General features: G+C 25.6%; 4 protein-coding genes across 6 annotated transcripts in view; 1 reads left to right on the top strand and 3 right to left on the bottom strand.

Annotated features, from left to right (window-relative positions):
- LOC145835162 (4-trimethylaminobutyraldehyde dehydrogenase-like) overlaps positions 1–5,977 on the bottom strand; it is a 15,109-nt gene extending 9,132 nt beyond the window's left edge. The window contains exons 1-5 of the mRNA XM_082942715.1: positions 5,777–5,977; positions 4,946–5,091; positions 2,151–2,280; positions 1,614–1,748; positions 311–507 (exon numbers count right to left, since the gene is read on the bottom strand). Of these exons, the coding sequence (XP_082798841.1) occupies positions 311–507; positions 1,614–1,748; positions 2,151–2,280; positions 4,946–5,091; positions 5,777–5,951 (783 nt within the window). The 5' untranslated portion in view covers positions 5,952–5,977. The remainder of the gene's footprint in view (positions 1–310; positions 508–1,613; positions 1,749–2,150; positions 2,281–4,945; positions 5,092–5,776) is intronic.
- A 7,667-nt stretch (positions 5,978–13,644) lies between these two features.
- LOC145833269 (mite allergen Der p 3-like) lies at positions 13,645–25,522 on the top strand. The gene is made up of 13 exons (XM_082940460.1): positions 13,645–13,649; positions 13,704–13,799; positions 19,810–19,920; positions 20,825–20,913; positions 21,108–21,159; positions 21,396–21,508; positions 21,739–21,843; positions 22,206–22,332; positions 22,855–23,011; positions 23,473–23,587; positions 23,824–23,984; positions 24,887–25,003; positions 25,412–25,522. The coding sequence occupies exons 1-13, from the start codon at positions 13,645–13,647 to the stop codon at positions 25,445–25,447; spliced, it is 1,284 nt and encodes a 427-aa protein (XP_082796586.1). The 3' UTR covers positions 25,448–25,522.
- A 9,218-nt stretch (positions 25,523–34,740) lies between these two features.
- LOC145833268 (polypeptide N-acetylgalactosaminyltransferase 16-like) lies at positions 34,741–51,468 on the bottom strand. Its single transcript, XM_082940459.1, has 12 exons — positions 51,446–51,468; positions 47,734–47,841; positions 47,403–47,470; positions 47,117–47,182; positions 44,807–44,928; positions 44,463–44,635; positions 44,046–44,149; positions 43,648–43,774; positions 42,395–42,480; positions 41,903–41,999; positions 40,455–40,634; positions 34,741–34,897 (listed from the first exon to the last, which is right to left on the bottom strand). The coding sequence occupies exons 1-12, from the start codon at positions 51,466–51,468 to the stop codon at positions 34,741–34,743; spliced, it is 1,311 nt and encodes a 436-aa protein (XP_082796585.1).
- A 5,441-nt stretch (positions 51,469–56,909) lies between these two features.
- LOC145834984 (endoplasmic reticulum resident protein 44-like) lies at positions 56,910–70,031 on the bottom strand. 3 transcript variants are annotated; one of them, XM_082942514.1, is made up of 12 exons: positions 69,975–70,031; positions 69,563–69,629; positions 68,888–69,088; positions 67,627–67,811; positions 66,971–67,086; positions 66,847–66,904; positions 66,368–66,454; positions 66,028–66,166; positions 65,659–65,800; positions 64,672–64,792; positions 59,212–59,301; positions 56,910–57,649 (listed from the first exon to the last, which is right to left on the bottom strand). In XM_082942514.1, exons 1-12 carry the CDS (start codon positions 70,017–70,019, stop codon positions 57,338–57,340), a joined length of 1,563 nt encoding a protein of 520 aa, XP_082798640.1. In that variant the 5' UTR covers positions 70,020–70,031; the 3' UTR covers positions 56,910–57,337. The 3 variants fall into 3 exon arrangements, with proteins under 3 accessions (XP_082798640.1, XP_082798641.1, XP_082798642.1); XM_082942515.1 differs by having other exon boundaries at positions 56,913–57,649; positions 68,888–69,037; XM_082942516.1 differs by lacking the exons at positions 56,910–57,649; positions 59,212–59,301 and adding an exon at positions 61,314–62,215.
- Positions 70,032–72,089: the final 2,058 nt, after the last annotated feature.

Below are 72,089 nucleotides of genomic sequence, written 5' to 3'. Positions count from 1 at the left end.
AGTTTTATATCTACTTGTGTAATGTAGTAGATTCCTTATTTTCTTTTATTTTCTTATTATTTGCAAGTTTTCCCATCACACCAAAAAATAAAAATTTGTTAAAAACACCCTTGGTCCATAGATTAATTTATTTTGTCATATTGTATAAATATATAGTGTTACCTATAAACTTAAAACAAAAAATGTATTTCTTTTTGCTTTTAGCGAATGTCACCTTATATATATTTAACAATTTAAAAAAATGTATCTACAAGCTCACGGATTGTTGAGTTGAAAAAAACCAACTAAAAGTCAGGAAACAAACTCTCACCTTCGTGCCAGTGTTAACCGAACCGGTGAACGTCACCTTGTCAACGCCCTCGTGCTTGGTGAGCAGGTCGCCGCACACGTGGCCTCCCTGCAACACGTTGTAGCAGTTTGCGGGAATCCCCGATTGCGTGAACACTTCTGCCAGCATCACGGCGGTCAGCGGCGTGAACTGGCTCGGTTTGAATATCACTGCGTTGCCTGCCGATGGGGAAAGAATCGTAAATAACTGCATTAATTAGCTGTTTGTTCTGTTATTGATGAATACAGTATTTTAAAAGGTTGTAATGTTTTTCCACGTGTGTCATTATTGCAGCTTATTGAAGCAAAAAAGTTAATCTAAGTGACCAAAAATCTAGTCGAGGCCACAGTCACTAGAAAAAAATTGTGGCCAGAAAGCCAAAACTCTAGAGCATTTAGAGCTTCAAACCAAATTTAAAAATTCCGTGTACAACTAAAGTTATTCTAGTTGCACGAGGCGAGTTGAACAGTTTCTATTTGAATCAATTTTTGACGTTATAAAGTATAAAATCCACCGTTAAATAAAAACTGTTAAAACTCTACTTTCATATAAAAGTTTTTTTTTTTAGATAAAACAATATTTATTGGTCTTAATTAATAAGTTTAACTAGTAGTTATACTAATAATTTGTAAATATTTTTTGCTACAACAAATAGAAAATAATAGAAATATTTGTGTCTCAAAATAGCCTGAGTTTTAAAATTAAAAAAAAATTAAAATAACTTTTAATCGATCTTGTTACTTAAAATTAATATTGTAGTTAACAAAGATTGAATGGTTTGAAGGTAGTCTGCCTTTTTTATATAAGAAATTGGACAGTTTTGAATAATTTAAAATATACAATAAAATTGGTTTAAAAAAACCACAGAAAAAAAGCTGCCTTAACCCTGTAAACAAAAACAACAGATTCATAGATCTTTGGTTTTATTAAAACATTTTCAATTCTTATTCAAATATATAATTATCAACACCCACTAAACATATAAATGCATTTTTACAAATATATACTTCTAAATTTTCTGCTGAACAACATTATTTTTTTCTCATTAATAAATATCATATTTTTCATTCATTACAATTTTGTTATACTTTTAAATAAACAATAAAAATTCAAAAAACTAATGGCTAATTGTTTGTTAATAAAGATCCTAACGAAACAAGTTTGTGGGAAGACAATTGAAACAAAATTTGCACAGCACTTTTCAACAAAGAGAAAATTATTACGTCAGCCAAATTAAGAAAAGTGCTAAATTAAAAGAATATATACAAATCAGTGTTTCACCAACCACAGGCTAGTGCAGGAGCTGATTTCCAGCCTGCCATTTGAATTGGGTAATTCCAAGCACCGATGCCAACCACCACACCCAACGGTTCCCTGATTGAATAACCGAAACTGTTGTTCTGCAGTTGGAAGTACTGACCTGTGTAATTGCGTTTAAACTTGTCTAATTGTGTACTAAAGTACGCTGTTTAGAGTATGAAAGATTTAACTTTTAATGGAAGTATTTTCACCTTAAAACTATATTTAAAATCTTTTTTTTTTCCAACCTAGCATATAGATAAGCGTCAGTGCAGCAGTAAAAGCTTATACTGTAGATATGTAACGATGTTCAAAATAAAAAAATACATAAAAAATGATATACAACATGATTACTGAAAGTATTTCAACTTTTTATAACTGTTTATACATTTTAAAATATATAAAAACTAAAAATTAATATTACAATTAATATAAATAATTTTTTTTAACCCAACAAATTATGTATAGTCAAAAATATGTAACACTGTAATGTACACAAATCTAAAAAAAACTAATAACCAACCGGACAAGTTAGCAGCCAAACCTCCGTAGTATTGTAATGAGTCAACAGCTGTTTGTACATCCAATCTGGCCTCCCAGATTGGTTTGCCAGTATCACTCACTTCAACGCGCGCTATCTCTTCTTGCACGTTCTGTCATCATATAATAATTATCGTGTAAGATAAAGAGATATAAGGGATAGTGTTTAAGAATAATAAGTTAGAAATAACTTCAGCACAATCCATCTGAATTCATTCTATTCTCTATAGCATGCTTTACAAAAATTTATAATTCATGACCTAGATTAATAGTTTAGAGCAGTGGTCTTCATGGTAGTTGAAATCTGGGCACAATGCACTGAAAAAAAAATATTTGCTTACAAAGCTCAAAACTACATTTTTTATTTTGCTCATCACCACTAACTCTATAATATCTAGTGTTAGTTCAGACTGAATTTCGCGCACCCCTACACTAGATTTTAGCACGCTAAACTTGTTATGCACGCTTGTTTATATCAGGGTTTAAAAATATAATACTAGTATGCAGTAATCAAATCTAACACCTTTTTTTTGTGTCCGTAAAAAACTAAACTTTAAAAAATACATTGGACAAACTTGGTTTAGCAACTATAGAAGTTAAAACTAATACTAAAGTGTTGTACAAATAAAAAAATATACTGTAAAATTTTTGCATTGCGTTATGGGAATGGTTTAACAAAAACTTTTATTAGACAATTTTTTTTTGTAGTATTTTTTTGAATTTTTTATTTATATTTTGCTATATCTTATTTCATTATTTTGAAAGAATACTTTCCTTTGATTTTATTATTTTTTAAACATACTTTGTTTTGACAAAACAAAATACAGAATTACTACCTTTTAAAGTAGAAATCAATAACTTTTACGTATAACGAAAATACAAGAGTATAACTGAGTGGGCAAATTCTCTGTTCAGCAAGCCAGATGTAGGAATATATAGTAATTGACAGGCATTAAGTCTTTATTTTTTCATTTGTACTAATAAAAAAAATATTTCTTGAGGCTCCATTTTATACATATATCCATTAAATTAGCACTAAAGCTTACAAGTAAATTTAGGCCATAGGGGTGCAAAACTGTATAAAATGACTCTTATTTTAAAGTTGAAAAGTATTAGCTTTATGATACATTTTTGCATAACATAAATCATCTTAATAAAATATCGACACACATTTAGTTTTGTAGAAAATTTTAATAGGAATACATGAATAGAAGAGTTTTTATGGCTTATTCTCTTGGAAATTAAAAAAAATCTCTAAAAATCTAGTTTTAAACAATAAATTATTACTTTAGTACATTTAGTTTATTTACAAAAAAGTAACAATTTGTAAAAACACATAATAACAGATGTGCATATAAAGGACTCTACAATGATACGTCCGCAATCTCCTCCTAATTTTTTATGCTTAAAATCTGAAATTTTCAGCGATTACTTTCTTGCATGATTATAAACATTGTATATTAGCATTTTTAAGTTATTAAAATAATATATTTGAAGAATTATTTTTTTGTTTACAAAATTTTTATTTTATTTTTTTGAAAAAAAAAAAATTAATGTTCCTACAATACTATTGGTTATTATATAATAATGACTAGGAAAATTCTTAAATATTACTTTAAATTAAAAGAAGAAAAAAATATTTAAATAGTATTTCTGCTATTTAAGTTTGTACTTTTTATATGGTACCTTTTGAACACCCAAATTCTAACAAGCTACATCTCAAAAATCACTAAAAAATTATCAAATAAATAAAAACCACTTTAAAGCTTGTTGAAAATCTGCAAATTAAGACCAAGATAAAATACCCTCCCATTGCCAAAAAACCTTAGTTGTAATTTTTTTTAATGTTAAACTTAGGCTTATAATGAGAAGTATTCCAAGGCTGGTTATATGTTATACAAGGTATAGGCAATATACTAAAGCATTTAGTATATTGCCTATACCTTGTATAACATATAACCAGCCTTGGAATTTTTCTTATTTCCGAATATGTACAAGTAGTTAAATAAAGTCTAAGTAAAATATAAATATAAAAACAATAATTCAAAACATAAAACAATCTCAAAAAAGTGATACTATAGAAATGCAACTTTGAGTCAATAGTTTGTATGTGTTGTGTATGACATTAAGTGAAAACAAATGTATATAAATTTATTAAAAATTTACATAAAATTTGAATAACTTTACTTTTCTTGCTTATAAGTTTAAAGACTAAGTCATAAAGAAATAAAGTTTTTGAAAGTTAGAGTGTGGTACAACTTAAATAAAAAACAAGCAACAAATAATCTTTCCTTTCCAAACTTCTAATCACTTATAAAGTGGTAGAGAAAAAAAGTATCATAAAAAACATTTTATATACATTAAAAGTTTTGCATGAAAATTTTAAAGTGATCCCAAAAATTTTATGTTATTCCAATAAAATCTTAATTTAAATCAGTCATCTGGTATACATAAAATGTAAATGGTAAAATTATTAACTTTTCCAATGCACATTCAATCATGAAATTTGTTTCAATCAATAATTATCGAAATTTTTCAAAAAATAATAGTAAAATAATAACTGCATATATAAGATTATTATACACCAAAAAAATCAACAAAGCTTTTATTTTAAAATTATTGTTATTGCTTGAAGTACTTTTTTAAATGCATCATATTTTTATATAATCATTAAGATAAAAACAAGAAAAAATTACAATAAGCAATTGACATACCAGAAGAATAATTCAAGAAACTTAAATATTATAACTAAATAAAACAATTAATAAACAGCAATACCTTTAAATTTCTGGCAGCTTCAATCATTAATTTTCCTCTCTCATTTGCAGTTATTTTTGACCATTCTTTTTGTGCTTCTTTTGCTTTTTTAACTGCCATGTTCACATCTAGTTCACTGCATTCATTCAAAAGACCTATGTCTTTACCTGAAAGTATAAATACTATTTTATTAAATGAAAGTTTCATTGTTGTTATACAGCTGTATGACTATACTATAAAGCTATATCTAGTATGTATGTTAATTTCATTAAATAAAGACATAAGTAAAATAATTATAAAAAAATAACTACTACACATTTTATTTTATTTCAAAAACTCTTTTTTTACTGAGATTATAAAAAAATACTTAAAAACAAATTATTGCTAGAAAGCCTAAAGTTTTTTAAGCATGTTATTTTGTCTAGTTTTGTTTTTTATATTTTTTGATAGACTTTTAATAATGTACTAAACTTAGCATAGTAATAAATACAAATAAATGATAACTAAAACAGATTTTTTTAAATAAATGTTCATCTAGAAAAATTGTATTGTAACAAAATTATTTAAGAATCTGCTCACAGAAATTTTACTTCAGTTGTCTGTGAACATATTTTTAAGAGTTAGCAAACCACTCACTTAAGCTGCTGTTCATTTTTTAAATTTCACTAAATCTTAAAAGAAGTTTATTTATTTGATACTATTGCATATACAACTGTTAATTAATGTTCCGTCAACATGCCTAAAAACTGTTATGTTCTCTGCTTTTTATAATGATTTTGATTTTTATCAATTAAAAAAACCTATAGTAAAATATTTTTTTAACTAATAAAACTATAGTTTTAACAACCATACCAGTAGCAGGTTCAATGATGGGTATCGAAGTTGTCTTTTCAACAACATCACATCTCTTCCCATCAATGTAATTGAGTAGTGTAGGTGCAGTGTAGTTACCACTTGTAATCAGTCTCTTGCTACATGACTGGATTTTTTGCATTGACATAATGCTTCTTAATTGTAAAGAAATCATTTTTAAAGACTAAAAATATAATTATAATTCTATTATCTGCATAAAGTTTTTATTTGGTATATAAGTAAATAACATCAGATTCTTAGTTGCAAAAAAAAAATTATAAAAATAATTTTCTACTTGATATTATAAAATTTTGTTAACAAGTATGACTCTTAAAAGTATATCTATCTTTATACTTTTTGATGCTTTTTTTTTAATATTTTCTGAAGTGTTAGGAAATTAAGTCTAAATATTTTTATAGTTATTATATAATATTACATAAAATATTAAAACTTTATTTGATACTTTTACAATTTTTTTAATAAATGTGACTTTTAAGAAATTAAGCTATTTAGAAACTAATATAGTTAATAAAAAGGATTTGAAGTTAAACTATTTTAACTAAATATTGACTAAGACAAACTACATAAATAAATAAAATTGCTCAAAGTTAAAAAATATAATCTAAAACTATAACTTAATAAATTTTTTTAAACACCTTATAATTTAAAAAATCATTGATTTATATTAATTGGTTAGTGGAATAAGTTATTATTGGGAATTTACTAAATCAAGAAATATTTCAAAAAAACAACCTGCTAAAACATCTTTTAAAAGGATGTAGCTTGTAGTATATATAAAAAAGAAGAATGCTCTTTTATAGAAAAATATATTAAAATTTTAACATAAAAAAGTATTTTATTGTATAGATATTAAACACAAAAGGCCATAGAAAAAAAAACCACATAAAAGTTTTTGACCACTGTATCAATGTAAGTTTGTACAATAAACAAAAAAAAAAGAGATTAACTTCAATAGAATTTTTAATTACACTCTTTACATGGAAGCTTTATTTAGTACAGTAACCTGCCAACTAGGTACACACTTCCTAGGTACAAACTGCTGCTTATGGTACGCACTTTTTAGCCGAAAAACACTGTGTTCAAAAGCAATTTTTAATAGCAAACTTATGAGTGGTATTACAAAAGTATTATAATTCAAAATAAATTAGACTCAAACAAACTTAAATCAATTAAAAATAAAGGTATTATAAAATAAGTTATGAACTCACAAATTGTATATTAAATCCAATATTTAGGAGAAACATATTACTGTTTATTTTTTAAAGGAAAATAACAAAAATTGCATTTTAAATTTGCATACCCCATTATTAAACAAAATAAGATAAAAAAATACTTAAAAAAACACACAAAATTCAGATTAACTAAAAAATTGAACAGTGATATTAATGGGTAGGTGTCAAATTTGCACGAGCGGACAAAATTGCACATAAATACTTTTGCACGAGGGGACTAAATTGCATAAAGACACTTTTGCAAGAGCAGACAATTTTGCTCAAAGACATTTTGGTAGGGGTTGATTTATTTTTTTTTTAGTTTATGTTTTTTACTATCACTGTTACCCCTAACCCTCGGTTGGTAGCTTTTTTTTTAATTAATTTGTTTTTATTTATTCATTTTTCTTTTGACTTTTTATAACAAATTTTATTAGTTTTTTTTATTTTTCTATTACTGTTACCCCTAGGCCCTAACCCTTACCCTCGGTCATTAACTTTTTTCTTTTTTTTTATTAATTTATTTTTTAGTTTTTGTTCTGTTTTTTTTTTTCAGTTTTTTTTACTCTTGTGTAAAATTGTCTTTGTGCAATTTTGTCCCCTCATGCAAATTTGTCTTTGTGCAAAATTGACCCTTTCGTGCAATTTTGTCTTTGTGAAGTTTTGACTCGTTCCCAAATTAACATATACATACTCAAAAATTGAAACATGAATTTGGAAACTTTAATAAAAAATAAATGCTAATTAATAAATAAGCAGGAGTGAAATTTCATAACCCTAAATTAGCTTTTTGAACAAACACAATTTAATAAAAGCATGACCAAAGTTTTCGTTAATATTTATTTATTTATAACTAGTAAATAATTATAGGTACTATGTATTTTTTAAAGGTACAACGAAATACAAGATAGATTAAAAACTTTGTGGGTTGAATATAAATATACATACATGAATACATATATTTAAAGTACTTAAGACTTTTTAATATACTTTGAACAAATATAATTTATTTGTATGGCAATTTTTTTTGAGGGATTTTGACATGTTGTGTTAGTCTTGTGTAGGTAATTTAAGACCAAAATTTCTTAGGTACGTACTGCCAGTTCAGTTGGGTATGCACTTATGCTGTGTTCAAAGTGCTTACCTAGATGGCAGGTTACTGTATTTTAGGGTTGCTACTCTAAATAGCAAAAAAGTAATCTGAGTCCATCAAACTAGCCTGAGTCAGCCAATGTTTGTGAGAAAACTGAAATAAAAATATAGGAGTCAAAAACTAAAAAAAACTGTTAGTTTTTTTTTTTTTTTTTTGAAAAATCATAATTATAACAAAACAACTAAATATATATTACAAAAAAATTAAGTTTTGATGTAAATAACAGCTTTTTAAATCATAGAAACAAGCGCAGATTTTGAGAAAACTCAAACTAGCCTAAGTTTTACAACAAACTTGAAAAAATTTCAAACTTATTTGAGTTGATTTGAGCTTGTGTGAGCCCTGTTACTTTTAAAAACTCATATTAAGTAAAACTTTGTTTTTTAAAGATTACAAATCTTATTATTCTTAAATTTATTTAGTAACTACTTTTTTTCTTCTAAACGCTTATATTTATTTTGTAATATTGATGTAAATTAAAAAACTTAGTCAGTGCTATTTTAATTTTCTCCCCTAATCTGTTTTTGGCATTTTTCGGTTGGGACTTAACTTGGGAGTCTGTAAGATCGTTATAAAGTTTCGATTACAGAAAATAAAATAGAGACAGTTAAATAATTACTGAAGTTTTATCTTTACCTTAACTCCTTTCTGCAACTGAAGCCAACTGCTGCAATTTACTAGCTACTCAAACATGCAAATGTTTTCTAGCATTGTATCACTTTATTAACAGTCTTGGATAAAAATCTAGACAAGTAAAATTCAAAATCATTAGCAAGTAGAACAACAAATAACAGAAGTTCAGATTGTAGGCTGCAGTTTATAAGTAATTATTTTTATACCACTTTGTTATTTTATTGCTTTTCTAAATAAATAAAATATGACCTTATTTTTTAACTATTTCCATTTTAATCTGGAAATTATTTAGTTAAAAATTGTTTTATTGGTAACTAACATTACTTTCACTCTTCCTTCTGCAACAAGATTTACAGAATTCTGGCAAGAAATTTATACTAAAAACTACCAAACAGTTTGCTGTGTGAACCGATGTAGCTGTTTGGACGATTATTCAAATTCGGGCAATTCTAATTCCTTTTAAAAAATTTAAAGACCAATATCTCAAAAACTAAAATATAGTTGAAAAAAAAAGTATGTAGGTCTAATTAGTACCTACAGACCATTTTTCTTTGCAAAATTTCAAATGTTTTAGAGATATTGTTAAAACAAGTTTTAGTAAATTTAAAAAAACCTTGTTTTACAATTTCTTATCTCAGTTTATCATAATCTTGTTCAAAGATCTAAAACCACTTTTTTTAATTTGTTTAAATATAACAATTTTTGAGATATGGTTTAATAATTTGAATTGTCATTTCGTAGCTTTATGACCAAAAGGTTTTTTTTTATTACAAGACTACAATTTTAGTTGTTAATTCACACTTTTATTACATACTTTATGTTTAACTTTACCTGCAGTTATAAAAATTATTTGAACTTGTTCAATGTGAATCTTTAAATGTTAATGTTTTATAATTTTCATTGTTTTTTAGTTGTATAAATAGTTTTTATTTTTTTTTTACAAAACTAATTTAAAAATATAATATTGATGAAGTTTACTGCTGCAAGTTACTTTACTTATGAAATTACTGTGATAATATTCTAAAACTCAACCTATATTCGATTAGACGCGCCTTTAGTTATTGAAGACTAACTATAGAACTAGCTCATCAAAATTTATTTACCAATTTTATTTGTTAAACTTTTATTAGAAAAATTTAATTAGGTTTAAAGTTTTGCCAGTAATTTTATAATTTTTTAGAAAAAAAGTCAAACTAAATAACAACTCATGTTAGCATACATTTCTATTTATAAGTTTAAAACAAAAATGAACTACTACTCGCTTAAAAGTTACATTTTGTTATAGCCTCAGCTGAAATAAACAATGTTTCTTTTTAGTATAGAAAAGTTTTCAATATAAATTTACCATATGCATTTTAGCGAGGAGTAGATTTACTTACTTTCAACTAATTAGTCTTGTAAGTATGTAACTATTTTCAAACTCCAAAACAACATAATTTTATTATTAGTGCAGCATAAGTTATTTTCAACAAATAAAACTCTTGTTAGTAGAGTTTAAGTATGTATTATGTAGTTTTTTAAACTATTAAATCTTTATGAGTCAAACAAATAAAATAAACAAAACTGTTTAGTTTGCACTTACCAAAACATATTTATCATTTATGCTAAAGTCATCATTAATCGATGTTTTAATCTTATTGTCAATAAATAACATGATAAAAAAGTTCAAAAGAAATTTACGTAGTGTGAAGTTCTATCGAACAGTACGAATAGTCGTAATTTAAACGGATTTATTTATATACAATAACTATCGTAAAGAAACAATCTTTTTGATAGCAAAAACTCTGATGAATTTTGAATGCTTCTGACATTGTTAGCCTGCTAAAACATTATTTCAATTTACCCCGGCCAGTTGTCAAGACTCAAGATAGCTTAGAAATTTTATTTTTTATCAACAAAACATTACACGATACATTAAACTAGACAGCGTAAATTGATTGTCCTTTAGTACAAAGTTTTGCTTGTGAATTTGATACGCAGCATTGACTTTAGAATTTTATTATTAATGAATAAATAGATATTGTTGTATTTGAAAACGAGTATGAAGTTAGCATGATAACGTTTTTCAAAAACTTTTGAAAAAATGTTCAAACTTTAAATCCAATTATTTTTCTTATCTTAATAGCTAAATAAAAACTTTTTTTTTTATTCTAGAGAACGGTCCTTTGTCTTTAAGTTTAAAAAAAAATCCATTTGATTGAGATTTGGTTTTTTGAGTGGGGTCCCGTAGAAAAAATAGGTTTTTTATAATTTTTTACTAGGATCGAATTTAATTTAAAAAAAAGTAAAACAATTTTTTTTATTTAATATTCATAATTATTAGTAAATAAATAACAGACAACTTTTTTTTTTCCAACTGTCAATATTTCGTAGTATTTGGCCTTATTTCGGAATTACAAGTTTTGTAGAATTTAGTCTTATTTGCGGCTAATAAAAACAATAATAATTAAAAAATTTTATAATTATTTTTTTAAACTATTCATAGATTTTTTTCTACATTAAACTTATTTTTATGTAGTACATGACCTATGCAAGTTTTAGTAAACTATACAATAAATCATTTGAATAAGAAAGACAAAAAAAATGTAGTCTAACATTTATTTATTAATAAATATGAAAATAAAAAAAATAAAAAAGATCCTAGTAAAAAATTATAAAAAAACCTAATTTTTTCTAAAGGGTGCCACTCAAAAAACCAAACCCCAATCAAATGATTTTTTTTTTAACTCATAGACAAAGGACCATTCTCTAGATTATTTTTTTTTTTTAGCTATTAAGATAAGGAAAATAATTGGATTTAAAGTTTGGAAGTTTTTTGAAAATTCTTGAAAAACAATATCATGCTAACTTCACACTCGTTATTTGAAACGGGAACGGGTTAAAATTGCAAGAACACAAAATTGCACGAGTGCACAAAATTGCACAAAGATACTTTTGCACGAAGATAAACTTGCACGAGGGCACAAAATTTCACGAAATAATAAAGTTGCACGAAGACAATTTAGCATCAAGGGTCAATTTTGCCCGATTTACATTTTTGTACGAGAGTAAAAAAGTAACAGAAAAAATAAAAATAAATAAAAAAAACTATAAGATATATTAATAAAAAACAAAAAAAAAGTTACTGACCGAGGGTAAGGGTTAGGGCTTAGGGTTAAGAGTAATAGTAAAAAAAAATAATGAAAAAATAGTAAGTTACTGACCGAGGGTAAGTGATAGTAAAAAAAACATTCAACCCGTGCAAAATGTCTCCGTGGAAAATTTTCTGCGCGTGCATAAGTGTCTTCGTGCAATTTTATCCCCTAGTGCAAAAGTGTCTTCTTGCAAAATTATCTTCGTGCAATTTTGTGCCCTCGTGCAATTTTGTACGCTCGTGCAAATTTGACAACTACCCATTTGAAACAGATCCTCCACCTAAAAAGATTCAAACACTTATTATAAAACTATTGTTAAAGTTGTAGTTTTTCGATAAAATTTTGCTAGTAACCGGTTTGTTGTAAGTTTCTTATTTTTAGTTAACTAACTTAGTTTATAAAAAAAAAACTTTTTTTTTACTTTCAAATTTCCGCACCCCCTAACAACAATCAGTACCACGCGTCTCCACAAGAAATTTTACTGATTTTTGATAAAACAAATTTGAGTAGACAATCCAGGTTGATTATAAAGCTAAATTAGTTCTGATTAAGGTGATCAGAAAACAAATAAAATCCCTGAGTTTAATATTCCCCTATTTATCACTACAATAAAGTATATTGAGTACTAAATATCTTATAGGTATTATTATGTTAAGTGTAAATTTATTGTGGTTAAAAGTTTTGATGCTACTGTAAGTATATTTAAAAGTATTTTTTAGTTAAAAATACTATTTATTTAAATAAAAATTCTTAATTGATTACATGTTAACTTACCAGCTACAACTTAAAAATCAAAAAGTTTAAATCATTACATTAAATATTCTTTGCTTTAGAATAGTAAGGTATTTATTTAATAAGATTAATCTAAATGTTTGAACTTTGTGTTATGTAGCCTGTTAACGTTTTAAACTATTATAGTTTTTATAAATAAGTTAGTTTAACAAATTGTTTTAGACTCTACAAGTAGTAAACTAAAAGAATAACTTGTAATTTAATTACTATTTCAGTATTTATGTAAACAAAAGAAGAGGTTTTTAGATATATCTTTAATGATGTAATTTAATAAGTATTAATTTTACTTTAAAATATAAAACATATTTTTTTAACTGCAGCTTTAAAACTAGTTGTTTTATTTACAAAAAGCTTTTTTAAACATACATTTTTAAACATTTTCAAACATTAATTAGAGCATCTTATAATCACTTTGAAATGATAATTTACTTATCATTAAAAAAAATTGTATATTTTTTGATGAGATTTGTAGTTTTAAAATCTATAGATAAAATTTATTTTAAATTATGCATCATTTTGAAGGTTTTAAGTATATTAATGAACTTGACTAGTTTAAACTGATAAAGATTAGAGGTTTTTAAAATAAGTTGGTTTTTAAACACTATGTCAGTAAAAACATCACAAAACAAAATTGACTGTATCCTGCATGGGAATGAGTCAATTATGCACGAAGACACTTTTGCACGAAAGGTTAAAAATAAAAAAAGAAGAAAAAAAAATACCGACCGGGGGTTAGGGGTAACAGTAGTAATAAAAACTTAAAAAAAGTTTTTAAAAAATTTCAATCTGTGCAAAAGTGTTATTGTGCAAAAGTGACCCCTCGTGCAAAATTGACGCCGTGCAAAAGTGACCCTTCGCGCATACTTGACACCTAACTATCATTGACAGATTTAAAAGTTATATTTAATATATAAAGCATTTCCTATGCCGTGAGACGAGCTCAAGTTAATATAAACTTTTGATCATACCAATACGATTATCAGACCACAATCCTTCGGTAGACTGAGACCCGGGTTTCGTTCTTATCAAAACTCGTCAGAAGCTGCAGTTGTAAACTCGCAGTCGTCAATTGTCAAACGGTAATGAAACGTGATAAACCGAGTTTTAATAAGAACAAAACCCGGGTCTCAGTCTCCCGAAGGATTGTGGTTTGATAATCGAGTTGGTATGATCAAAAATTTAAATATTAAGCTTCTCACAAGTTTTGAAAATAATTAATTTTCACCAAACTTTTATCTCTTACATTAATTTTATAATTTAAAAATATTTATTCAATTTTAGTTCCAAAGTGCAAAAACCTGTTAAAACTTTTATAATATATTCTTTTCATTGTTGTCTAATTTAATTCTTTTTTTACAAAAGCTCAAAAGTATATATATAAACACCAGTAAACCATGATGTTATTTTGCTTTGAAATATTAATAAAATATCAAATATTATGAACAGCTTTAATTAAATGATTAAAACTATCAAATTTTAATTAAACCAAACCAAAAATGTATTGCTTCCCAAATTGATACGTTATAACTGAATGGTTTTGCTCTTTATGATAAAAAAAAGACAAAATGGTAAAAGTTTAGTGGTAAAAAAATCTTAGTAACAAGTAAAGCAAAAAAAAAAAGATCGTGACTTTAAATCATATATAATTTTTTTTTAAATATATATACTTATGTGCTAACAATGAAATATACTTTTAATTGTGTAATTTTCAAAAATTTTACTTTGTGCTTAGAAATTGTTAAACGATACAAAATTAATAAAAATTAGAAAAACTTACTGTATTCAGTTGCTATGATTTATAAAACATTGAATTTAAAAACTCAGAAACTATATCAAAATTCGAAGACTTAAGCAATTTTATATTTTGCTTCAATTAGTTATTTCATGTTAACGTTCTGTTTTTCATATAATACGATAACTATAATCGTAACCTTTAAATTTCCGCCTGTAACAGTTCAGTACTCAACTCAGTCAGTAGTTCTTACGTGGTTGTTTGTGACTAACTGTTGTAATTCAAATGGTTTCAGTGTTTGATTTTATCGGATAAGTTTTTGTTTGCTGTAACTGGAGAAGTCGTTTTATTTTCATACCAGTCGGCAGGTTGAATTTTTATAACTAGTCAATACGAGTTAACTGGTATATATTTGAAATAAATAAACGATTTAACTTTGTTTATTATAATAAATTCAATAAATAAAATTATACTAAACTAAAATAATACCCTAATTAAAAGTATTACTACTTAACAAACTAAAAATTTGTTGCTATGTGCAAAAAACTTTTACCACTTTTTGTAAAAGCTTAGTGAATTATAAATATACAATTTAAGCGATGTATATACTCTTTTTTGTATCTATAGAAAGACTTTTTATCGTTTATTTTAGTTGTAATTTATCTTATGCTCTTCAAGTTAAAAATAAAAATCCAATTTTTTTCAGTTATTATTTATGGTTGTTTGTACTAACTAAAAAATATAGCTCAATTTACTGTGATGTAAAGAGCTTATTTAAATAATAATATTAGTGCAAATTAAATATTGTATTCACTACCATTTTTCGGTGATATAATTAGTGATTATTTTTAAAGTTTTATACTTTTATACAATTATTTTAAGTTTAGTAGAAAATGTATTTTAGGTTTTGGAGTGTAAACTTTTAATTAATACCTTATTTATATTTAGTTTCTATAAAATTAAAACAGAAAACTATATATTTTTTCCAATAAAGTTTTGTCTTTAATTTGTTTTGGTGATGGTAAAATATTTTTGTTGCTAAAACTAATTTCTAGCTTTTGCTAAACTATGCTTAGTGAAACAAAAGTTTTTTGTAGGCATTGCTTTTTAAGTTCATGCTATAAAGGTTATTTTTAATAGTCCCGAAACATATAGTTTATGATTATTTCAAAACATGTTTTGCAGGTGCATGGTTTTTATTTTTATTTTGTTTTATTGTCATTTGAAAAGAGCAACTAGCACATGGAGAGTTAATTTCAAAATCTTGCTTTATAAATTTTTAGTTATGATGGCGAAAGTGTTTTTTTGAATTATATAAATACTGTACAACTAATATTGAGTGTCTACAAAAAAATAAAAAGCTTAGTTGCAGGTTGAATTTGACTCTTTATGTTTTTATTTTTGGGTTTCAGTCAGGTCAAATGGAACAAACTTTTGCAAAAAAGTTTACCTGTTGTTTTACAAGCACCATTCCTAATTCCATTTTATTAACATTGAAAAGTATTTTCAAGTATTTTATTAACTATAAGTGAATTTTGTTAGATTGCTTTTCAATGACTAGAAACAAGTTTTTGTCTAAATTTAACTTGTAAAATTTATTTAATTTCTCAATTGTTTTAATTTGAATCTGACAGGTTTCATTTGTTATACTTTAAATGTTTAAAGTAAACATTGTAAAGCATCTATATACAAAATTTAAATTATTTCAAAAAAGAAAAATGCTATATGCAAAATAATTATTGAGTTTTAATATACAGACTGGTAAATGTTATAACAAATAACTAAGTAAAAAACAGTTTGTTTTTTGTTTTTATAATTTAGGTTCGTTGAAGTGAATTGTATCGTGTTCTTATTCATCAGTTTTAGTATTTAAATTTTTAACTTTTATAACATGTTTTTGCACGCTATGGACTGTAAATTACGTGTACCGAGATTTATGGTCATTTTTCTCAACTATTAAGACACTTTAAGTTTATGTTAGCGTTTTTAAAGTTCATTCTACACTCAATGTACATGTTTTATAATCTAATTTTTAACCGACGGGACTAATATAGATTCTTTTACAGTAGAAAATATGTGTGTTACGAATTTTTCAAAGAACGATATTTGATATTTATTCTGAAGTTAAAAGACAGAACAAGATTTATAAAAAATTAATCCAAACGTAGTTATTTTAGTTTAAATCAAACTAAGTTTGTTGCTTATCAATAAATTGACTAGTTTTTAGTTGTACCTCTTCTACCTTAAATCCCAAATAAGAATTAGCTAAATATATTTTACTGATTTTTTATATATATAACCAAAAACTAAATTAAACAGAATAACATATTAATGACAGTATAGTAGTAAGAAGTTATAAACAACGTTAAAAGTAGTTGTTTGACTTAGATGATTCAGTATAAATTTTTATTAATATTTTTTAAGATATTTTTTCTTTCACATTTAAGTTTACTTGCAAAATTTTTATAAAATAAGACGAATTTAATTACACCATTTTTTTTTATGTAAACTTTTGCTATAAACTTTGTATTTAAACTAAACCTGATTTTTATTAAAACAAACACCTCGCGCGCGAATGAAATATGATTCATGCAAAAAAGCTCTAAAAATAAATTTTAAAATAAAGTTCGTGATATTTTTGATCACATTAAACGCAAAAAAGTAATCAAGCTTAACAAACAGATGTATACGTAGCTATTTATAAGATGCAACTATTAGTATATATTTATATTTATAAATAATTCGGTTTAAACAGAAATTAAGTGTTTGGTAAATTCATTTATAGACTGCAATATTTGAAATTGATTACTAATTTATTAACTCTAATTATAATCCAGACACTTTAAGTACCATCAAAACTTTTTCACCGATAAAGTCATACATTTCTAATGAAGGTACAAATTAAACCAATTATTAAAAAAATCATTTGCGTCAGATTAATGATAAATAATGACTCTGCAAATGTTAACTTTTAATTCATTCCATGCCAATTTTAATAACGCATTAAAAAACACAAAGTTTGCAAAACAAAAGTAATTAGTTCAGAAAAGTGCGATCATTCCTACAATAACTAGTACAAGCGAGTGTTTCTCACAAAAATAAAACAAACATTTTACATAAGGTCCGAGACATAATTATTATGCAACAAACTGTCGCCCGCAATTACTACGACGTCATGACTGCAAACGTGCAAAAATCTGAAACTAATGAAAAATAAACTTTTAAGCTTTTTAAGTTGCTTTGTCTGTTAAACGTTGCCTTGAAGAATAAAATCTAAAATGCCATTAAAATTAGACAGATAATCAGTGATTTTATATTAAATTTTTCGAGTGCTTAAGTTATTATCAGTTTTCTAACATGTTTAAATTCTTTAAACCAAGTAAATTACTGTTTAAATAGTCTTGATGTTTAAGGTTGTGTAAGCATGTTTTTTGGTTAAAACTCATCAATAAGAACACGCTTCTACTACAAGATCAAGGAGAAATATTTATAACAACATTATTTCTCCTTTGATTTATTATTATTTTGGACTAATTAAGTCCTTCGAAACTTTTAGTGTTTTAAGTAAGTTTATCATATGTAGAAATGTTGTGTAAAAACAAGATTTGAAAAGTTCCATTTTGTTCATCCTAAACATAAAAATAGAAAAACAAAACATTGTATCAGGCAAAAATATTTTCTTTTACTACTTTGAGTTGCTAATAAAATAAATAAACTTAATATTGTAATAATTTATTTAAATAATAAATAAATGAATAAACTTAATCTATAAACTACCAGTTTATAATTAAATTTTTTTTATCTTGACAAATATTTTACAAAAGCCTAACGTTAAATTTTTAAAAAGTAAAATACATCATGCAGTGCTTTATAATTATTGTATATCAAAGCAATATCAAATAAAAATATCCTTTGCTTAAAGTTCAGTAGTTTTTTGCTTTTAAACTTTAAAAAAGTAATATTCATATATCACAGATAGATAACGTGACAGGGAGTTAAGTCCTGAAGTTCTACAAGTTTGTAGGAAAATCAAAAATAAAAATTTTTGTACGCATTCATTATAAAATCATTAAAAATATCATTAGAAAAATGATCATTATAAGTTAATTTATAAAGTTATATAATGAAGAGCAAATTCTAAAATTGTACAGTTATCTTAACTTTCAGGCCATAAAAATTTCTAAATGTAAACATTAACTAAAATACTTGTTATAACTTAATAAGAAAATTTTGCAGATGTATAATATTTCGTTAAAAGTAAGTTATTTCGTTTATTATTACTAAAGGATCAGTAAAATATTATAAATAGTAACACTAAAGCATGTAACATAGTTTTCAAATGACTAAAACTCTTAAACTAGATGAAAGTATCAGTTTAGTTTTAAACTACTATATTAAGAAAGTTAAGTTTAATTTGCTTTAAATAAAAGTGACCTACAAAAGCTTGTTTAATGTTTTAAATTCTTCAAAGCTATTTTGCCCATGGCTACAATTTAAGTTTAATTATAATTTACGGTAAGATATAGCTGATAGCTAACATTACCACTTTGTGATAAAAAATAATTAAGCTGTTTACGTTGGACAAATTTGTAAACACCCGATTTTATTTGCTTCAAACGATCTTCTACTATTGACGTTTGCAAAACGTAACCATTATTAATTTAGTTTTAGTACGCATGAAACTATTAACGTTTTATGTGAGATTTTATATCGTGACGTATAAAAGGAAAAAATGACCAAACCGATATAAAGGCATTTCAAGGTTGGAATTTATTTATTACCAAAATATAGTTAATGTTTTTTTAAAATGAATTTTAAATTTTCGTTTGTTTTGTTCTGTTGTTTCTGTTTTACAGACTTAGGTTAGTTGATATTTAAGACTAGTTTACAGTTTTTTTAGTTAAATCGAAAAAAAATCTTAAATCGACTTTGTGTAAAATCGTAAACAGTTTTAGTTTATTAATCTTTTGTTTACTGAAATATATATTTTTTTAATCTACCTTTTACAGGTGAAAGCTTAGAACAAACCTACGGACTTCAGAACGAAAACTTATCAGGTTGTTGTAAAACTTTTTTTTGTTTAATAAGTTTAAACTGTTACTTATGATATTTTAATTTTTTAGGTGAAGAAACTCCACCACCTGTGTTAGTTATTTAATTTTTATAAGTAATAATAAAAATATAGTATATGAACATGTTTGTCACATTTTTTGGTAAAAAAATCTTTCGTTAAGTAACATAACAGCCTAAACTTTGACTTAGCACTTTTTTCACATCTAAACCACATTTCATAACAAAAGTATGCTAATCTTTTTAAACTTTATGCATGCAAAAACTCTGATAAATATACCCAACAGCAACAGCCATGAACTAACTGTTAATGAGACGGTAGAATTTCTCACATTGCTTCTAAAAACACCGGGTGCACAAACCAGGATGGCCTGTAGTGATATTTACTCCACAGGAACGTTGGTTCAGTAGCTTTTGTATTTGAATAATCAGCAACGCAGATACGCTTATAATGCTATGCGTTTTAGTCAGATTTGTTTAAAACCTAGCCAATAAAACGGTTATCACCGTAAAATCGTGATATACAAATGTAGTGGTGTAAAAGTTTTGTGTGTGTGTTTAGAAAACAAGTAAAAGTAGTTTAAGATTAACTTCATTAAGTGTTTTTTAGATACGTGTTTTGTTGTTTACGTCAATTTAGTTTAGTTGTTAGTAGGTTGCGTAAATGTTGTTATAAAAATAAATCCTTGCGTAAAGTTTTTAGGAGAAACTATTAACTAAATACTGTGTCACGATTTTACTACAAGTTTTCGGAACTTATTCAAATTTAACTAATCATTTGTTTTGTTTTTAGTTGAAAAATAGCTATAAAGTTTTTGCTATACTGTGTTGTTATTAAAAAAAAGTAAACTTTAAAGTACAAAAATAACTCGTACTCCAGTATTTATAAATGACACCTCTAATTTTTTCTTACATCTTAAGGAATTATAATAATTTTTAATCAATTAATTTTTTTTTTTCTTTTACTTAAAATAAGTTTTAAAAATATTGAATTTTTACTTACAAAAAAAAAATATATATATATAAATTAAATATTCATTTTTTCAATTTTTCCACAATATAGTCTTCTGTTTATTTATTTTATGTAATAAAAATAAGTTTAAAGTCAGGATTAATTTTTTTATAATACAAAAGTTAGCTTTAAAAATTGTACTTGTTCTTTAAAGATTTAAAAGCTATTTCAAAATTAAACTGTAGTTATAATTATTAAAACAGTAATCAAACTTATTTAAATAAAAAATACAAAACTTAGAAATCTATAAAACAATTGAAGTTTTTTTTAAACCAAATAAATTCAAACAGTTGCAGTTTCTACAAAAGAAGAGGTCTGTGCAGAATTTTAAGCTTTAAAACAAGGTGCAGGGCTACATGTAACTTTTGCCCGGGAAAAGGTAACGTTTTAAAGTTGTACTAAACAAATTTAAGCTTCTATATAATAAATTAAGTATAAAGCTTCTGTTTTTTTTTTCAAAATTTGTTTGTAATTATTTTACTTTAGTTTTGTTAAGGAAATAATTTCGAATGTTCTAGAATTTTTAGGTAGTTTTTTGACATAGAAAAAATTAGATAAACCTTTTTTTTTCAGCTAATTCTTCACAACAACAGAAAAAACCATCTTGTGTAGATTCAGCTTTAAGGTAAAACTTAAAACACTGTTTTTTTTTTATTTTATGGCATAATTTAAACAAAAATATTTTTAAAATTAATTCGTTCTTAATGAACAAAACAAAAAAAAGTAAACTATTTTTTCATTTAAAGTTCAAAAGTTTTCTATTTAGCTAGTAAATATAGTAATTTAAAGTATAACTTAATAAATAACTACCGTTTTGCTCTAAATATTTTTTACTACAACATCCATTCATTAAAACTACAGTTGCAAAAAATGGTCGTACAGTGGTTACTGCAAGAATGCCCGGTATGCCAAGTTCATGGTCAGAACTTGCAAGTTTTCCTGTGGCCTCTGCGGAAACAACAAGAACACAAAAAGTAATTGCCCTTGGTATTAAGCGGTTGAAAGTTTGCGTGATTAAGGCATTTAAAAAAAATATTTTTGACGAAAATTTTAAAGACGTACTTTTCAATAAACAACGTTATGTGTAAGGTTTAATAAAGTGCTATTCTGAATTTTCTTATGAAACGAAACTTACAAAATTAAAATATATTTCTGATTGAGTATTTGAGATTATATTATTTAAGTATAGTACAAAACGTTTTAGAAAAAGTTCAGGAAAAGCCAATTTTACAACAAAACAAGTACGATGGAGAATGTGGAAATCCGAAGTACAAACTTAGATACTTGTTTCAACACAGAATCGTTGGAGGTTGTTGTAAATTTTAAATAGTTTGCTTAAATAGTAAATGTAAATCTTTTTATTTAACGAAACAAGTTTTCATTAAATGTAATTAGTTGTATGTAGTGTAATAGTATTTTTTTTAGTGCTGATAATAAATAAGTAACCTTTTGCATCACTTTACAAAAAAAAGATTTAATTTAGCGTCCAAAACTTTTTTAACAAAAAATATGAACTACTTAAACTTTTGTTTCTTAAACTTCATGAAATAATCTAAAAAGGTAAAAATTATGTTTCAAAAACATTTGAAATATCATATGTAAAATTTTATCAGTTTTTATTTAGTAGTTTTGACATTTATGTCATTTTAACTCATTTTATCAACTGTATAGGTACTCCTGCAACTTACGGTACAGTTCCCTGGCAAGTAGCAATTTTCAATCGACAGAACACGAGTCATTGCGGAGGAGTTTTGATAGACAGAAGGAAGATTATAACCGCTGCTCATTGCTTTAAATCGTAATTTAATTTTTTTTGAGACTATTTTTAGATAAAAAAGCTACTTTAGTATGAAGGAGTAAACATTTTTTGTCGTGTTAAAAATATCAAACGAAGTACTTGTTTAAATATCGTTGTATACTTTTTTTTAAGTTTTTTGATATAGTAATAAAAATAACTTAAACTGCGTGATTATTTAAATAAAAGCAGCTTATTATCAATTTGAAAAATTATTTCAATTAGTTCTTAAACCCGACAAAAATAAACAAGAAAACATGTAGTTAACACTATGGGAGACGGGTAATGACGTCATAACGGTGCGGAGCACTTTATGCAACCTTGATTGTTTTTTTATTAAACTATGCAGTTAAACTTAAAAAAAATAGACATTAAAGTATGAGAGACATCCGTATTGCACGTAGATTATATTGCTCCTTTTTGACGTCTGCAAGTATCGTCATGGGTTAACACTAGTAATAACATTAAAAATTTGTATATATATACCATCACTAAACAATTATACTAACCTAATCGTTAACGTAGGGGAACAAAACCGTACCAGTACAAAATTTATGTGGGTAAATACCACCAGTCGCTGTCTGAAAAGGACGCCGGAGAAAAAATGGTCAGAATAAGAAAGATTTTTGTTCACGAGAAGTACGACGACAAACCGAACAATAACGACATTGCGCTCATCATGGTCAGTTGTAAGCCAATTTACTGTGACAATTTGTGTCGGTGATAGATTATTAGCGGTTTGTTGCGATTTGTTAGCAGATAAATTCCGGTGTTATACAAGCTATATTACATTTCCAAGATTAATGTATTTATTCATTTAATATGCAAATAAGGAGTTCCTTGTGTTTAAAATAGTTTAAACTTTGTAGCTCATTTGAACTATACTTTAGTAATCGCTTTATAAGTTTTTAGCGTTTACAACAAAAAATTAAAAATTTACAATAGTTTTAATTAGACATGGTGTATAAAAATAAAAAATAATTTTCAAACTTTCAAATACAAAATAATTTTTAAAATCTACTCTATGCGTAATTTTGTGTATAACACATTCTTTAGTTTTACATGTTAAATAAAAGTAAACGTTTTTTACATTTAGATGCATTAAAAAACAGCCAATTTATACAAGTTTTTTTTTAACAACAGCTGAAAGAGCCGGTACAGTTCACTGATTACGTCAGACCTGTTTGCCTTCCCGATGTCAGATCTTCAATAATAACCGGACAAACTGCTCTGGTTACGGGGTGGGGCGAAACTAAAGGTATTAAAGAAATTGTTTCGTGGTTTCTTTTTTTTACTTAATACGTTTTATGTAGGTTAACAACTGTATATAAATCAAAACAGCGTTTGTTATTTTAATACTCGTTTTTTTTTCAAATTTAACCAGCTGCAGTATCTGGATTTTACACTTACTGTAGTAAATTGAAACATAAGCATAAAACAAAATTATACGAAAGTTTCATGCAGTCTAACCGTAGGACATGTTTCCATCGACAGATCGGTACAACAGGAACAACGTGATTCAGAAGGTGGACGTCAGGATAATAAGTTCGAAGCAGTGCAACAGGTGGATGAGCGCCATCACCTCGGAACCCGACACCGTCACCGACAACATGGTGTGTGCCGGGTACAAGGTGGGAGGGAAGGACGCTTGCCAGGTAAAATGTACAGTTTTAGTGGTTTGTATGGGTGTTTTTTGACTTGTTTTGCGGAAACTGTTACAAAAAGGAGTGTGATTTAGTTAGTACAGTTTTAAGTGATCATATTTGTTATACGATTAAAAAATTTTGGTAATTCAGTTAAGTGCTTTAATAAAAAAACTGTCAAAAAATAGAAGAAAGTTTACAGATTTTTTTTTTTCAAATCGAACACTTACAATACTAGAAAAATATTTTACTATTCTTTTTTTTTATTGAAACAGCAGTGAATCATTTTAATAAGATTAATCTATTTAAAGTTGTTATTAAATCCATTATCGCATCTCCTTTAAGAATTCGCTGAAAAATATGTTTACAGCAAACATTTTAATTCTGTACATACATTAAAAGTTCTAAACAAAGCAATGTATCTATATCAATATATAGTTTTTTTCTTCTTAAAACACTTCACATTAAAAGTACGTATTAGTGGTCATCACTAATTAGCCGGGTAGTTTAAAAGTTAAACCACAAAATAATTGCCATGTGCTTAAAGCGTTTTTATTTGGAAGCAAAAGTTAAAAAATGCGGTATTTCGACTTAGTTTTAGATTGTAATTTTTATTTCTTAATATTTTCTAAAAATCGAGCTTTGTAAAGTTTAATAGGTTTAAACTTCCGGAAAATGTAAAAATTCTAAAGCTTTAACATTCATAAAAAATTTAAACAAATTAGTACGTATTAATTGTTTCATATTTTGTGCGCATTTAGTGAACTAATTATTAAACTGAGTACTAAATGCTTGTTAAACTAATTCCTAAAGGACTAAATTCAGAATTTAACATCTATCGGTTGAAAATATGATCTTTGTTAGCTGTTGTTCACCTAAAAAACATTCAAGTAACCTTCCAGTTTTTATTTCAGGGAGACTCGGGAGGTCCACTGATTGTTGAGCAGTCGGAAGGAAGACACGTGTTAATTGGGATCGTGTCTTGGGGATTCGGATGTGCGAAGAAAAATCGTCCCGGCGTGTACACCAAGGTTTGTGGTTGTTTTATTTTAAAATCATAAATTTTACTCAATGTTTTAGCTTTTTTCATAACTGTTTTAATTTTCCCAACATTTTAAAGTCTTTTTTTATACCGAAAAAAAACCAGTTTACACATAACAAAGGTTACAAGTCCTTTTAAATTGTTAATAGTATGTTGAACGAAAAAAAACACGCTCAAAGTATTTAGTTCTAGGACCTGGTGCACAAATAACCTTTTGGTTATTGAGTAGTTCACCACGTATACCTTTTAACGTCTTGTCCAGGACATTAGATACTTTTTATTTAAAATAAACAAATTGCGTACAGAAACATGTAATTATATTATTTCATTAGCGATTGATTTATCTTTTATAAGCCAATTTCTCTCTTGATTAAAACATAATTTCATGTTTTTACAGATTCAGAATTATATAGAATGGATAAATATGAAGTAAAATCGAACAATCATAAAAGTTTATTGTTTTTATCTACCAAACTGCCATTTTTGTACATTTGTAAACTGAAATACCTACGCTAGATTATTTTTTACTTCATTAATTATCTAAATACTTTATAAACCACTGAATTTAATTTTTAAATATATTTCTACAATTTAATTATCCTACTTTTTAGTTAATCTTTATTACAAAAATTTACTAACAACAAATGAAACTCGTTTTTTAAATATTAAACTTTATTGGATTTCAATGGTTTCAAAGGAAATTCCTTTTATTATCTGTCAGCAAAACATGCTTTTAATTACAATATTACACTAAAGTGTAGAACTTACACACCTTTTCTTTCATTTAAAGTTTTTACATTCACAACATATTTTTGTATTATTAATTTAAATGACACGAAAAATACCAAAAAGTACATAGATTATTAGCTTTTTACACATTTGTTTTTGAACTTCAGTTTTTAATTATGTATAATTGTTTGAACATAAATTTTATAAATTTTTAAAGAATGTTTAAAAAACATGGTTTATAAACAGCTAAAAAAGTTTTATTTCGTAAATAAGCACATAAAATTTAGTAATTTTAGAGTATTTTACTTTTAAAAAACTTAGTAAATATAAGATACTCAAATACTATTTCTTATATGTTGTACAACTTCATACTTTAAATTTTACAGACAACAAATTTATGTTTACATATTATTATAAAGTAGAAAAAAATCAGTGACTACTTTAAAAACCTTTTTTACCTCAATAAAACAAAACCAAAAACGTTTTTTAGCGTTCAAGAAAAGTTAAATTAAGTAATTTTTAATGTATTTAAACTAAATTTTTTTGAATCTTAGGTGATGTTTTTTTAAATTGTTTGGCTAAGGATTGTAAAATTGAGAAATCTAAAAATGATCGATTTCTAAAATATTGAAGGATTGAAAAAAACATTTATCTAGTTATTTATTGAACTTACATTAATACTTTTAAAGAATTCTGTAACTTAATAAAGTATACATACACAACATATTTTGTTTACAGATTAAACAAGTATGTATTTGAGATAATAAAATTCTTGTTAATTTTTTGAAAAGATACTAAGTAATGTTTAAAACGTACTTCAGAAATTTAGTTTAAGTATCTTTTTTGATATAAAAATCTAAAGATTTACAAAAGTTTATTGTAGGCGAAATTTCACTCTGAAAAGTTGTTGTTACTCAAAGAAGTAATAAACTAGTTTAAATGTGAATGTATTTTTTAACTCATGTATCTGTCAAAAATTTTCAAAGCTAAAACATGTTAAAAAAAAACTAAAAGTTTAATAGTTAAAAATTTTTACATTGATTACAAAATTGCAGCATATATATCGCTATGTAAAATTCTAATTTAACTGTTGACTTCAGTTAGAGCCTTGTTACCCATCAATGAGTAAGGGTCAATAATAACATGTGCACACCTGGAAAATATTATTTTTGTTAGCGTTTGCTCGTTACTAAAATGTTTATATATATATAAAGAGTTTTATTTCATTTGTATGGGTTTTCACTACAAGTACTTTTATGGATAACGAATTCTTGTTTGATCAACTTACAACATAATTTAAAATAACTATTAAACAAATTATAGCTGTGTAAACAGTTTAAAAAGGTTTTTATTTACAATTTTATCCTAGTCTCATTTGCTTGAACAATCATTATAATAAAAAATAAACAATTACAATTTTAAAGAGTAGAGCAGATTTTAAAAAAAGTTAGAACACATTACAACAATTATTCAGAATAAATAGTCGTAGAACGTAGGCTTACTAAGAATGCTTAATAAAGGACTGTGTTGCCTTTTTTATTAAACTGTAAGAAAACAATCCTTATAACTTTAAGAAATAATCAAACCAAACAATAAACATGGTTGTCAAACTAAACAATGATTTTAGAATTTTAAAAAGTAACTAGAGAATGTTTCAATTTCTTTAAGTAACCCTAAAATTATAGTTAAAAAAATGTTTTTATTTTTATTACTAGTATAACTCAAATAAAATAAAGCTACATTTTAAAACTAGTTTTTTAATGATAATTATTATAGTAAAAATGTCACAAGTACTTTTTTAAAACAAATTGGTTAAGTTTTTCAATTAAAAATTATTTATGTACAAAAACTAAATGTTTTGATAAATACTTTGTTAACTAAATTTTATTATTTATTTAATTATTTTTTTTGTTTTTTTATTTTGTAAACTATAAAAAAACTTTTATTTATTGTATCTATACAGTAAGTTTTATAACTAAAAGCTGTAGTTGAATAATAAAAACAAAGTAAAATGAACACCTTTTGACTTTTTCAATAGGTTAGTTCTTACTTTTTTGTTTATACAACTTAGTTTAAACTTTTGAAAGTTTTATGTTTATCTATGATCAAAAATTATCAAAACGATGATTGAGTTAGTTTAACATTCTGTACTGCATGGAACAGCTTAGACTACTTAATAACTTTGAAAAATAAAAAAAGTTAGTAGTGGAAAGATATTTTATTTAATCAGCAATTTTTTTTGTGCGCAAAATAAGTCTATGCTTAATACCGTTCGCTAGGTGCACACTTTTGAGTAAAACTTGAAGAACATTTAATTTTTATTTTACTAAAGTATTATTAAACTCACCCACATTAAAAAAAAACTAAAATAGTTTTCAGATTTAAAAAGTTCATGTTAGAGAAAATTTATGTGGCAAAATTTTATTTAAAACTATCATTTAAACTTGCTTGTTATTTAAGGTATAATAAAAGTTGTCCCAAAACATAAAAATGTACCTATAAACAAAGTTTTTGATTCAAAAAATCAACACTTTACATTTATTGAAAAAAAAACACATATACTTACCTGTAAAGCATCACAAATACAAACGCAATCAGGAATATCAGCAGAGTCGACCATAGCGCGTTTTCCAAGTCAAACTTGAGATCCATACTTCATGTATCGCTTCAGAAAATGTTTTTGAAATCAACTAAAACGTTTCAACAACTCCCACTAACAGATGCTCGACAAGATAAGCTCGTCGTGCGTAAATTCAGCGAAAATTTCTTCAATTTCCCCTGCCAACTATCGATCTTTCTACCCCCATGTCTTTTTATTATCAACTTTGTACTGAAATAAACATTTAAATAGTTTTACTAAATGTGTAATGTAGTGATATTTTATTGTAAAAATGTTTTGTCTGTGGTATTTTATCGATCTTCGTTTATTTTCAACACTGCGTTAAGCATAAGTGTAGTCGAGAGTTTAATAGTTTTTAAACGAAATAGACTTTTATTTTTTGAAATAATTAAAAACTATTAAGTTTTACTATATTTACTTCTTCAAATAAAGATAAAAAAAAGTTGTATAAACAATTGATAATTTAATAAAAATACAAGTTAAATAAAATGAAGTTGGTCAACTATCTAAAGCTATTATTTTTTAATTTTTTAACTATTTATTGCTATTATTATTTATTTATACTTAGTTTTTCATTATTTTATCTAAAAACAACGTTTGTTATATTCTATTAAAATTAGAAACTTTTTAGTTTGTTTTAAGCATTGACTAGTTCTTTTAGCGAACTTTAGCTTGCCGTACAAGCTATAGAATAATAAATTAACACTGTAGTTTGTTTTTTCTTTTTATGTTAGTGTCTTTCAGTTTAAGTGGCTTAGGTTTTAATGCCTAGGTCCTTCGTTTGACAATAAACTTTAATAATAATAAAATAGTGCATTGCTTTTCTCTTCAAAAATGGAGATTGTTTTTTTATCAATCAAACTTATAGTATTTATATATTTTAACTCGAATACTTTTTTTAACTTAAAAAATGTAGAAGTTTACATGCATAAACATACTAGATATGTTTCACCTGAAAAACAATTCATAACAATACATAAACACTATAATACAAAAGGTCTACTTTAAGCTGAAAATACTTGATTGAAATATAAATAACTTAAGAAGTACGACTTAAGTTGCTCATGATACACTACACACGTGTTTAATTAAATATTAAAGACAAGTTAACACCTTTATTTTAGTTTTTAAGTAGCAATAAAAGATTCCAAGTAATTACCTGTTAAAAAAAATTCTTTAATTGATTTTAGAATTTTTTTTTAAGAATCTTTTGTATTATCTATAAAAGTTTTTTGTTTACTATGTCAACAACTGAAATGAACAAAATTTTACTTTTAAAGTTTAGGGAACTTGAAACTTTTTTTAAACGTTAAATTGTTATAAGTTTAATTATACTGTTAAGCTTTACTTCAAATAAAAGTTAATTAACTTTAATGAATACTTAACGACTGTTTATGAAGGTTACAATTAAATTGGCATTAACAAAATGAAGAACGTTTAGAGTCGGAAGCGAAAAAAAACAGGACATTTTGGTTATCATATATTTAACTTATTTTAGTCGTTAATAAATATTTCAAGTGTAAAAATTTTCTTCGTTTAATGTTAATCAATGTAAAATTTTACTTCCAAAAATTATAAAGTAATTTTCATGATCAACAATAAAGTATACTATTTAATTTATCAAAAAGTTTTTGAACACTATCGTTAGATATAGTACTTAGCTATCAAAAATTGTTTTCTTGGTTAAGTTGTGATACCTAAAAAAAGTTTTACACCAGTTTGTTAGACTGTACAAGCCTATGTTAAAAAACAGGGGATTTGTTCTTAAGCTTATTTTATTACAAAATTTTGAAAGAAGAGTAAATTACGTAGCAAAACTACATCTTTTTTTAAACACTGAGTTAGTCAAAACTGATTACATGCGGCCCACTTGTATAGCAAGTCTTACGGGGCTTCCGTTATTTAAAACTATAGTTATTAACTGATTTTTTTAAAAGTAAAAATGAGATAAAATAAGCAATAAAAAAACAAACTTTTTTATGTTCTAAAAAGTGTCTTTCGGGCCGTTGATTGCCGACTCATGGGTTAGGGTGGGTTTACGATAGTTCGCATTATATTAATTCTGAGTTATTTTATCTCTATTTAAGACATTTAAAAAATACCATGATCATTTTTTAGTTAGACCCGTATGACCATTTTTTGTACACTTTTTTAGATATGGCTAATATAAAAACTTTATTACAAATAGTTATTCAATATGCTTTTTTATTCATTAACATACCATCAAAATCTTGTTCAAAATGTAAATTACTTTTGGTGATGTGACGTTTTAATTATTTTAATAACTATTTGAAATGTAGTATATTGAATAGTGACGTAACCGGTTAGAGTAAGGATTAATAAAAAAACTTTCAAAAGAAGTTATAAATTTCAAATAAGGCACAAACTCGCTCAAGCGTATCAGAGTAAAACTGCATGTGTCTGAAACAACCTGACCTACAGAATGAAACCTCCGAAAAAATATTTATATATATTAACTAGTATGTGTTTTTTTTTATTACTTAAAGTTAATAAAAAATTCTTAAACTATACAGTAACAAAATATGCAGAGTTGTTAACATAAAAGCCATAAATATCTTAAAAACTGTTGTTTAAAGCTATAGGATACTTTTCTAAAAAAATCCAACTCAATATCTTTTTCAAACAATATTTTGCCACCCTGATTAGTGTACAGACAACTTTCTATGTGGACAGAGAACTTGAACATTAGTACTACATATATTTATCCTATGTTTTGTGTAAAATTGTTAATTATTATTTAACTGTAAGACAATTGAACGTAAATAATAAGTGTTTACAGACTTAAATACAAAACTAACTATTTACCCAGTAATAAATATTTGGTGTGAACTATAAGTAACAGTATTTTTTTTTCAAACTGTAAGCTACTGTTTGCTATAAACATTTGTAATACTTATGTTCAATTTTTCAAAAACCACAAAACTTAAGCTTGCACGATGTAAAACGAAAACTATTTTATATTTTGACTTTTACCTAAAATTATATTTCACGTGCAGTTACTAAGAAATTAACAAGCCCTATTTAAATGAAAACTTTAATTGATTAACTGTTATCAATTTTACTTTGTTAATAGATATATAACTTAAGAATTAATTTTTCGGCTCTATATGTTAAGTACTATATGTCATTTAATTTTTTATTTACAGCATAAAGTTGAGTATAAAACAGTCTAAAAGTTTTATCAAATATAGTTGAAAACTGCTGTACTAACACAATATTTTAATTGAAACCAAAAGTAAAAAATAAACAAAAATAGACGATGACATTTTTGAAAAAGAACTCAAATATTTCACATCAAACTTTGTGCAACTTTCTAAATTTCCCAGCACTAAAAGTTCAGTCTTTGATGAAACTGTTATACATTTTTCTGTTTGGCGATGAACTATAATTCCGTTTTCTAAACTCCAACGCTAATTTTTTTTTTTTTGTGAACTATTGTGAAACTTATGAAAACACTTAATTACTTATTGCTATAAAATTCATAACTTTAAGTTAAAATTAAACTCAGATTTTTTTTTTATTTCAGTAAGCTAACAGGAAGTTTAAAAAAATAATAATTACAGCATTATTAGAACATTAATAAAATATTTAATATTATCATCAGAATTTAAATACTTAACTTATAATTAGCTTATAGTTTGAATTTTTATCGTGTTTACAACTTAAGTACATAATTTTATTTGAAAAATGTTCACTAATAAGTGCAATAAGTGAATAGAAGTTTTACATTTTTTATCATATTTCGTTTGAACAACAAAATAAAATTATTTATATACTTGCAATTTATCTCATTTTATTACAAACACACTACTGCAAAGTTTATATTACTTTTAAGCAAACAAGTCTATAGAAGTTTTAATAAAAATACAAAATACTTTTCACGTTTTGATACCTAATAATTGTTATAGCCTTTTTGAATAGTTCAAAAAAAATCTTTGTACAGTATAAATTTTAAAAATAAATACTAAAACGTTGATATAAAACAGAAATAATTTGCTTAAACAGTTTATAGAAACTGTATTATCCCTATAAGCAAAACATTTTCACTGCAGTGAAATCCTGCATTGAAACTACTTTTAAAACTTCATAATTTTGTTTACCTACCATAAATATTTAGATATAAACAAACCTGGCTAGAGTCGGTAGGGTTATAGTCTTGAAAATATATTTCCGAATTGATGTTGTTATAAACTGGAACGACACATAAATGAAATTTATAAAACTTCAAACAAATTTGTCCGTTTTCATTCAAAATCAATTTGCAAAAAGGCTGCAAAAATATTTATAGTAATTGTTAATTTCCACGCATAATTTTATAAGTCTAATTACATCTGTAAATAATTTTCAAATAGTAAATTTTTTATAATTAAAAAGGTATTCTAATTAAGTTAACTTCTATTTAGCTTAGTAAAAAAGTAACGAGTGTGCAGGGAACAGAAAAATAACTTGTTTCTTAAACAAAATTTAAAAATAATTAAAAGTATAAGTAGAAGATGTAACAAAAACTATTTATTTTAAATTTAAGCTTATGAATATTTTATGTAATTCTGTTTTCAGTCATTTACTTAGTATTTCTTTACTTTATTATTACTACACAATTAGTGTTTGCCATATACAAGCTTGCACACTTTACTTCAAAACCTCAAATTCCCAGAAAAAAACTAAAGATGCACGTGGTTTTATTATTCATAACAGACCAACGCACAGTATTTTTAAGTGCTTAGTAAGATTACAATTATCAAAAAATACTCGTAAATTTTGACTGAAACATGTGGTAGAAATATTTTCTGATTAAACATGTATTAATCTTTCTTTGTAAAACCACGACAACTTAATAGTATTAGTATAACAATTAATATTATGACATTTTAGAACATACGTATCATTCGTTAAGTGAGTTATATAAACTAAAGTTAGACAGTGGGTCCGCAACTGGAATTAAAAAAAAAATCTTTTTAGAATAATCATTGGAAATTAGTGTTAGTAAGCCAAAAACTTGATGAGTTTAGAGCAGGGTTTCCCAAACTAGGCCAAGTGATCCCCTTGGGGGCTATGAGGTCATAATTTCAAAACTACACTAGATATTCTGGAGTTGATGATGAAGAGCAAAAAAAAAGTATTGGGTTGTTTTAATGGTAGTTTTTTGAGAAATCTTGTTGGAGGGTGCCATAGCTTTTTTAATTTTTCTAAAGGGGACCTTTTGAAAAAAGGTTTAGGAAACCCTGGTTTAGAGCTTAAAACAAAATTATTAGATTCCATATACAATTGAAGTTATGCCATTTGGCACGAAGTCATTTTAAGGGTTTTTGCTTAAACCAAACTTGGAGATCTTTAAATTAAGAAAATAAACCTTGTTATAAAAAAAATTACATTTACAAAAAAAAAAATTGGTTATATTTTTTATGGCTTTTAAAGTTTTGTTTAATTTATACTAAATTTTGAAAAAAAATATATTCTAAAACGATCACAGGTACAATGAAAAATATTTCGGCTGGCCCTTCTCAATTACAACCATTAAACTTAATGAAAACGAATTGTAAGCAGGCAAACAGTTATAATTACGTCATAAATACACGGTATGTAACTACAGGACAAAACGGGGTGCACGACTGTTCAAATTCGGACAATCCAAATACTTTAAAAAATGTTTAAAAAGCCATATCTCAAAAAGTAATATATTTTATATTATCAAAACCCCTTTTTTTTTTGCAAAATTTATGAGATTTCGATAAAATAAGTTTTAGAGTATATATATACATATATATTTCTTGATATTTCACTAGAATAATCTTATTTATTAGGTCTACAAACACTTTTTTTATTTTTTAAAACAAATATTATTTTTTGAGATATTCCCACTGAGAAATTTTATTTTAGAACTTGAATTGTCATGTAACCGACAAAACAATTACCATCTTATTTTTCAATACTTTTGACTCTTAAACCCCTGTTTCTAGTGCAACGAACTCGAGGCTACCAATATGAATTTTGAACAAATTTTCTTTGCCTCAGGTTACCTTGTGTCTTTCAATTCTGATTTGCCTACATAAGCTAGAAACAAAAACTAGAGTATCACAACAAACACCAAGTAGTTTTTACCGTTGAAAACTGAACTTTATTAAAACTGAAAAGTAAAGTTGCAATTTACTCATAATTACAACTATTTGACAGTAAAAAATTCAAACTACTACGAGTTATACTGACTGATCCTATACGGTCACTGTTTTGAAACTAGTCCTGTACTTCTCAGACAATTTTAAGTTTACAAGCACGTTTTAAAGGTGACTAGATGTAGTATTGCTAACAATACTTACTTTTTATATTATTAAGCTAAACTAGTTTAAATTTTTTTTAAACTACCACAAACTAAATCTCACTTTTTCTTCAAATTTAGTTCCATATGGACCATCATACAATCTTAAATAAAACGGACTACCTTCTCTTTCAAAAGTAAGACAGCTCGATCTCTGCAGACTAATCATTATGAACTGCTCCTTATCATAATCTGGTACTCTGTTTTTACATTAACTAATTTCAATCAAAAACTTATATTCATCTTCTGTTGAAAACAAAATGTAAATAAATAAACAAGAAAATAAAATTACTTACTAAATTTTATCGAACATAACAAATGTATTTTTTATATTTCATTTATGTTGGTATTTTTTTTTAATTGGATTGATTTAAAATAAAATCATTAAGTGATGCTGTAAAAAATTAAAACTGCTGGAACTCAAGTTTGAAGTTTTTGTTTTGCTTTAAAAACACTCAGTGAGTTTAGTCTCACTTATGATGTTATCAAATGTAGTAAGGGTCTTATCTGTTTTTATTCCTATAGTAAAGCTAATTAAAAGGACATTGAACTATGTAAGTGTAGTAATTAAAAAGTTGAACGGAGCACTTTTAAAGCAATAAACTTATTTCAAAAACTCAAAATAGATTCAATAAAGAGTTTTTAATATTAATCGTCATAGTTATATATAATTTATTAAGAAAATTCGAATTAAAAAAAAAAACAAGAGCATACGTTTTATAAAAACAAAAAAAATGTTTCCTCAGCTAGTACGGTTTGAAATAAATAGCACTTTGCTAAACAATGATACAAAAAAACAAAATGACGTATTTACTAAATACTGCACAGTACAAATATTCAGAGCAAAAATTAATTTTCCATCTAAACCAGGGGTCGGCAAACTGCGGCCCGCGAGCACGTTAATTTTTTGAATGGAATGCGGCCCGCGAAAGAAAATTTTGCGGCCCGCGAGCATGTAAATGTGGCCCGCTGAGCAAAAATATATTTTAAGTTAAATTTGTTTGATTAATTTAATTTTAAGTTCCTGTATGACATTTAAAACAATTAAAAGACTTTACTGAATTAGCTTAAAAATGAGAAAAAGACAGATTAGCATTCTACCAGGTTTTTTTTTCTCAATTTCGTAATAACTTTCTTCTTACAACAGCAAATTATTTTCTGAAAAAAGAGCGTATAAAGTGCTTTTAATTAGTAAGATAGTTATATAATACTTATTTGGTAAAAACTAAATGCAAATGTTTTTCGTTTTGTACAAAAGTAATGCACAGTAATTAACTAAAATTTCATTTTTTTACAGTTTAGTTTTTTTACTTGTTTTTTATACCTAAGTTTCTATTACAGATGCTATTTTCTGAATGTTATATTATAGTTTACACAAAAACATTAAAAATAACATAATAGTAATAGTAATAATAAAAATAGTTATCAATATAACAATAATAATAATAAAATAAGAATAAAAATAATATTAATAATAATGAGAAGAAGAATTAAGGCTAATTTTATTTTGGTTTTGACACCTTTGATATTTAGAAGTTTTCTTTGCATTTTAACTTTATTCCTATGCACACCAACGAACAAAGATGCTCATGTTTTAGACCAGTGCTTCTGAACCTTTTTCTACTGGCGGAACCCTTTTCCAAAATTCAAATTTTCCCTGGAACCCCTAATTTTACTTTTACATAAAATGTTTAATTAAATAAATGATCTTTTTTAAGTTTCAAAAGGCTTCGCGGAACCCCTGAGAGGCGTCGCGGAACCCTAGGGTTCCGCGGAACCCCATTTCAGAAGCACTGTTTTAGACCACTTTTTATTTAATACTTAACGAGATAAAATTTAGTTTATGCATAATTTTCAAACATTATTGTTTCTACATGTAATAACTAAGTGTGTACAGACACATTTAAAACAATATATATGACATAAATTAAAAAAGTTTTTGTTAGGTATACTTTTTGATTTTTCAAACCATGTTTTTTGGCAAAATAATTTAGTTTTTATGCGTTGCATACTAATATAAACAGTTGCTGTTTTTTGGAACTACCTATTTAATACAAATTAGATTGGAAATGGTAACTTATTAAGCTTGTACATTTTTAATCAAAATAGTTCAAATTCGATCAAATAAACGAATAAAAATTTCCTTACACTCAGACTATGACTAATTGAAGACTTCAAATCTCAGGCAAACTTAGTCATTTTTTAGTTTTTGGCTTGAATTGCTTTTTGTATGCTAAAATATCAGGCTAGTTTTGGTCACTTGGACTGACTTTTTTGCTTTAAAAAGTGGTAAATTAAACTTATGATGTATGTTTTGTTCAACGCACAGTGTTGGTTTGAATTAAAAAATATTTTAAGTTTTAAGTCTTTCAGTTGATATAAATTGAATTACTATTTATACTAAATGTCTACATATAAGTGTGAACAATTAGTGTTGCCAAAAAATCCCGGAAAAGCTTGGAATTTGACAATTTATACTTTAAAAATCTGAAAAAGCCTTGAATTTGAGAATTATTGAAAAAACCTGGAATTTTAAACAATTTTTACATGTAAAGTAATGAAATTTCGATTTGACACAAAATATCTATTATATAAATGTTTTTTATTAAAAAACACATTTAAAGTATCTTAACAGTATCTTTTAAATTTTCGATACTATTTAGGACAGTTTTTTACCTTCAAGTTAATTATATACTAAAAAAAGAAGCAAAAAATTGTGTTTTTATAAACTTTATATTGGTGCATTGCACCTTTGCTATTAAAATGTCTTTACCTATTGTTGTGCTTTGTATTGGAACTAAACCTAGAAATTCTTCTAAAATTTCAAAATCAGCAAAACCACCTTTAATAAAAATTCTAAAATTAACAATATATGTTGTATCAGTTCTCGCATCTTAACAGATTGATTTAAGTCCTAATATGGTTGATGCGGCTTTATAATCTTCAGACATTTCCTAAACACGAATTCTTGTTGATATTGAAGATATAAACAAATATATTTTACGAACGCAAACACAAATTGTTTAAATTAGTTTTCAACTCTCAACGGTTTCTTTTTTTAGTAATTACTTTTGCTACTTTATAACTTTCCTTAACAGTTTTTTTCTGATCAGTCTGTAGTTACTGAAAATAATTATGTGCGTTGTTGAAACTGATTTAAGCTTAAGTTTTTTTTTTTTTTGTTCTCGCAATAACTCCAAACTAACGTGTTATAGTTCTTATAGCTTATCTTATAATTCACATTTGCAATTTTTAAATGCAATATTTTTATTGCAGATAAAGAATTGCTATAATGCTCAATAAAAAATAGGTTTGTCTAATTCATTAATAAATTTTTATACATTTGTTAAACATTTTTAAAAACTTAATTGTCCATTCAAGCTGAATTACAATATTTTTTTAGTTATATAATTAATTCACTGTTAATAAACTTCGGTATTTCTTTTATTTGTTAATTTTATTTTAAACAGGGTTGCCAAACAAACAGGCTAGTTTAAAATAATTTTTCAAATCAGACTAGGTTAAAGCTATTTAAGAAATTTTATAAAACTCGGTGTATCTGAAACTTTTATTTCAAACACTTTGAATGAATCTTCGAATTCTCAGAATAGTTTTCATGACTGTAGTGTAGTTTACTAATTGTATTTTTTTGTCTATTTACATATTGTGCTTTATTATAATAATGATATTTTAGTTATGTATATAAGCTTGATAAACAGAAAGTTTTTAGATATTTTTACTTTTAGTAAACTTTTAATATAATTCAGACATTTTTGCTTTTAAAGTGGCAACCGTGTAAAAGACTAATTAATTACTAATAAAGTATTTTATTAAAGTATTCCGGCATTAATTATGGTAAAAAAATTGATTTAGCTTATCTAAAGTATAAATAAGTATTAATTTTATTTAATTAACTAATTACTGAATTTTCTAAAGAGTGCAAATGCAAACTATTTAAGACGCAAAAACTATTTTCTAAATTTAACATTTTTTAAAATATGAAAAGGTAGTTCATAATATAAAAAATGTACAAAAGTGACCCATAAATGTTTTTCAAGCTCAGCTTTTATAGAGAGTTAGGTTGTAAGTAACATAATAAAACTATTTTATTAAGTTTATCTTATTAAATATTTAAGAAAGTACATATTTTATTAAGACTTAAGTATATTAAACAATATGAATTCTATTACAATAGATATATTAATATATTGAATAGGCATTAATGTGTAACTAAAAGTCATTTAAAGTTATTTAGTGAATAAAAGTAAAACTATCTCTGGTGTGACCAAAACTAAAGCCAAAAGATTCAAATATCATTAAAACTAAAACTGTGGCCCGCGAAGATTTTGAAAACTTGAAATTTGGCCCGCGAGCACCAACTGCCTGCCGACCCCTGATCTAAACAAACACAAAACTACAATTAAGTGACTTAAGAGAAGCTTTTTCATGTGTCAACAGGACGATATGAATTCACCCCTCTTATTTAAGCAACCTTATTTTTTTAACGCATACACAACGGCCATTAAATACTTTAAGCACAACCTACAAACAGGGTTATTAATATAGAAAATAATGTGATTATATAAACTTAAACACTTTCCACATTGCCCACTTGAAAGCTTTTAAATAATTTATTAATATAGAAATATAATAGAAATAAATTAACAGAGCCAACTTTCACTGAGCCACATAAAGGGTTTCAAGAACTTATTGCAAAATGTGAAGTCAAAAACAATTGCAAAATTGTATATACATGCTTGCCACTGATCAAGCTGAAAAAAATTTCCTGACTTTTAACCAAAATTTTCCTCACTATTCTAAAACAAACTCTTAAATTAAACTTATTCTAAAATGCATAATCTAACACTTGAAACTATATAAAGCTTTTAATCTAATTTTAATACAGGTTAAAAACTAAAGTTTTTTGCTGAATTCCATCATCAAACTTCCAGTACATTTTATTAAACCATCTGTGTATGATTGGTGTTTGTAATAAACAGCTCTATCAGTAAAATACTTGTATTATTACCTTAGAAACACAGCTTGTCTGAAAAAAGACACACTTTTTTAGCATTTCCTAGCATAAATGTATCTAGATAAACAAACAACATATAAGCAACTTATACAATTAAAACCTTGAATTAATAACGATCTTTCACAACTAAAATCTTAAAACAATAACAAAATTTACAGTTGAAACCTTAAAACAATAAAGAATACATTTTTTTTAGAATTTCCTAGCATAAATGTATCTAAATAAACAAAACGACATATAAGGAACTTTTACAGTTAAAACATTAAAACAATAAAGAACTTAATCAAATACTGTTTTTTTTTAAATGTATGTACTAAAATTTATTTTCTCCGTTTTTTTATTAGCACTCTCAACCTCTTCATCTAATGAAGATATGGTTTCCTTCATCTGGTCTGCATTTCGCTTCATTTTCTTGGCAGTTAAAATCATTTGATTCATTTTATTTAAATCGCTCTCATCTGCTGCCCCTATACTTGTTGAAGAGAATCTTTTCTCTAAATCAAGCCACAACTTGTGGGCTTCATATATTTTCTTTTGGCACTCATTTATTTTTACTTCCAACTTTGCTGCCTCTGATTCCTCCTCATCCTCCATCTCTTCCTACCTTTGTTTTTTGTAATTCTTGATATCTGATTAAAAAACAAAATCTATACTTAAACGAATTTTAATTCTAAAATATTACTTTAACACTAAAACGTAACGCTTTAAAAAATACAACATACTTTGATCTTGCGGTGGCTACCGACATCTGCATATCTTTCAAGACGTTTACTTGATATAGTTCTAGTTTGTAAGCATACATGTAATGTTTAATTCTTCTTCTGGATTTAATACTTTCTTCTTTCATGTTATCTTCAAGCAGAGCTTTGTTAATACTAAACCCTCGTTCCACCTCCGCCTGTCTTTGTGCAAAACAAACAATGATTGCAACAGTTTTCCGAGAGAAGATTTGGTACAAACTCCAAATGTTTCAAAATAAAACTGGTCCAAATGATTTTGACTTCGCTTAAAGCTTTTTAACTTTAATGCATTCATTGGGCAATTTATCAAAGCTCTAAATTGATCGATGCTCTCATCACCTTCAGTGTTGGAGCACATTTTTTGTTTCGTTAAGGAGTGCACAATATTGACAAAACGCTTAACCAGAACTGTGACTCCTAATTTGTCTAGGTTGTGAGGATTTAGGCATGACATATTTTTAACAAATGTAGTTTCAATAGCCATTCTGCTCCGTAGACTTTCAAGGGCTTTTATAACAAATACTCTACATTCTTTATCAAAATTTAAGATCTTTTGTTCCTCAACTAGGTCTTTTTTCCTCAAGTTTGAAAGCAAATTGGTTGCTGCACAACCAAGATCAAGGGCAGGTTTCAGGTAAGCTTGATCATTCAATTCAATCTTGAATAACTTGGGAAGGCTGAGGTTCGAAATTACCCCGTCTTTCATAAAGATACACAGCAATTTAATTACCAAGCACGAAATTTCCTCATGCATAAAGGCAACAATAGGCTGGGTACTCTGGTACAGTGTTAATTTATACCAGATGAAGGCATTGAAAATAAAATTTGATACTTTTGTAAATTTCTAGGAATATTTAGGAATTTTTTTCTGACTTTGAAGGACTTTTAAATAGTTTGTACCATTTGAAAGCTTTGGAAAACAAGGAATTTTGTAAATTTAAACTGACAAAATCTGACTTTTTTTAAATTCTATCAAATTTCCTGACTTTTTTCAAAACTTCCCATTTTTTCCTGACTTGTGTCATTTTTAAAAATTTTTTCCTGACTTTTCCCGATTTCCTGACCGAGTGGCAACCCTGTATATATATATATCGTCGTAACCCACTTAGTACGAACTATTTTCAAACAATTCGTTTTTTAAAACTAAATTTTAGATTACAAAAATAAGCAGATTCGCTTTGTTTTATAAAGCCTAGTTTAAACTTAAGCAATCACCAAATCGAAGTCAATAGATCTAAAAATTAAGTCCTTCTTTTAGCTTTCGTTTCGATTTTTTTAAACCGCATTTAAAATGGTTGACTGTTTGTTAACTTTTTTTCGAAGATTAAATTTCTATCTTAAACTAAATTATATAATGTAAATCATATTGAAAAACCACTTATTTTTGAAAATATTTTTGAAAACACATTGATTAATTTGATCAAACTAACAAAAGTGTAGGATAAACATGGTCTAAATACCATTCGAAAGACTTGCAGTTTAGACTTTTTCTCAACTTCTTTCTTTCCTTTAAACTGTTAATTAAAGCTTGCTTAACAAAAGTTATTTTATATTTTTAAGAGAACGCCGTAAGTCAAAACAGTATTTGCGTACAGAAACAGTAGTTTATATGTTAAGTTAAAAATTAATCACTTTAAAAATTATTAAAAAATCTAAAACCTAACTTTCTATACTGATAAAAACCAAACAATTTTTTTTTAATATATTAGCATATAAAAACTAAGTTTTATCTGGTTAAACTAATGTGTAATCCAAAAATAGAATACAACAATTCAAAAAAGAAGTCTTTTAGACCATTTAAACCAAAAGACTTCTTCTAGTTACGACAAATAGTTAAAGAAAATAAACAAAATAGAACTCAACATATAGAATTTTTAAGTAGTGAAAATATTTGAACGTTTTGACAAACCCTTTTAGATGACCAATTGGAGTTTTGTCGAAAATTCTTGTTTTGTAGAAATATTTTTTGTACTCATCTGTCCACACTTCGGCTACTCTTTTCAAGTTTCTGTAGATTTGTTCGTTATTTTTTTGAAATTGAGCAAATAAAAGTTTAACGTTTTCTTAAGCTCAAAATCATAAATTATAAGTACACTTACATATTGAGTAAAAAACTTTCATTGTTGTTTATAGATAGTTCTTTTATAAAATGAAACAAATAAAATTGACATTGAAGATACAACTACCTTTTTATAGGTTGAGTGTATACAATTCAACTAAATGCAACGGGAATTCTTTATTCACTATAGATAAAGTACCAGAATTTTCATATTTGTTACACGCTTTTTAAAATACAATCAAAAGTACTAAGATATATTGTCTTATTTTAAATCAACATAAAAATTTAATTAAGATTGAAAATAAACAGTTAAATTATGGTTATAGGAGGGTCCATCTTGTTTTATACAGGCAGATCTTATTATGTAGTTTTTTCTGGACAATTATATATTTTTAACCGCATAGCAAAATTCAAAAAAACATTTAGGATATAAGCGATCAAATTCGGTGAGATTAATACGTTCTTTATAGAAGGCGCAAATAAAAAACTTCAAAAAGACTATTTCACTAAAAATCTATTTTCTTTAAATTGTTACGTTAATCTGTTACTCATATTTAAATAAATCAAATAAGTGATTACTTTCAATTTTGAAAAATTACAAACAAAATAACCTTTTTTTTTTTTGTTTGATTTTAATCTATAGTTTTTATTTTATTTTGAAAAATCAAGCACGTTATAACTTTTAAACTATTTAAGAAATGTTTTGTATAATTTTAAGTTTTCCTAGCTCAAAAAATGAAGAATGTAGATTTTTAGTGATTTTTAAGATGAATTTTGTAATGAAAAACTTGCAGTCCATACGTTTGTGTCACAATCTTTTTACAAAAGTTGCTATATCTCAAAAGTAAAATAAAGTCTTATAGTTCTATAAAAATTGGCTTGTTGTTTATATTTAAAGCCTTTTTATAAAAAAAAATGTTATTTTTTGTAAAAAAAATTTGACACCCTTTGGCATTAACTGATACTTAATTGAATAATTTTATTGTAAAAAGAAGTTAACCAGATGTATTCATCCTCTAAAATTTAAACCATTGATGTTTACAATAAACTATAGTTAATAATTTTAAATCAAAATAAACATCACTCAATTAATTTAGAGCAACGCAATCAACACACTGGGACACGGTTTTGAAGTTTCCATCCGGATACGCGTAAGGCGCTTGCTTTCTGAACACGTGGCCCACTCTGCTGCAAGGAACAATCTTCAACTCACCTCCGCACATCCAGCTCTTGAACGATATCTCTTGATAAATATTGCTCGATTACATTACTAAAAAGTGCAATACATTTTACTTTGAAAAAATTTAATTACTCAGTTTTTATTTAATTTTTTAACGTTTAACAAGTTGTTAAGATTCAGATGAATGCTGAAACATTTTTCTAGCAGTTTTCAAACAAATATTTACGAACTATAAAATTCAACCCTCACATTTTTATTATTTGATCTAGTTAAGTTTTTTTTTACAAAAAACAGTAAATGGTTTTACAAAGCAAATTTGTTTAAGCAAACAAACCGAAGTTCTCCCCGCCCCATATATTCAGGTGGGGATCGTACATTCCGAGCTTGTGAAACCACCACCTGCTTATGCTGAACAAACCTCCGGCGATCATCGGTGTGCTGTTTCAAGAAAGATTCAGTAAAACAAAACTTATGTCATAAAAGCGTTTTGTTTAGTCTGACAATTTAACCTCTAAATTTAGAATATAAGAAATTAATTAAAATTTAAAATGACAGAAAAAAAACTTTCGGAATGAAAACTAAAGATAACTTTATATAAATTGAGAACTTAAATATAAAATGCTAGAAATTAACTCTTAAATACTGATTGAAGGCCCAAAAACTATTTGAAAAGGGAAAATTAGTAAATAACTTAAGTATATGGTAAAGATAAATCATGAAATTAAAAAAAAAAGTATTTAAATTAAACTACTTGAATGGATCTACAGCTGAAAAAGATGATTTTAAGTCATCCTCAGGCCTTGGAACCCATTTAAAGTTCATTTCCCAGTCAAATGCACCAAAAATCTTTGCCGAGGTAGGAGAATATTTAAACGTGTTTTCATCAATTATATCTATTACAGGACTCACCACAGCTTTTCTATTCTGGAATACAAAACTACTTCAATAATTATAAAACTAGTTGTTGATTTTGACTCGATCTTAATACATTTTTAAACAAACAAAAAAAATCTTTATTTAGTGAGTTATTTTTAATTACAAGTTTTTTAATCATATTTCAGTCTGCATAAAATCATTATTATAACTTCAACTGACCAGATGAATTAAATTAAGCAAAGGAGGTAGCCAGCCGACATTGCACTCAATGTGTGAATCGAGAAAAGTTACAACTTCGCAGCTTGACTTCATAAACCCTTTTATTCGTGATCTCACTATTCCTATTAAGTACTGATTGTATTTTTGTGATTAGATCAAACATTTTCAGTGTGTTTATTTAATAGTAGACAAGCAGTTTTACAATGAAACAAATTAAAAAGGATAATAAATAAATATTTACATACATTAAAAACTATAAGAACAAATTTAGTAATAATAGTTTTTATTTTATATAAATCAATAACTGCAAAACAGTTGTTTTATGATAATACAAAAGGCTTTGTTTTTAACTTATATTAATATTTTTCTACTTTAAATAATTTTCCAGGCAAATTTATTTTTATTTAAAGTTTATCAAATTTATTATAAGAAGTTTTAGGCAAGTAAAAACATAAATATATTAGCCAATGTTGGTTCCAAGGGGGATCCCATGGCTATCCCGTCTTGTTGTGAATAAATTAAGGAATTAAAACTTAACTTAATGCCAGAAGGTGCAAGTTTCAAATGTTTTTTTTTTAATTCATTCTGTTAATTGTAGGTTTACTTATCTTATATCAACACAAATTTCAATGACCTCTTCCAACGGTACGTTAGTAAATAGATATTTAACATCAAACGACACAATAAACGCATTATTAGCTTCCATTTCTTTAATTTTGTCAACGAACATAAAGGTATCCTTTAAACAATATGCCGAAAAGTGTTTCAAAACTGGATCAAGACTCAAGTCTAAAAACTTTGCCAATTTATGCTGTTCTGAATTTACCATAGATAAAATGGGCCTCAAAGGAATGTTTTCTTTATGAATTTTTGGTAACCCATACAAACGTAGGGTAACTAACCCAACCAATTTAATTAAATTAAATATAGATTCACTAAATTCATTCTTGGTAAATAACTGTATCAGAAACTTTATAATTTCACTTTGAACTTTATCAATATTATCTAGTTCTTTTATTGAGCCTAAAAGTTTAAATTTTGTTGAATCACCAATAATATGATTCATTTTTTCCAAATAGTTAGATTTACTCATTAATACACACCCATTTCCCTTGTAGGGTTTAGAAATTATCAAGATATTGTCACTTTTCATCTCTAGAAATATTCATTATAAGTAAAAACATGTCAAAAATACTTTAAAAAACATATCAGAAAACAAATTTTCTTAGGATGATTTAAAGTTTATAATGGTAAAAGAAACACAAATACTAAATATTTCAAAGAAAACTATAAAAACTATTCAAGTTATTTTACAGTAACATCTATTAAAATTAAAACCAAATGAAATAGATCGATTTGAATACATGAAATATTTTTTTTTATTTATTCAAGTACCTTCTTTACCTTTTAAATACTGATTAATAGCAATATAAATTTGTTTATAAGTAAAGAAAATTTTAGTAAACAATATAAAACTTTAAAACCTATTTTAAATTAAAATATAGTTTAAAGAAATAACTATAAAAAATATCAAAAAAAAACATACAACTGCACTTTAAGAAACTTGCAGAGTTTTAATTACATCTAATTTAAATTCAATTAAAGAGTAAGTTCAAAAACATTATGTAACTTTAATTAAAAATGGATCATAACTTGGTCTACTTTTAATCCTGATATAATAGTTATAGGATTGCCGATCTTTAAGACAAAAAAGCCTGTCTTGTCAAAAACTAGCTAATTACATTAAGCTACCTGAGTTTTCAAAGAAACTATAAAACAAAATGCGCCCAAAACTCAAAAAAATAAACTCATTAACCTTAAACACCTATATATACCAAAATAATAACAATAGGAATTAATAAAAGCACAATAACAATAAAAAAAAGTTTAAAGTCGTATAACTAGTCTGAGAATAAGGAAAAATATCAAAACTACACTGAGTTTTGCTAAAAGAAATTAAAACAAGCTTGAGTTTTTCAAAATCTTTAAACTAGCCTGAGTGTGTGGCAACCCTGTAGATAGTACAGACATACCTTACTGTTTTGAAGACAAATTGTTGAACTTTTACTTAAAAATGCAGTTTGTATCATAGATATCTAAGTTTAAATCATATTTCAAAGTGCTTTTAAAAATTTATTTATATAGTATTGAAATAACATTTAGTAAATTTTGAGTAAAAAAAAAGTAAAAAATTCAAATAACTAAAACATTTAGAGATGCGTTTGTAGATGTTTCAATCTAAAAGTGATTTTAAAGACTAAACAATTTAAAGAACAAATCGAAATTCAAACATTAAAAAATGTTACAAACCTTCTCTTTGTTTGTTTCTAAAACAATTTACTTTTGGAAGATTTTCTAACAGAACACAGTCTTTTGCTGAAAAAATATTAGTACAGCTAATTGAAAACCTTAATTGTTAGATTATGTATATATCAGTAGTACAAAATAAAACCAAATAAAACTTGTTGTAAACCTAATATATGTTTTTAATTAGTTTTTTAAGTTACTTTTTATTCAATTGAATTATCTCACAAACAATATTTTGTTTTGAATATTATAATATTTCAAAAGATAACTATTTATAACACACACTTACGGTCATTGCTATAGTCATCTATAAGAATTATTTCTTTCAATAGATCGTCAGGACTTCTTTCAAGCAAACTAATTAATAAAATATTTTTTTATCAACTCAAAAGATTAAACTAAAAAAAATCAAAACTAGTAAATTTATGATAAATATGTTACTACTAGATTTTTAAACTGATACAACAGCAAGAAAGCTTAAAAATCCAACAAATCAAACAAAATAATAATAATCAATATTTAACATTGTCAAATATTTGTGAAAGTAAGATCAAATATACAAATAATATTTTGGTTAGTTTTTAAAAATATTTTTTTTACTATTAAAGTATACTTGATACCTGGCAATAGATCTAAACAAAACAGATCTAGCTTCATTATGAAATGTAATCACAACGCTTGTTGCAGGCAGATCACTTCTGCTATATGATTTCATCAGTGATTTACATCTGTTAAAATTTAACGAGTAAATGGAGTTCTTGTTAAAAAAAGTTTATTGTTGAATGAAATACTTAAAATCTATAAATTATCAAATTGTAGACAATCATTTAAGGTAGGTCTAAATATTTATAAAGTCATGAAAATAGAAATTGCTTTAAAACTTTATACATTTAATTATGAATTAAGTGAGTTCATCAAACAATATGCCAAAATACTATAAAACTTAAAACATTTTAGAACACTGCTTACATGTTACATACTTAAGAGTTATATATTTTAAGCAGGTACTTTTACTTAACACCATATTTTTTTCAAAACAGTGTTGTTATTAGTATTCAGAACATTTATAAATCAGTTTTTGCATCAAACAGTTGGTTTTAAGAGTTTAGATCAAATTTTTGCACTTTCAGACTAAACCACACACCAAAAATTTCATTTAAAACCAATGGTTTTCAAAAATAAGCAATATTCCCTTATTATTAAATCAAGCTTGGCGGATCTAAATAACAAAAACAAGGTATTTAAGTTTTTCATATAAATAAGACAGGGTTACCAAACGTTTTTGGTAAATTTTCTCCAGGTTTTCAAAATTTCCTCTAGGTTTTTAAAAGCACTTATTTTGGGTATATTTTTAGTTTAAAGTTAAGTTTAAGGTAAGAAACTGTGTTAAACAGTATAAAAACATTAAAAAGATACTCTAAAGCTACTTTAAATGTGTTTTTAAATTAAAAAAAAATGAGATTGACAATTTTTTGTATCTATTATATACATGGAGTAGCTGTCTAAATTGCACGAGCGTACAAAATTGCACAAGGGGACAAAACTGCACAAATATACTTTTGCACACGGGGATAATATTGCACAAGATACGTTTGCACAAAGAGTCACTTTTGCAAAAGCAGACAATTTTGCACGGTTAACTTTTTTTTATTTGCTTTATTTTTTTTTCATTTTTATTATTTTTTTTTACTTACTTTAACTGTTACCCCTAACCCTTACCCTTGGTTAGTAAGTTATTATCTTTTTTAATTATCATTTTTTTTTTTTTTTTTTATTAATTAATTAATTTTTTTACTTTTAATGTTACCCCTAACCCCTCAATCAGTAGCTTTTTTTTAATTAATTTTTATTTTTTTAAATTTTTTATTATGATTACAATTTTTATTACATAGTTATTTTTTTATATTTATTTTTACTATTGCTGTTACCCCTAACCCTTACCCTTGGTCAATAACTTTTTTTTTTAATCTTTTTTTTTTCGTTTATTTCTTTTTTTCTTTATTTTTTACACACGTGCAAAAATGACTCTTGGTGCAAAATTGTCTTTGTGCAATTTTGTCTCTGTGCAATTTAGACCTGTTCCCTACATATCAAAATTTTACTTCTTAACAAGTTAAATTATTAAAAATTCCAGGTTTTTTTTTTAATTTCTCAAATTCCAGGTTTCAATATTTTTTGGCAACCTTGATAAGATGATCTATTTTGAGCTTTATTTGTGAACGCTTGTACAACTTTCTTGCATGCCAGAAATATTTAATATAACAGTTTTATACCTTCATATATAAACTATGTATTCTATCAAACCTCAAATGTTCATCTAAACTTACACTTCATTTCTAGTATCTGGCAATGTTCTAATTGGAGGAAGTTTGTCACTGATACTTTGATTAAAATAGTTTTTAGAAAACTTGATTGATTCAGACTTTTGTGAACTTACATAACTGTTGTAGGAAAAGTTTACCTTTCTAAAATCCTGTGTTAAAGATTAAAATGAGATTGAGAGTTATCAAAAACCATCAATTATAGGCAAATATATATATAACTCATTATTATCTATAGAATACCAATAATTTTTATTTCATCATATAGTTTTATAGCTGAAAAGTTTTTATATGATGAAAACAAATTCAAAATAAGATTGGTTATTCAAACTTTAAGCAGGTCTTACTTTTTTTTTATCAATTCAGAATTGCTAAAGGTTTTTCAAAAGTTTTCTCCATGATTTATAAATTTCTTCAAAGATTTTAAAAGAACAAATTTCTTTATCTACTTTTACATTAAAATAAAATTTAATGTAAAAAACTATCTTAAACAGTATGATTAAGTTGAAAAGATACTGTAAAGATGCTTAAAATGTTTTTATTTTCCATATTTTTTTTTTATCTATATGATAAATTTTTTGTACCTAATCAAAACTTCATTCATTAAAACATGTAAAAATAGTTTAAAATTTTAGGTTCTTTAATGATTTTGATTTAAAACTCAATTCTATGTTTTTTTAAAAATTTCTCTAACTCCAGTTTTTTTGCCTAAAATGTCAAATTCCAGATTTTTCCAGGATTCCAGGTTTTTAGCAACCCTGGTAAATGCAATTTAATAAAACCTACTCTTCTGAAAAATTAAAACAAGATATGCTTCAGTAGGGCACTGAATTTCTTAAAATGAAGTCTTTAAAATTATTTTATTTTAGTTAAACATCAGTATTAATTTTATTTTTATAAACATTTTAATAATAATGCAAAACATGGTACTTAAAACAATTAATCCAAATATAAAAACAAAATTTGTTACTAATTTAATCAATTAATTTCTTACTTTATTTTGGGTTAAGATGACTTTGTTGAACATTTCTTCGAAACTTAAACTCTGAATCTTTTTAATTTGAAAATATAAATTAGTTTGAATAAACAATGTAAATATAAGAGCAGAGCTAAGTATAATCTCAAGTTTGGCAATAAATTTCCTTGTTATCATGATTTGGATTAATTATACAACAGATTCATACTGAGAGACTAGCTATGTGTAAAGTTTCAACAAAGCAATGTGCTACAATGTTTCAAATAATTTATTTAACTTTAAAAGCAAAAAGTTAAGTTGAAATCTAAGGCATACTTGCAAGATTTTGACTGTGGCGTAAAGACAGCGGCTATAAATGTATAGCTTCTCAAACTTAAATCGTCAAATGTCAAGCCTCGACAAAGTACAGTGAAATAATTTAAACTACTAGATTTAAAGAAACTTTATTTATTACGGCTTGACTTTGAAAAAAAAAGGTTAGTACAAGTTATTTAAAAAATTTTATGGTAAAAAAGCATAAGACTTACTCTTCCCTCTACATTTTCACGTTTTTTAAGGTCAAGCAAGCAATTTGTCATCACCTGTAAATTGATTTTAATTCATTCTAGCATTTTTTCATTTTTTCTAAACCAAACTCTTTTTTAAATCAGAGCCGATACAAATAACGTTTGATAAAAACTAGTTATTTTTATATTTCTAATTATTGATCTTAATTTTATTAAAAACAAAGCATAAAACCTAAGTAATTTATTTATTAATAATAATATTTATTAATAACCTTTTTTTTTTTTCACTTAACCTAATAAATACTTTTTAAAACCTATTTTTTTATTGAATAAATAGTATCAGGTTTAAGAATTAAAACTTAAAAAAATACTTTATAAAACTTTGACAACAGTCCTGGACAACACGTTAAACTGTATCCAAAAAAGTCTACGACTTGATAAACGAAAGTTTTTTTGTATACAAGACCTTTGGACCAACCATTTTTCTTGTTTTTTAAATTAAACAATAATGCTTATGATAAACAACTACCCCTGTGGTTTGTTGTGGATCATTATTATATGTTCTCAGTCACAACTTTTAAGTTGTTAATAATACTATATTTGCTTAATGATTACAGTACAGTTTGTCCTTTTACAACTTTTTAAATTAAGTTAGTTACTGTAAAAACTATATTTTTATTACGAAGTTTATATTAAAGAGAGTCTACTTGATAATATTATATCTAAAACTAAAAGTTTGTTAGAAGCTGTATCTGTTTAACATTGCTCACACAAAAAAAAAAGACTATTAATATTATTATATAAAAATTAATTTTAAAGTCGATATAATAAGTGGAAAATTAAAAAAAAAACTTGAAAACACTGTTTTAAAATTTTTTAATTTGTTGTAATATTTTGGTCATTCAATAAACATTTGCTAGATATTTTAGTACATACACGCAAGCTTTAGTTATTTACTTTATAAGCACTTAAAAATTAGTTGAACTTCTAATTTTTTTATAGTATACTATATATACTTTTAAATATTAAACTACAATTTTTCTTTAAGCCTTTTTTAGACCAGGGGTCGGCAACTGCGGGCTGCGGGCTAAATACGGCCCTAATGACTAAAATCTACGGCCCGCGAGGTGCTTTCTAGCTTACTTTTTTGAAAATAGTAGTGAGAAAGCTTGTGTGGCAAAAACTTACAGTTAGGCTTCTAATTTACAAATTACTCAATACTAGTGCTCTACTATTGTTTGTTTTATCACATCTTATAATTCAAATGTAGTTTTTGTGTTTATTACTACAAATATTTTTAAATAACTGCGGCTCGCGAAACACTTTTTTTACACAGAGCAGCCCGCAAGCAACTCTTTCTAGGAACATTTGCATATGACTTATAAAAAACTCATCACCCCTGCTTTAGACCTTAGCTTGGTTGATTTTAAAAAACAACTTTGTTTTAAAATGTATATGTTTCTCTAAAAAAGTTGTTTAAATCTCTTTACGGAAAAATATCACTTATCAGATATAAGTTACAACAGCCTATTTTTACTAATTAAATGTTTAAGATTTTATGTATTAGATGTTATTTTAAGATTTGTTCTTCTTTTAGCATTAATTTTAAATTATACGTTTTTAAACATTCTTCACTTAACTAGTTTTATGTTTCTAACAAAATAAAATTTCAAATTCTTTTTAAACATTGATCGGCAAACTGCGACTCATGGAATGACTTTTGCTCGTCTCAAATAATGTAATCCAGAACTATTTTTGTATATCATGATTAGTTATCTATCGAATCCTAAAAGTTAGAATTTAGCCGGGTCTGGCAGATCACTATTCAATAACCCAAAAACACACTTCATAGTTTTTAGATATTTTGTAAATAATTTTTTTTTTTTAAGTCAATTTAAAATACTTTTTTTGTACTGATTATTCAACTGTTTTAAATTATTGCTGCCCGTAAAAGAATTTTTTTATACAGCGCGGCAAGCGAGCAAATATTTAAAAAAAAAAACCATTTTTAACAAAGACTGTCCTAAAATCTTTTTTATGGCTTTAGAATCTGATAGTACGTATTCAGAAAAGATTAATATTGTGTAAATTATTGTTTTAGTGAATAACTTTAGGATTCTAAAAAATAATGATTTGAATAAAGTAAAAAAAAATATTCATCCCATATCAAACAGCAAGCACATATCTATTTAGAAACCGTTTTCAATGATACATGAATTCATTATTTATTTTTAAAACATTGTTTTAAAACTAAATTTATTGTCGGAAAGTTTTTACTCATGTATAAAAAGTGGTACATACTGTCATAAGCTAATTGATGAAAAAATGTTCAAAAGTTTGCCTTATTTGTTGTTCACTGATTAAATTTTGGTTTTGCTTTTACAGAAACAATTTTGATAAAGTTTATCCTTGTACTCTACACTAAAATACACCATATACGTTAAATAATTTTTTGTTAATAAATAAAACTAATTTAAATTTCAAACACTTTAGTAATTATACTCATGATAAGTATCAGACTATTTTCTTTTTTAACTTTACTTTTTTTATAAACCTACTGGAGTGTCAATGCTCTCAGCATTGCTTAACAAAAGATTATAAATTTAAATTATTTGCTTAAATCATTCTATAGTATTCAAAAAAAAAAAATTTAGAGCATTTACAACAAAAAACAATAAATGTTATGCAATTGGTTAACATAAAAGATATTAAGTTTAAAAAAGTATAAAAGTTTGTAGAATTAAAATGCTTTTTTTTTCAGCCCCTTTTTCTGTAATCATAACTTTAACTGTGAACTTGTTTTTCTGGTAACAGAACTTAATATTTGTAAACTATACTTTTTTAGTCGATACAGTAGTTGTTTTACTCAAATGCGTTTAGTCAGATTTGTTTACAAAGTAATCTAAAAAAATGTATTTATAAAATTTTAAAGTTTCTTGAACCATAAATGTTTTTAGTAACTAAGTTTACAGTGTGACAGGTATAAAAAGTAAAATGATTGTCGATCTTATTTTTATATAACACAATAAAAACATAGCGCTAATATGAAATTATAATCTAGTTTCTTTTTAAATGATATCTCTATTTAAGATAAACTGTTATAAGTTTTAGAACCAAGTTGTTGTTATACGCCAGATTTTTTATAAAGAATTCCACATTTCATAGCAGCTATTTATAATAAATTATAAAGAAAAATTTTAGACAAATATGCTATTTCCAAAAAGAACTGCTGCAAAAAAAAAAAGAGATTAAATGATAATATTTAGTGTAACCAAACAATTTTTTGTTCAAAGCAATCACCTAGGAAACTGTACATCCAAGGCATCGCTGGTTTGCTAATGTCAGCTGTACATTATTTTGCAAGATATATTAACTCTTCAACGCCTGGAGTTAATTTTTAATGGTAGTAAAGGATTGAAACTCAATCGTGTAACAGATGATAAAACACTCATTGTTTTTAGAGTAAATTGTAATTGTTTGTGAGATTTATCAATAGTTTTAGTGTTATTGTGAAAAGCAGAATCGTTAAAAGGCGTAGTGCAAAATTTTTTTTATAAGTTTTACAAAAACATTTTTTTAACTGTCGAAAAAACAACTTAAGCTATAAAATTTTCGATACAGTCTGTCATGTTATAGAAAAATAATCTTTGATAATATACAGTGTAGAGAATTTTTTTATATGTACAGTCTAGCCAAGATTAATAATTATTATATTGTGTTAGAAATATAAAATCAAATAGTTTAAATGCTTAGAAATTTACCTTAAAAACTTCTAGTAACTAATATGTTTTTTGTTATATAAAACCTAGCATGAGTTTTGTGTTATTGTATTTACTTTTCTTAACTTCAAAAAGCTTATCTTATGTTAATTGGAAAACTAGTACAATTATATTTTGATGGTAAGTAGAATGGTTAAGATGCGTAGTGCAATATAATTTTTAACAAACAATACAAAAATTTAAGGTTCAAAAGTTACTCTAACAACTATCAATTCATGTTATAGAAACATAATGTTTGATAGCAGTTACATTAAAACTGTTACAGGGTTGCCACTCGCTAAGTCAAAAAATCTTCCCTGATTGACCAGAAACTTCCCTGAGTAACCTTAAACCTCCCTGAGTTTTTTTTCAAGTCCTTAAAATTTTTAATATTTATTAAAAAAATACAATGTCAATTCTAAGAATATTGAAGAACTAGCCGCAAGGCTAAAAAATTCTAGATAAGCACTTAAAAATAAATAAAATTAATTTTTTTGAACAAAATATTGAAACTGGATTAACTAAATCTCATTGTAGATTTAGAAAAAAATATTCCCTGATATTTGAAAAAAAATCTTAAAATTTCCCTGGAATTTTTAGAAAAAACCAAAACTCTCCTGAGTTTCCCTGAGTTAAAAAGAAAGAATCAAAATTCCCTGAGTGTGTGGCAACCCTGCTGTTATCAAAATATAGAGTGTAGAGAAATTTTTTATAACTACACTCTAGCCAAGATTAAAAATTAATGCATTTTTATTACATTATATGTTTTGGTTTTAAGAAAATAAATAAAGATATATCAACTACTAGAGGAGAAATAATGAATTTAATCTTTCAAGAATTTATTTTACAAACAAGGTTTCGGTCATATTTATTACATTGTGAAAGAATTAATAAGTCAACTAGTTTAAATGCTTGAACATTTGCCTTAAAAATTTTTAGTAACGATTACGTTTTTAAAAATACAAAACCTAGCTTGAGTTTTGTGTTATTGTTTTTACTTTTCTTAATTTCAAAAAGCTTATGTTAATTAGAAAACAGAAATGCAACTAAATTTTGACAACAATTTAAAATATGCTTTTCAATGAAAACCCAGTTACAACATATAATATATAAAATAATACAAGTCAGTAATCTTTATTAGATGTAATCTCATTAATAAATGCTTTCATAACTTGTGTAACAATTTTGAAAATAAATAAAATCTTCAGTACGAAACTTGGAAAGTAAAAAAACAAAAACCAACATTGGATAATGTGTTGTATGTAAATGCATAAACTTGACTGTCTTCATCTAAAAAGAATGAAATATGACAGTAGAAAACTTTTAGAAACACAAAATATTCTTTAAACAAAACAAAAAAACACAAGGTGGTAAAAGAAGAAGGTAATACAGAACATTGTACACATATTAAAAAAAATTGTCAAACCTTATCATTTTAATAAAAATTATTAGTTTTAAATATACTCAGTACATCTAGACTAGTGGCCTTAATTGAAATAAAGTTATGGAGAAATTTGTTAAATTTTATTGTATGCTAAAGCTTTTTGCCGTTTTATACTAACACCTTCATAAGAAAACATCACCATGTAAAACAAAAGTATTAACAGTTAAACATATACAGAAGATAAGTTTAGTAAATGTTTGAAATTACAAATAACCATACTAAAGTATAAAAGTATCACGTGGTGTTGTTTAAAAATAAACAAAGATAATGTTTATATTTAAATGCAATCAATAAATTAATGTTTGTGGGCGTTTAAAAGTTCTGAGTAATATATTAGTAAATATTTTGATCATATAACAAATTTTAATTAACTAAATGGCTATAGTAGTAATGAAAAGATTTACAAAACTAATAAAACTTTAAAAAAATATATACATAGATATGTACATTAGCTATTACTCTAGTATTTTTGATAAAATCATTAAACTTAGTTTTTAATATTTTGGTCATTTGTTTAAGTATATATTAAAATTTACCTTTAAGCTTGGACAAGGAAAAGTAATAAGAAATGTGCATAAAACCTTGTATAAATATAAGAGCAAATAAATTCAGAGTAAACATATTGCATACTGAAAGTTAGATCACATATTAGAAATATTCCTAACAAAAACATTTTTATGTATATTACTTTGTTATAAACTATAAATACTAGTATTACAAATGATCACCATATTTTAGAAGTTATTGTATGTTAACTAAAAGCATATAATACCTAAATGTTGGTATAAATAGAAAAAAAAAACTTTTGTATAATAGTACGTGAAAATAATAATTATAATGAACACTACATTAAAATAATTAGTTTTAAGTAAATATACAAACTAATTTTAAATATTTTCTTATATTTAAGTTTAACTTCATCAAAAGCATTAAACATTAAAAAATAGTACTTTAAGGCAAGCAATTTAAACTGCTTAAAAGAAGCAGCAACCATAAATACGTGGGGTTTAACAAAATTTGATAAATAAAACTAAAGTTTCCAGAATTCAAAAGACTAAGTAGCTGCAGTTTCAATTACAATACCTACACAGAAACTAAACATAAAATTTATTAAATTTAACACATAAATAAACGTCTAAAGAAATTATTAAAACAATTGCAGTATCAGCTACCTACATAAAAAGACAAACAACAGATAAACCACGTGACAACCAGCCAATCACAGCTCGTCCTTGTTGAGTATGGTGTACCGGTGCTCGCTCGGCTGCAGGTTGGCAAACACCGACTTTATCGTCGTAGCCTCCTCCCTATCACCCTGCGCTTCCTCCTTTTCCCCTCCTTGCACTCCGTCACCTCCCTCCGCTTTCTCCTCAGCCTCTTGTATGCTCCTGTTGACTCTCTCCAGCTTCTGCTTGTTGGCTTCAGCCAGCTTCGCCCGCGCCTCCGTCGGCATCTGCTCCTCCTTCTTGTCTTGGTCGCTGCCGATGGCGTTAAGTTCCGGTTTGGGGGGACCCACCGGAACCATCTGCACCTGTAAAATTATTATTTTTTAATCAGAAAAAAAATAAATCAAGTATGAATGATTCGATACGTCGCTTGAGTGCATATCGCGTATAAATATCATATAGAACAGACACTAGTTTGAACACCAATTCGTAACACGTGCAAAGATAGTGCGTTTAAAATAACCATGAAATTATCATTATTTTATACATTATAACATAATTTTGACTATATTTGCCTCATAGAAATAATGCTTTGTACAACATTAAATTAACTTTTTAGCAAACAACAAAAACTTATCATTTTGATATTTAAAACTAGCAGCACAAAAAGGTTTACTTTATTTAGTTGGCACAGTAGAATAATAAAAAAATTAGCTAAAAAAGCTGAAATGTCGAAACTAAAAAAAAAAACTTAAATATGAACAATTAACTTAGAAATGAGTAGATTGTGAAATTAAAATGTAACAGATTAGTTTAGTTGTAAAATATTTATACTGTATACATTTTTTTTTATGTAGCGGTAGGCAACGTACGGAAATCTCCGGCCCGCGACATATTTTTTTAGCTTGACAATATTTTGTGTAAACAAATAAAGTTTTGTAATAACAAATATTGTCCTGGACATGACGTTAAAAGGTAACCATGGTGTGCGACTCGATAACCATAGGTTTTTTCGTGCACCAAGTCCTAGGATCAAATATTCTGAGCGGCTTTTTATGTCGTTCAATATATATATATTATGTAATGTGCTCTTAATTTAAATTAGTTTTTGATATACAGAATTGGTTATAATTTATTCTTATTACCATCTTATTTTTACAGATATTTTTATAGTAAAACTTTTTTTTTAATTCAGCAGACCGCTAAGACTTTTTAGCAAGTCCAGCCCACAAATGATTTTTTCAGGTATATCTTGCCCGCACAACAAAAGTTTTATATCTCTATTCAACTTATAATGTTTAAATTGAAAAGATTAAATTACTAAAAACTGCGACTATAATTTAATGCACAACGGTTAAGTATTATTTTTGTAATCAAACAACTTATTCATATTTTAACATAACTTTTTAAACCCGAGTGCTATGTTGTTGTATTAAATAAATATCAACTATTGTTTAATATTTTCGCTTGTTCTTTTTTCTAGGAATAATAAAATAATTTAGATAAGAAATAACCACAAGTTTAAGTCATTGAAGATAAAATTGAAGTTTAAATATTAAAACCTTGGTTTTTTAATAACTGAACATCTAAACAGAGCTTAAAAGATAAGCATGTTTAATTAAATTTGAAATAAGTTTCAGATTTTTTGTTGTTTTAAAAACCAAATTATTTACTTAAAACAGATTACTAAACTAGTTACTATTATAAGCAACTGATTAAACAATGACGCATGCAAAAAGTTACACGAGCAGCTTGTAAGTTACATGCATATTTTTTACTAACAACTACACAGTAAAAAAACCTCAACAACTTTTGCGAGTGGGCTAAAACATGCGAGCATAACAAAAACTAAGTCCATTAACAATTGCAACAAAAAAACTTTCTCTTATTCTTACTAAACACAAACAGCAGAAATTGAAAATCAAACCTCTACGAAGCCGTTTTTGATGACCACGACCGCCTGGTACTGCACCAAGTCCTGGTTGTTGCCCAGCATCAGCATGCGGTCCTGCTTCAGCTGTCAACAAAAGTCCAACTTTTATCAAGCGTTATCAATTAAACTTGAGCAGTTGTTTTGTGTTGAACTTAAACTTAGTTGAAAGTTATCACCTGTGTGGCAAGAAGTGCTGAACGAGCAATATTTAGCTGCTTTGCGTACAATCGTTTTTATTTTGTAGTATTATTTTTTTTAATTCGAAACGCACACTGAAGTAGCTATAAAAGTGTGTTTATAACAAGTCAATTGATAAGTATTACATATAATTTTTATATGAATGCAACAGGTTTGTGAAAGATTTTACTAAAACATTATGAAAACACTTGTTGGGATGATTAAAATCTTTTTTTTTTGGTTTTTATGTTAGCTAAAAAAAAGCTTTAAATACTTAACTTTAAGTTGATACAAATATCAAAAACATAGCTTAGGTGTAGAGAACAAAAAAAAATTAGAATCAAACCAACCAACTATGTTAAATTAATGTTCCTATTTAACTATTTTGAAATCTGTTTTTGTTAGTAATTTAACTTACCATATTAAGTATTTTAACTAGCCTGAAAACTTATTACTATGTATTATAATTTTTTTATAAAAATAAATGCATATTCTTTTAGTACTTACAAAATAACAATTTAAAAAAGGACTGTATATTAAAACACTAATTTATATTTTAAGCTTTTTTGAAACTATTTATATTAGTTTATTCAGTAAAACTACGTATAAATTTCATCTATAACACTTTAAAATACATACAATATTGTAAGGATACTAGCTTATGTAAACAGATATTTTTTTTAAACTTTTCAAATAGATTGAGATTATTATTTCGTAATTATCGATTTTCAAAAGCCCTTTAAAATATTTTTCATGATGCAAACAAAAAGGAGTAACTTTTATATTTGTAATTTTAAAATTTATATATTAAAAAAAAATCAATAAAAAGCAAACTATTGTGATTTTATAATTTATTTATTTACTTTAAAAGAAAATACAACGAAAATTTTCAATAACTATTAATCATCTTTAATGACCAGGAAGTAGCTAGGTGAACAACTTTGAAATTATTAATCTAACTAATGTTTTGTTTAATTTCAAGTTTTGCAAGTAAAAAATGGTAAACAGTTCTTTTACACAATTATACTTTTAGATAATAAAAACTGTCCAAATAATAGAAATAATGAGCCTACTAACTTTGATATTGTATTATGTTAAAAAAAGTTTCTTAAATACTAAAATGAAAATACTTTTTTTGTTGGAGTATTAGTTTATCATTCTGTTATAAAATGCTATCAATCTTGTGTACTAATCATAACATTTAGGATCTTAATGCTTTTCAAAAAAAAGAACTACTTGAAGGTATTAATAAAACAAATTGTAATGACATGTTACTAATTTTAGTAAAAATATCAGTAGCTGCTTTATAGATAAAAAAATTGAAAAAGGACATATACATCATATGCCTTATTTGAACAATATCATTATTATAATAACTAATACTAGTATATGCTAATAATAGTTGTCATTTTTGTAAAATTCGTCTACAATTTGTCAACTAAAATTTTGAAAACTAATCAATTTATTAGGACCAACAAAATTTTTCTTTGCTATGCACAGTTCGACAGAGTTTTCATATAGTTATTATTAACTAGTTTATTATCTCTGTATGTTTAATTTTATTTATAAAAAATCCGTCGAACTAAGCTATTCATAGCGAAAAAAAGTGGTTTGTTTTACTAAATTAAGTAGTTATTAAAACAATTGCTGTTATATTCCAAAGAACTCGTTTTGTTTGGACTTTTTATTAGTTAACAAACTTGAGTACTAGTAATAAAACAAATATACACAATCTGTCTAATCTTAGATTTTAATTAGATTATGTATAAGCACCTATTAAGCTTATGATATTACAATTATGTTAATCCAGTCCAGCTTAAATTAAAAAAAAATTACTATTTTCATACGGGATTAACATTTATGATTTAAACTTTACTATATTGATAACATTAACAACTTTTAAGATACCAGCTTCGCTTTATTATGTAACATCTCAACGCAAACACAAAGTCAAATAAAAGTAGACAGCATTGTAGTCACCAAAACCTGAATAGCTATCGAACATTGCTTCATTTTTAGTAGAGAAATTTTTTAAGCAAAACAAAACCTGAAAACTTTAAAAGAACAGTCAAATTTTGTTCCGAGGCTCATCATAAGTTTTTTTTAACCAAGGTAGTCTTAAGTAATAAGTATCTTAAGTAATAAACTGAGCAAAACTTAGTTTTAAATTGCTATCAAACTTTTGTAAAAGTTAGTTAAGATTCTATCTGTAATCATTAAAAACAAACAAAAAACAAACAAGAAATTTTAAAATAAATCTGCAATAAAAATAATATCATTTTTTAAAAGTTTTTTAGTATAGTCGTTGCAGAATTTTACTTTTTAAAATATTTTTTTAGTCAAAACGCTTGTCTTCGTCTTTTAAAAAGAATGTCCACAAAATAACAGTGAAGTTTGTCATGTAGCTAAATACATGCATAGCAAAGCCATACACAACAGAATTATAAAAATAAAACAAAATAAAACACTTTGCCATAAAATCATGACTATATAAACAAGCTATAAAACTATGAAAGGCCTCTTAAAACGCGTGGGAGTCAATAAATATGAAAAAACTCAAGAAAAGTTTGGAAAGTAACATAAACAAAATTTCAGAAATTTTTTAAATAATGTTGGAGAGAACTTGGAAAATTTAGAGAAAGTTAAATGTTTATTCATTCATAAATAAAACGTTAAACTATTAGCAAATTGACTATTGAAATTAGATGAATTAAAGTTCGTCGCGGTCTCTGAGAGTGTATCTGTGTTCTGATGGCTTGAGATTCTTGAACACGGACTCGGGCGGAGTGGTCGCCTCCTCAGTCGTTTTCTCCGCTTTCGTCTGGAGATACATGCGTTTATTACTACAAGCTTGTTAATGTCACCAAAATCAAAAAATTATTTAGTTTAACGCTGTTGGTTTATACAATGTTATACATATTTTTAAAAGCACAAAAATTGGAGCAGAACTTTCTAGTTTCTAATACTTAAACTCATTTTGCATTGATACTATATAAAATCTAAATATTTGCCTAAATATTGAAACTTTATAAAAAAAATTTTTCTATAATAAATGATTTCGCTCTGTTGTGATTCTGATTTTAAAGAGAAGAGTTAGGACTAACAAGAAAAAATATAAACAAAAGCATAAGTTAATTAGATAGTAAAGTACTTTATTTGTTATTGCAAAAAAAAAAAACATTAAAACAAAAAAGAAGTTAAAGTTCTGAAATTTTATCAAAATTTCTTAAAGAAGAGATAAAAAAAAAAAACAGTCGCTAAAGATAATTTCCAATAAATTTTATTTTAATCATAATTTTTTTCTAATCTAAAATTTTTTCTAGAAATAATACTTGTAAAAAGCTAATTATAGCATGTTAAAATTTACTTTATCTAATAAAATCAATGCTAATATATATTTTAATAAATAATAAATGAAACTTTAAGTTTTAGATACCAACAAAAAAACTAAAGCTTTATAAAACTGCAAAACAAATAAAGCAAAAGAAAATTTCTTTCACTATAGCTCAAATGTACATATAACCAAATAAAAAATAGTTATGTTTCTTTTTAATTTTAAAGTTTTCAACTAAATCAGCTTTAACAAAATTTCAACTAAAAGTTAAAAACAATTTTATTATAATAAAACAAGCTTTTCCAGAAAATATTCAAAATAAACAAAGTTAAGAAACTGTTCAAAAATTAACTATACCTTATTACCACTACATACGAAAAAATCTAAAACTTATCCTTTACAACTTAAAAAAAGGGAAATATATTACAGGGTTATCAGTTTTCTTATATGTATTTCGCCTATTTCATGAAAATTTTCCTAATAATAAAACATCATTTTGATACGATGAAATCAAAACAACTTATTAGTTAATCTCTAAAAACATTTAAATTTTATATTGAAACTATATAAGTAAAATGCTACAAGTATACTTCTAGTATAAAATTGAAGTACATGCCGTTCTTTTAGAACTATTAACTTTTAACATAAATAATTTTTGAACATTTTGTACATTCAAACTTCTAATTTAATTACAATGCTCTTATCAATAGCAAAATAATTATTGTCCTACAACTATTTAGTCTGAAAATAATGTATAAAAATGTAGAGAATAATGATTGTAAAAATTATATGTTTAATTTGAAGAGTTTTTGAAATTAATTTTACGTATGTAGTAAAAAATAATTTATCTAATCTTTAAAAAGTTTTTGTTCATAATTTTTTTTATGAAAACCCTGTAATATATTAAAATATTTTAAAAGTTAGAAGGAATAATTAATACACACCAATATAGTTTTTAAAATCATTTTGTAAACCAACCAAAAAACATAAGAAAATTATTATAAAAAATTGCTACAGAAAAACAAATAAAAAGTTTTTTTCTTGCTCCATTTAAAAACTATTTAAAATAGTTTGTTCAAATCATCTTAAATAAATATTACATGCTACAGTGAGCAAATAATTCCAACAGATTAAAGAAAAAAACTATTACCAACACCATATATCACTCAAAATTATAAAAAGAATAGGCTTAAAATAAAATCAAAATCTAAGCTGGCATCTCAAAAGTTTGTTTCACTTTTTTTTTTGTTTTCACTAGTTGTTCGTGTAAATATTTAGTATAGTTAGTAAAACTAAAAAGTTCAAGAGAGTAAAGCTCAAAACTTACTTTAAAAATATTAACTTGAAGTTTTTGTTAGGTAAGCTTGAAGAACAACTTTAAGCTTAGCTTTAAATAGAATACTTTGTGTGTTTATAAAAGTTCAGCTTACCAAGAAAACACAACAGAGCTTTTTAAGAGCATATTAACTTCATAGGAAGTAAAATATTAATGATTTGAAAGTTTGAGGCTTAAAATGTCAAACATTTGACTTAACTTACACTGTATAGATCATACGGTATAAATACAACGTTTAACTTTTAGAATATCAATAAAATAAAATAAAGATCAAACTCACATTAACCAACATTTATACTTTGAATTTATTTTTGACTAAATGCCTCAAAATATTACGTTGAAAATTTATAATTAAGCTTATTTTCATTTTAAAGAAATAGTATTTTGTACGACTATTTTAACTTTAATTAAAAATAGCAAATACAAACGCTACTAGACTCCTAAGAGTTTGTAACAAAAGTCATTTTTTACTTATTTTTTCAGAAAGGTATTAGTACTTATTTAACTTATTCACTACCACCATGCATCTCGTAATATCCAGCTCAGCTTAAACTACAGCGCTAACCTCCGTACACCAAATCAAGTTTAATATAAAAATTGTACCAACCTGTGCGGGATTTTTCGGCGCGTCCTTCTGTCCCTCAGGCTTGTCCGGTCCGTGGTGGAACTCCCTGTGAAGCTTGCCGGACTGCAGGTCCAAGATGAACTGCTTCAGTTTTCCAGGTTCACTGTGACGTAATACAGGTGTTAGGGGAAACATAACACTTAATACTAACATTTGTTATCTAAATTGAGCATTGTTTTTAGTAATTATTTTATTAAATTGATAATAACGTTTTTAAAGTTTAATGTCATAAAAACAGCTTTGAATATCTTGAAGATGAATTTTTCTAAAAAAAACACTTAAAAAATATTTAGAACGGTCGTAAATTTTTGTACCAAAATAGCTAGTTTAAGTAAAGATTTAGATTCAATTGAAAAATGTTTCCTGAGTAAAAAAGCATTTAAAAAATGTATAGAAACAATAAGTCGAGTACTTAGAGCAATATTTTTTTAAATGTTGACGTAACCATTTTTTTTATTTCAACAGTTCAAATATAATTTTTATAGAAATTTTACAAGATTAAAACTATTTTAGATACATACTAATGATTTGCTTACTTTTAAAACCAGTTTTTAAACCCATTATAAAAAAGTACATTTGGTACATATAACTTTTGAAGTAAAAATAAATCATATACGCAAGCAATCAATAACTAAATTTCACAATATTCTGAATAAAATAAATTTTTAATTATCATACCAGGGTAGACTGCAACCACCGAAATAAGAATATGAATTTATTAACAACTAAAGTTTGTTCAACATTGTATGTAAATTAAGTAAAAAAGTTAAATATTTGTTTAATTACTTCCTGGTTTAACAATGTAGTATTAAATAACAGATAAAATCCAAATTTACATTAAATTTTGGAAAAATCCAGGATTTTAAAGCTTAAATATAAATATTATAAAATTATGTTTTATAATCTACTAAGAACAAAAAAAATATATATACATACTATTTTCTACAGACAAATTATATTGTAACAAACTTGACATCTTTGAAGTCGGGGAACATGTACATGTGCCTGAATGAGTCGATGGCCAGCAGGGGGCAGTCTTGAACGCTTTTGCCCAGGTGGTGGAGGGGATGGGAGAATGTCTGGCAGTCGGCAACCAGAAAGTTAATCTGAGCTGTTAAATATATTAAGTTTGATACTATGGTTGAAAATTATTACTATTATTATTTGTTAAATTTATCATTTGTATAAATTTAGAAAAATGTATTTTCGATTAAATTTTATGTTATAATTATTTTTTGTGTTCATAAAATTAACTGTTTGTATGAAGCTTTTTCCGAACAAAAAATAAACAAGTCTACAGATATTTTAATGTGTATTTTTACAACCAATAAAACTCACACTTGAAAGATACGAGTCTGCTGACTTCCTTGGTGTACTTTTCAAGCGACTCGGTGTCTTCCTTGGTGTGGAAGAGTATCATGAAGGGGAGGCCTTCCTCTGTCAGTTCCTCGCCATTTTGGAATGTTATTTCTCTCACCTGCAATGACAAAATAAAAACATTTGAGAAGTTTAACACTTTTATAACTTAGTATGAAGAATAGTGTGGATATACTATAGATAAAAAAAAATAAAAAAAAACCTTTAATAGAGCTCATTTGGCTATTTATATTAAAAACATAAATGCTTAATAATTTTAGTAAATTTAATGTTTGAAAATTGAGCGAAAAGTATGACAAACCAAAGGCACGCATTTGTCTTGAATCCAAGCTTGCAAAAGTTCTTTGTTGGCCAACGATCCCAAAAACACCATCTCTGGCTCGCTTTCCTAATATAGTTGAGGTTGTTATGTAACTATATTAATAAAAAATTTAAAACATAATTAATAAATTGCATAAAAAACTGTTTGTGGTAAGTGCTTTAAATTTAACTTTTAAATTATACTAAACTTAGTTTGTCAAAAAAAACTTGACGAAAGTTTATTAAAATTTGCAAAGTTTTAAAATACATTAAACTTAGTAACACATAAAGAAATTAAATAAAAATTATTAAAACTCTTACATTAACACTTTACTACAACAAATAAGTTTGAAGATTATACAAGACAAAAATAGTACATGGTTTACTAAATAGAATTATAAACTATCATCAAAATTACTGAGAATAAATTCAAAGCTTAATTTACAGTACAAAATTTTTATGAAAGCAAAGCCTACCAACCTTATCCGGCTTAAAAACAACATTGTCGCCACTCGAGCGTTCGGGCTTGGAAAGTTCTCTACAGGAAAAATAGTTTGATTATTCAAGTATAATTGATAGGAGAAAAGGTTATTTGAAATCTTACCCGATGGCCGCATAAAACTGGCAGTCGTCTTTCAGAAGGTTGGCGATCAAATCGAAGTTGGCGTACTGGACGTTTTGCTTGTTTTCAAAGTAACCAACAATCGTTCTCTTGTCTCTCTATACAAGTAAGTTGGTAATCAATCTTTCAGTTAAGAATATACTACAACTTATAAGTATAAATTAGTTTAAAATTATTGTGGTTATTTCTAAAAATAAAAAATGTTTGAACATTAAAAAATGTGACAACATTTCAACAACGTAAAGAAAAATGTTTGATAAAAAAGTAGAGAACATTGTACTTGATATCGCAATCGTAATACTAAGTTGTATAAAACAGTTTTATTCAATTTATAATTTTTAATCAATATGTTATACTTAAACTAACTTTTAAATAATTTCGAACAAAAACAAAATCTAATTGCTAAGAAAAATTACAAAAAAAAAACTTATTTTGGTCAAGACTAAAAGTTATAAAACAAAGAAGTATACACACAGAAAAAAATTCCAATTCTTAAAATAGCTATTTTAATCTTATGGTAAATAAAAAGACTGCTTCCAGCAATTTTCTAAATAATTTAAAGGATATAAACAATAAACGATTTAAAATAAATGGAACAAACCCAGTTTTAAATCTACTTCAATATAAAAACAACTTACATTCAACTCATAGATTTCATCCAGGTTTTTCACTTCAGTAACTGGGCTTTTCAGCTGGTCTTTGATGAACTGGGTGATGGCTTCAGCGGTCCTCTGACCTCTGTACTCCTTCTTCATGGGGACGCCGTCGCGAAGCAGCTTTATCGTGGGGTACTTGCTCACCGAGTACTTTTGGCACAACGCCTCTGTGATCAATTCACGCAAGAGTTTAGTAATTGTAAGAATTAAATAAAAAAACGTTGTTACGTTTACATGATTGGCACTGGAAACGATAAAAAACTATTAACTACTATAGTACTTTCATATTGTAATAACTATCCTCTGAAAAGTGCTTTCACTGTTAAGTGGACTAAACTACGAAGAATTAATAAAAATAGAATGGAAACTATTTCCCTGAACCATTACTGACTAAGTGAAAAACTTATTTTTACTATCATGTAAAATTATTGCTAGCATTGGTACTTTTGGGGCATTCAAAATTATATAAATTTTAAATTAATTTTAACATAATTTAATATAGTTTATATCATTTGTGTACAGGAAAAAACAATAAATGTTGTAATCAGCTTATAAATAAGTTTGATAATGTTTCATAAACAAAATTGAAATAACATAATAAAATAACTCTTGACTTTTATAACTATTTTAATTTTGTAATAAATATTCACTAAAAAGTGCTTTTACAGCTGACCAAAATTAAAAAAAAAAAAGCTTCAATAAACATAAAATGAAAAAAAAACTGTAGTTTTTAAATTTGCGACAAAACTGGCAACTATAAAAGTAAATTATAAATCATTCAATTTCTTATCCCCAATTTATTTGATTTCTTTGCTAAACCTGGTTTAGCCAAGTATATAATACTGATATTAAAAATAAATTAGCTCTGAGAAAACATTAACAATTAATAAAGTTATCATAGAAATGTAAGAAATATACAACTAGTAATCTATACAAAACATGACTAGAAAAAACAAAACCCTGACCCTTTCATTAAGAATAAAATTATCAAGAATTTTTTTGACCATTTTGCAGGTAAATAAATTTTTAAGACAAACTTTTATTAACTATCTTTAACTTTGTAATATAATTATTTCAAATATTGGTACAATTGGGACATTGAAAACAAAATATTTTTATAAACTGAAACATAGTTTTTATACTTTCTATACAACAAAATGCGTTAATGTAGTAATCAGTTTTTGATAAATTATTTAGTTACATTGTTTTTATTAATAAACTTGAAAAAATGTCTACAACTTACGTTCTTTGTCACAGTCGGCTCTTGCAAACTTGACATCAACATCACCAAATTCTTCAGCTGCCTTCGCAGCTGCATCTTTGAACACTGGCTCCAACATTCTGCTGAAGCGGCACCAATCAGCGTAGAAGTTCACCATCATCATCTTTGTCTCTGTTAAAAAATAGTCAGATTCAGAAATTTGTGATTTGGAACTAGATGGATCTGCAAGAAATTGTTGAAAGTTTAGAAAAAAATTCAGTGTATAGTAGACTATTTAAAAAATATAGTATGCAGTTTTAGAAGTAATTTTTATTGTAATAACCTATGTTACATCAAAACTTTTATGACTAGGATCAAATTTTAAGTATACTGTTGTAAAATTTAACCTTAAAAAAATACATTTAAAATAAGATACTTCTATAATTATAATCTGAGATGCAATATATAATAAAATTTACCCTGCTTCATTTTAAAATGGCTACATATTAAATCAAAACAACACTAACAGCAAAATCAAAACATTTTTAGAAGTATTTGATACATTTGAAAACAGAATCACAAACTTTACACCAACTAAAATCTAACAGATTTATTTTTGTAAATTTATTAGTAAAACTTTGATTCTAAATTCTTTATATATCATATACTAATTTCTGTAAAAAGTTTTTTTTAAATATATCTAAAAATAAAACTTACTTAGCATGTCATTTAGATTATCATTGTTCAACTGTGTCACATCAGCTAGACAATTACATGCTAACACCTGAAATAAAGTCATATATTCGATAAGTACTTTAAAAATTTGACACAAAATTCAATTTAGACTGAAAAAACTTGCATAATAACATTATTTTTAAAATAAATTAAATCAGTTTTAATATTAATTCAGAAACTTTAACTGAACTACATAGAAAAACTATCTCTATAATTGTAGTTATTGTCTTTTAGTTATAACTTAACAAAGTACTTTACTAACCCTACTTCAGTTAAAATTTAGTTGATAATTTTACAAATAAAACAAAATTTTGAAATATCTACAAACATTTAAAAATTTTATTCAAAAAATTAAAAATTAGTTTTCTTAATTTTAATGATTAAGTATACTAACCAGTAAAACTATAAATTTGCTAGTCCAATGGCCTAGGAGTTTCATTCTTACAAATAAATATCTGTTATAATAAACACATTTCAGTCGTATATCTATTATGCTTACTTTATAGAATATTTAGTTTTAAATCTCTATATATATTTAAAATACTGTTAGCTAATTCAAAAAAAATCATTCAGATACTAAAGAGCAGAGTTGCCAAAATGCTGATGTGGCTACACCAAACATTTGTTTATTTTTACTTGTGTGGCTTATAACTAATTGCAATCTTGCAACTTTGATAAACATAGTAGTGGCATGACAACTTTACAATGGTTTTAAACAGTTATCATAAATACATAACAATATAAAAGTTATTATAGTGCTGTTTAATTTTTTTTTTTGTTTTTCTTAATTTTAAAGATTTATACAGTTCTTTAGCTGGTAAGCTTAAAATATATTTTTGTTGAAACAGCTTTAAAACAAAAATAAAATATAATCAAACTTAATAACTACTTGTCTAAGCAAAAAATCTCAAAAAATGAGAGAATCTTAATTGAGAAATAGTAAAAAAAAATTAAAAGTAGATTTTTATGAATACCAATACTATAAGAATTTATATGCAATCTTTTTTTAATGATTAAACTATAAGCTTTTTTTTAATCTTTATTTTCAAACAAAACTAAAAAAATTAACAATGTAATCAAAAAATTATTATAACTCAAAAACAATGTTTAATTAATTTCATAATACTACAACAAGTTATAAACAATTTTAAAACACTAAAATAAATATAAACTTCTAATAACATAAATTTAGTGGCAATAACTTTATAAAAAATGTGTTTATTTGTTAACAAGAATTAAGTTAGCTAATCTACTAAGCTTAAAGTAACAAAACTGAATTTTTTTTAATGAAAAAACTAGTTTTATAAAATACTTAAGCATAATAAGTGTTATTTTGAAAACTCTAATCCTTTATTTTAATAATAATAACTGTTACACAATAAAAAAGGATTACTTACAGAAAAAGTCAGCATACTATGGGTGTTAAAGTTACAGTGTGGCCACACATGTTTAAAAAGTTTTTTAACAAGTTTATTCAAAACTAAATTTATGAATTTATCCAAGATTTCTTAGCTATGTATTTGCCTTTTCTAGCATTACTTAAAAAAAATTTCATACTGGATTTCAAGTATTTTTAATTTAGTTAAAAAATGTTTTAGTTTATTTATTTTATTTTTGAAACATTTTATAGTATATGACCATTCTAATACAAAAAGATCACTTATGTTTTAAATAACCTTATCTTATTTTTAGGAAACATATATTTTTTTTATAAATCTTATTTTTGACAAATTTACTTCAACTATTAGGCTGCTTTAAAAGTTTTACATTATTATGATAAAATTTTGAGGCATTATGGATAAAGGCTACTCAATTAAATATGAAAAATGTAATTTAATATACAAAACAAAGTATAAAACTAAAATACTCATAGACTTTTCAAGTTACTACATAGAAAATTATGCAAATTTGTATATGTACTTTTGAAGATCAGTTTAAATCAACTTATTAATTTCTTATAAAGTTGATCCAGAATGTTATGGTGATGTCATTAGTTTAAAGTAAAGTTGATCCATCTAGTGATTATGACATCATGAAAAATATTTACTGAATAAAAAATGCAATTTCATGTATTGGATTAATTTAAATTTGAGATATTTGAGTATAAAAAAATTCAACAGTACATATACAAGTTTCAATAAGTATATGTGTAATAATCAGGGTTTCCAAAAGTTTTTGAGAAATTTCTTCCAGGTTTTTGAAAATACAAATTTTAGGGTATTTTTTTTGTATAAAATTAAGTTTAAGGTAAAAAACCGTCTTACATAGTTAAAGAACATTGAAAAGATGCTGTTAAGTTTTTTCAAGTTTGTTATTTAATATAAAATAATTTTGATGATAACAACATTTGATGTTAAGGTCTTTTTAAATAGCCTTAGAATGAAATTGCAAAGTATGAGGCTGCATACAGAATGTTGTGAAGATGTGAATAAATGCTGGGATGAGTTTTAAGGTATTTTTAGTGAAACAGTTTATCATTATGCTCCAATTTAAGTTTTAAATAAAAAAG

This window comes from Thalia democratica, chromosome 4 (genome assembly GCF_965202585.1).
Source record: "Thalia democratica chromosome 4, ktThaDemo2.hap1.1, whole genome shotgun sequence".
Classification (NCBI taxonomy): domain Eukaryota; kingdom Metazoa; phylum Chordata; class Thaliacea; order Salpida; family Salpidae; genus Thalia; species Thalia democratica.
Note: the sequence above shows the minus strand (reverse complement) of the source record. Positions and strands in the feature narration are given on the sequence as shown.

Bases quoted from the DNA above. Each gene is read 5' to 3' on its own strand.
- LOC145834984 (XM_082942514.1), bottom strand. From the start codon at position 70,019: ATGAAACTCCTAGGCCATTGGACTAGCAAATTTATAGTTTTACTG. The intron at 65,801-66,027 runs GTGAGTTTTATT...TATATTTAACAG, and splicing joins CAGACTCGTATCTTTCAAGT to CTCAGATTAACTTTCTGGTT. The intron at 64,793-65,658 runs GTTTGTTACAAT...ATTACGTCACAG, and splicing joins CCCGACTTCAAAGATGTCAA to TGAACCTGGAAAACTGAAGC.
- LOC145833268 (XM_082940459.1), bottom strand. From the start codon at position 51,468: ATGATCCACAACAAACCACAGGG. The intron at 47,471-47,733 runs GTATCAAGTATA...TTTATTAATTAG, and splicing joins TTGTTTAGATCTATTGCCAG to TTTGCTTGAAAGAAGTCCTG. The intron at 43,775-44,045 runs GTTTGTTTGCTT...ATATTTATCAAG, and splicing joins ATGGGGCGGGGAGAACTTCG to AGATATCGTTCAAGAGCTGG.
- LOC145833269 (XM_082940460.1), top strand. The intron at 21,509-21,738 runs GTAATTGCCCTT...AAAACGTTTTAG, and splicing joins AAACAACAAGAACACAAAAA to AAAAAGTTCAGGAAAAGCCA. The intron at 23,588-23,823 runs GTATTAAAGAAA...TTCCATCGACAG, and splicing joins GGGGTGGGGCGAAACTAAAG to ATCGGTACAACAGGAACAAC.